The sequence below is a fragment of the Pseudophryne corroboree genome, chromosome 8 (assembly GCF_028390025.1).
Source record: "Pseudophryne corroboree isolate aPseCor3 chromosome 8, aPseCor3.hap2, whole genome shotgun sequence".
Classification (NCBI taxonomy): Eukaryota; Metazoa; Chordata; class Amphibia; order Anura; family Myobatrachidae; genus Pseudophryne; species Pseudophryne corroboree.
In genome coordinates this window covers 166,474,330-166,546,330 of record NC_086451.1, presented here as the reverse complement: position 1 = coordinate 166,546,330, position 72,001 = coordinate 166,474,330, and the positions used below count along the sequence as shown (strand labels likewise).

The window sequence follows — 72,001 nt, the reverse complement described above, 5'->3', positions numbered from 1 at the left end:
TGTGGTCAGGGCTTTGAAGATTTACGTGGCCAGGACGGCTAGAGTCAGGAAAACTGAAGCGCTGTTTGTCCTGTATGCAACCAACAAGATTGGTGCCCCTGCTTCAAAGCAGGCTATTGCTCGCTGGATTTGTAACACGATTCAGCAAGCGCATTCTATGGCTGGATTGCAGTTACCGAAATCGGTCTAGGCTCATTCCACGAGGAAAGTGGGCTCTTCTTGGGCGGCTGCCCGAGGGGTCTCGGCACTACAGCTGTGTCGAGCTGCTACTTGGTCAGGTTCAAACACCTTTTCAAAATACTATAAGTTTGATACCCTGGCTGAGGAGGAACTCATGTTTGCTCAATCGGTGCTGCAGAGTCATCCGCACTCTCCCGCCCGTTTTGGAGCTTTGGTATAATCCCCATGGTCCTTACGGAGTCCCCAGCATCCTCTAGGATGTTAGAGAAAATAAGATTTTAAACCTACCGGTAAATCTTTTTCTCGTAGTCCGTAGAGGATGCTGGGTGACCGTCCCAAGTGCGGACTACTTCTGCAATACTTGTATATAGTTATTGCTTCAATAAGGGTTATGTTAGAGTTGCATCAATCCTGCACTGATGCTACAGTATGTTGTTTTTTCGTACTCATAACTGGGTAGTTTATCACAAGTTATACGGTGTGATTGGTGTGGCTGGTATGAATCTTGCCCTGGATTAACAAAATCCTTTCCTCATACTGTCAGTCTCCTCTGGGCACAGTTTCTCTAACTGTGGCATAGAGGGGCATAGAGGGAGGAGCCAGTGCACACCCAGAACTAAAGTCTTTCTTAAAGTGCCCATGTCTCCTGCGGAGCCCGTCTATCCCCATGGTCCTTACGGAGTCCCCAGCATCCTCTACGGACTACGAGAAAAAGATTTACCGGTAGGTTTAAAATCTTATTTTCTACTTTATTCTTTTCTATCCTAGTTTATTACGACCAACTTTCATCCAAGGAGTTTGATATTCTACTACCTGCATGCAATTTAAATTGCTTAAATTGTTTATATGGTTGATTTGTCCTTCACAATCCATAATCTGCAACTTGGATGTACTTGTGTCATTGAAAATCTTATAATAAAAATGTTTATATATTGAAAAAAAAAGTTATAAGACATATGCCTACCTACTAAATGGGGTAAAATTAGGGGATTCTGTACTGGAAAAGGACTTAGGTGTCCTCATAGATAGCAAGCTAAGCAGTAGTACCCAAAGTAGGACTGCAGCAAAGAAGGCTAATAAGATATTAGCATGCATAAAACGGGGTATTGATGCTAGGGACGAGAGTATTATACTCCCGTTATATAAATCACTAGTGAGGCCACACCTTGAATACTGTGTACAGTTCTGGGCACCGTACTACAAAAAGGATATCCTGGAGCTTGAAAAGGTACAGAGGAGGGCGACCAAACTAATTAAGGGCATGGAGATGATGGAATACAAGGAAAGGCTTGAAAGACTAGGCATGTTTACATTGGAAAAGCGGAGACTAAGAGGGGATATGATCAACATCTACAAATATATAAGGGGACAATACACAGAGCTTGCGCGGGACCTGTTTCTGGTTAGATCAACACAGAGGACTCGTGGACACTCGCTCAGGTTAGAGGAGAGGAGATTCCGCACAATACAGCGTAAAGGCTTTTTCACGGTAAGGACAATACGTGTTTGGAATTCCCTGCCCAAGGGAGTTGTAATGGCGGAATCTGTCAACACCTTTAAGAATGGGTTAGATAAATTCCTATTGGATAAGGATATCCAGGGGTATGGTGCATAGTCATGCATTATAATTACTATAAATAGGGATAAAATGCAATGGCTGACAGCAGCATCAGTCAGACATTTTAGTAAAATCATCATGCATAGGACACCACAAATAGGTTGAACTCGATGGACAATTGTCTTTTTTCAACCTCAGATACTATGTTACTATGTTACTATGTAATATTTGAAGAAACAAAATAAAATAAAGCTATGTATTGGGTTTCACTAACAAGCACATTGGAAGACTTGACTACTGTTAAAAGACATGCATTACATGGTATAGAGCCACAAACCACAATGTAGTAAAATAAAAACAAACTTACATGTGTATCAAACCTATGTGAGGCTTACATTGATAGTGCAAGATCAACACTCTATCAACTGTGCAAACTAGACTGCACATAAATGCCATAAAATTTATCTGAGATTTTAGTAAATAAGGCCTGTTGCTGTCCGGGTCACACAGCCGTCACGGCCCCGCCCCCATACGGTCCGGTCATGTCTGCGTTGTCCTGACTGTGCCCCCAAAATGGCGGCACAACGCCGCTGGCCCGACTCCTCCTGCCCAGTGACCGCCTCTACCTGTCAATAAGGCAGAGGCGCTCACTGGGCAGAGATGCTGATCGCATCTCTGGCATGTGCCGGTGCACTGTGGCACCAGCACACACGCACTTCAGACCTGATCTCCTGTTGTGTGAATATGCACAGCAGGGATCAGGTCTTAATTAGGCCCTATATACAGCTGTCAGTAAAGCAGGGATGTGCTGCTGCCAGTGAGGCAGGGATGTTCTGCTGTCACTGAAGCAGTGATGTGCTGCTGTCAGTGAAGCAGTGATGTGCTGCTGTCAGCGAGGCAGTGATGTGCTGCTGTCAGCGAGGCAGGGATGTGCTGCTATAAGTGAGGCAGGGATGTGCTGCCGTCAATGAGGCAGGGATGTGCTGCCGTCAATGTTGCAGGGATGTGTTGCTGTCAACGTTGCAGGGATGTGCTGCTGTCAGTGAAGCAGGAATGTGCTGCTGCAGTGAGGCAGAGATATGCTGCCCACTATCTCCCTATCACCCCTGCCTGAGTTGCACACTTTCCCTGTCACCCCTGCCTCAGTTACCCACTATCTCCCAGTCACCGCTGCCTCAGTCAACCACTATACCTGCGACCCCTGCCTCAGTCTCTTACTGTCCCTGTCACCCCTGCCACAGTCATCCACTATCTCCCTATCATCCCTGCCTTATTCATTTATTATCCCTGTCACCCACTTTCTTCCCATACTTACCCAACCCCTTCCTATCACCCCTCCCTCAGTAACCCACTATCTCCCTGTCACCCCTGCCTAAGTCACCCACTATCACTGTCACCCCTGCATCAGTCACCCACTATCTCCCAGTCACCCCGGCTTCAGTCACCCACTATATCCCACTCATACATGCTTCAGTCACCCACTATCTCCCAGTCATCCCTGCCTCAGTCACCTACTGACACCAGTGCAGATATTTCTGCTGCAGCCTCTCCACTCTCCAGCGTGAACGTCCTGACGACTGAGGAAATCCGCTTCCCAGTTGAGGACTCCGGGAATGAACACTGACGATATTGCTGGCAGATGACGTTCTACCCAACTGAGGATTTTTTTATACTTCCAGCTTTGCCATGCAGTTTCGAGTGCCAACTTGATGATTTGTGTACACTACCGTGGTGGCGTTGTCCGATTGTACTTGAACAGGCCTGTTCTGTACTAGAGGCAGGGCCAGTATCAATGAATTGAACACTGCCCGCAATTCCAGAATGTTTATCGGGAGGAGAGATTCCTCCCTGGTCCACCGATGGTGAAGGGTCGTCATCACGGCCATGACCTTGGTGAATTTCCGAGGTGCCGTGGCCAAACCAGAAGGCAGGACCTGAAATCCAAAAACTAACCAGGCACAACACTGCTTAGCTTCCAACATCAGATGAGATTGGACATATCCAGTGTGATGCGGCTGTAGATGATTTTTGCTGTTTCTAACTTCTACATCAATGAATAAGTTTCAAAATAGAATGCATCAAGAGAACGGTGTTGGTAGTATAAAACTACCTACAGCACCTGGTATTCCCAGGTGGTCTCACATCCAAGAACAAACCAGGCCTAAGATCAGGTGATATTGGGCATATACAGTGTGGTGTGGCTGTAGATGAGCTTAGTGGTTTCTGTTAGAGTTCTTCTACTTCTAACTACTAGTACATAAATGAATAAGCGGCCGATTTATTAAACCTGGTGGAATGATAATTTGCATGGTGATAAAGTACCTAATTGCCATGTCACAGGCTGGGTTTGAAAAATGACAGTTAGGAGCTGACTGGCTGGTACTTTATCACCTTGCACTTTATCAGTTCACCAGGCTTAATAGATCTGCCCCAATGTTTCAAAATGGAATGCATCAAGAGAACGGTGTTGGTATTGTAAAAATACACACAGCTCCTGGTATTTCCTGGTGGTCTCCCATCCAAGTACTAAAACCAGGACCAACACTGCTCAGCTTCCATGATCAGGAGAGATTGGGCAAATCCAGTGTGCTGTGGCTGTAGATGAGCTGGTGGTTTCTGTTAGAGCTTTTCTACTTCTAACTTCTGGTACATAAAAGAATACATGTAAAAATTAAATGTACCAAGAAAAGGGTGTTGGTAGTTTAAAAACACCTAAAGAATCTGATAATACATGGATGGGAGACTGCTTGGTAGTAACAAAGTCCAATACTGCTTTGCTTCAAAGATCAAATGAGATTGGGCATATCCAGTGTGGTGTGGCTTTAGATAAGCTTTGTGGTTTCTGTTAGAGCTCTTCTACTTCTAACTACTGGTACATTAATGAATATGTATAAGGTTGTAGTTTATCCAATATGCCTTTACTACCTTACCTTACCCCCCCCTCCCCTCCCCTCCTTATAGCTTCCTTTGTTCTCTCCTCGTGTGTGCGTTATTTGTTTTCTCATACGTCCTAGAGGATGCTGGGATCACATTAAGAACCATGGGGTATAGACGGGATCCGCAGGAGACATGGGCACTTTAAGACTTTCAAAGGGTGTGAACTGTCTCCTCCCTCTATGCCCCTCCTCCAGACTCCAGTTTTAGAATTGTGCCCAGTGAGACTGGATGCACTACAGGGGAGCTCTACTGAGTTTCTCTGAAAAGACTTATGTTAGTTTTTCTTATTTTCAGGGAGGCTGCTGGCAACAGTCTCCCTGCTTCGTGGGACTTAGGGGAGAGAAGTATGACCAACTTCTAGTGAGTTCAATGGCTCTACTTCTGGCTGACAGGACACCATTAGCTCCTGAGGGTGCTGATCGCTGGGTACGCCTAGATGCCCACTCCCGTAGCCTGCCATCACCTCCTTACAGAGCCAGAAGTCAGAAGACAGGCGAGTAGCAGAAGAACAGATGGCATTCTGAGGTACCACGCAGCGAGCGGAATGCTGTGCGCCATGCTCCCACACAAACACAGGCACTGCAGGGTGCAGGGCGTTGGGGGGGGGGGGGGGCACCCTGGGCAGCATAAATTCCTCACAAAAGGCTGGCAAAAGTGGACATTAGTGCCTGGGCACTGTCCTTACCCCACCAGCGTAATTAATTATTTGTTTCTGAGCGGGACAGAAGCGTGCCATTACAGCGGCGGGGCTTCTTCCTCACCTCACCAGCACATCTATAGAGCGTTACAAGTCTATCACTATAGAGTTTATTATTTCCCAGACTGTGTACTTTTGACGCTGGGTTGTGAGCTGAAAAATCCCATCTGTCCCTCTGACAGATTTACTGTAGGTCTATCCCCCATAAGCCGATGTGTCTGTGGGTACTTGGTACATGTGTGTCAACATGTCGGTGGCTGAATGTTTTTCCCAAGAGGAAACTATATTAGGAATGCAGACATATGATGGTGGCCCTGTTGGCACCACCAATAACTGACTGGGTGAAAGTTTCAGTAATATCAGAGTGAGGTTGGATAAATCTGTGTCCCAGACACAGACGTAGAGAAAAGATGTGATGTTCATGGCTATGCTTCTTTTCCCTCAGGCCCCGCAAAAATGTTATTTTGCCCAGTTACTACACACTGATACTGACTCGGATACTGATTCCTATGTCGACCATAATATTTCCTGATTAGATCCAATATTGGCAAGGAGCATTCAGTACATGATTGTGGATATTAAGGACATATTAACATCACTGAGGACCCTGCTGTTCCTGACAAAGGGGTCTATATGTATGTATATATAGATATATAATGAAAGCTGATGTAACGTTCCTCCATCTCTGTTTGAGAAAGTCTGGGCCAGCTCGACAAGATGGTTTCAAATCCCCAAAAGGTTTCCGGTTGTTTATTCATTTCCTGCCGCGGACAGAATAAAGTGGGAATCACCCCCTGTTCTGCATGGGGCCCTGTCACAAATCCAGCGGATCGTATGCAGGAAGCTACATTATTTCTAGTTATGTAACCACGGGTACATTACTTAGACCTGCCATTACATGCGCATGGGTGAGTAGTAGTATTCAAGAATTGGTCGAATACCTTGTCATCCGATATAGATATCCTGGAGACATGGGATGCTCCTTACGTTGGATCATATCAAGGACACTGCAGCATACTTACGACTGCAAGGGATATAGGACTCTTGAGTTCACGGGCCAATTTCATGGCAGTCTCGGATAGGAGGGCATTGTGGATTTACCAAGGGAATGCTGATGCTGACTCCAAGAAGAAAGGGAGTCTCTTCCCTATGAAGGTGAAGCCTTGTTTGGCGACGGCCTAGTTAATTTGATCTCGGCAGCTCCCGCAGGTAAGTCAACCTTCTTGCCCTATGTTCCCTCTCAACGGATGAAGACGCATCATTATCTAACGCAGTCATTTTGGCCCAATAGATATGCAAGAAGTTAAGATTCCCCTTTCTTTGCAGGTAGAGGAAGGAGAAGAGGGAAGAGGTCTGTAGCCTCTTCAAGATCGCAGGAGCAGAGATCGTCCTCTGCTTCTGCCAAATCCACTGCATGACGCTGGGGCTCTCTTGCAGGAGCCCACACCAGTGGGGGCACGTCTAAAACACTTCAGTCAGTTCTGGATTAATTTGGACCTGGACTCGTGGGTTTTACAAATAGTGTCCCAAGGGTACAAACTGGGGTTTCAAGACGTTCCCCCTCACCGATTGTTCAAATCGGCCTTAGTCAGCAGGGAGAAGGCTTTTATTCAAGCCTCTTCGTGGTCCCGAAGCCGGAAGGCTCAGTCAGACCAATCTGAAATCTGAAATCCCTCAATTTCTACCTAAAGAAATTCAATTTCAAGATGGAATCTCTCAGGGTAGGGATCTCCAGTCCGGAGGAAGGAGATTTCATGGTTTTGGTAGACATAAGGATGCCTACTTACATGTTCCGTTTAGCCACTGCATCAAGCTACCTGAGGTTTGCAATTCAGTATTGTCATTACCAATTTCAGACGTTGCCGTTTGGTCTGTCCACGGCTCCGAGGATTTTCACCAGGGTGATGGCGGAAATGATGGTTCTCCTTCGCAAGCAAGGAGTCACAATTATCCCGTACTTGGATGATCTCTTGATAAAGGCGAGATCCAGGGACCAGTTGTTGCAAAACATTGCACTCTCCCTGACAGTTCTTCAACAACATGGTTGGCTCCTAAACTTGCCAAAATCGCAGTTGGTCCCAATGACGCGGTTGTTGTTTTTGGGAGTGATACTGGACACAGAAGAGGTTTTCTTCCAGTGGAAAGGCTATGGAGATCCAGAGTCTGGTCAAACAAATTCTGAAACCAGCAAGAGTGTTAATCCATCAATGCATTCGGTTGCTGGGGAAGATGGTTGCGGCCTACGAGGCCATTCAGTTTGGCAGGTTCCATGCTAGAGTGTTCCAGTGGGACCTGTTGGACAAGTGGTCCGGATCCCACCTACACATGCACCGGAGGATAATCCTGTCTTCCAAGACCAGAATATCACTCCATTGGCGGCTGCACAGTTCTCACCTCCTAGAGGGGCGATGGTTCGGGATCCAGGACTGGATCCTAGGGACCACGGATGCAACCATCAGAGGCTGGGGAGCAGTCACACAGGGGGAAAACATCCAAGGAAGATGGTCAAGTCGGGAAAGTTGTCTCCACATAAATGTTCTGGAGTTAAGGGCCATTTAATAACTGCAGACACAGTACGCACTGGGAAGGGTGCCCTGCATCCTCTACGGACTAAGAGAAAAGGATTTACCGGTAGGTATTAAAATCCTATTTTCTCTAACGTCCTAGAGGATGCTGGGGACTCTGTAAGGACCATGGGGATAGACGGGCTCCGCAGGAGACATGGGCACTTTAAGAAAGACTTTAGTTCTGGGTGTGCAGTGGCTCCTCCCTCTATGCCCCTCCTCCATACCTCAGTTTGATACTGTGCCCAGTGGAAACTGTGTGCTTTTCAGGAGCTCTCCTGAGCTTTCTGACAGAAAGTATTTTGTTAGGTTTTTAATTTTCAGGGAGCACTGCTGGCAACAGACTCCCTGCATCGAGGGACTGAGGGGAGAGAAGCAGCCCTACTCTCTGAGTTGCAAGGTCCTGCTTCTTAGGCTACTGGACACCATTAGCTCCAGCGGGATTGGTACGCAGGATCTCACCCTCGCCGTCCGTCCCAGAGCCGCGCCGCCGTCCCCCTCGCAGAGCCGGAAGATAGAAGCCGGGTGAGTATGAGAAGAAAAGAGACTTCAGCGGTGGCAGAAGACTTCATGATCTTCACTGAAGTAACGCACAGCACTGCAGCTGTGCGCCATTGCTCCCATACACCTCACATACTCTGGTCACTGTAAGGGTGCAGGGCGCCCTGGGCAGCAATATAAACCTCTTTTTGCCAAAAATATAACATATATACAGCTGAGCACTGTATATATGTATGAGCCCCCGCCAATTTTACAGTTTAAGCGGGACAGAAGCCCGCCGCCGAGGGGGCGGGGCTTCTCCCTCAGCACTCACCAGCGCCATTTTTTCTCCACAGCACCGCTGAGGCAGCTCCCCAGACTCTCGCCTGCTGAAACCACGGTAGACAAGAGGGTTGAAAAGAGGGGGGGGGGCACATAATTCGGCGCAAATTACATACAGCAGCACTACTGGGCAAACATTAAGTTACTGTGTTATTCCTGGGTTATATAGCGCTGGGGTGTGTGCTGGCATACTCTCTCTCTCTGTCTCTCCAAAGGGCCTTGTGGGGAAACGGTTTTCAGAAAAAGCATTCCCTGTGTGTGTGGTGTGTCGGTACATGTGTGTCGACATGTCTGAGGAAGAAGGCTATATTAGAGAGGAGCGGGAGCAAATTAATGTGGTGTCTCTGCGACAGCTGATTGGATGGATATGTGGAATGTTTTAAATGCTAGTGTAAACTCAGTGCACAAAAGATTAGACAAGGCTGAAGCTTCGGGACAGTCAGGGTCTCAACCCATGCCTGATCCTATGTCGCAGGGACTGTCAGGGTCTCATAAGCGCCCACTATCCCAGATTGTTGACACAGATACTGACACGGATTCTGACTCCAGTGTCGATTACGATGATGCAAAGTTACAGCCAAAATTGGCAAAATCCATTCGATATAGGATTATGGCAATAAAAGATGTTTTGCACATCACAGAGGAACCCCCTGTCCCTGACAAGAGGGTACATAAGTACAAGGGAAAGAAGCCTGAGGTAACCTTTCCCCCCTCACACGAGCTGAACGAGTTATGTGAAAAAGCCTGGGAATCTCCAGATAAAAGACTGCAGATTTCCAAAAGGATTCTTATGGCGTATCCTTTCCCATCAATGGATAGGTTAAGATGGGAATCCTCCCCTAGGGTGGACAAAGCATTAACACGCTTATCCAAGAAGGTAGCCCTCCCGTCCCAGGATACGGCTACCCTCAAAGAGTCTGCTGACCGCAAACAGGAGATAACCCTGAAGTCCATTTATACACATTCGGGTACCTTACTCAGACCGGCAATTGCGTCGGCCTGGGTGTGTAGTGCTGTAGCAGCATGGACGGATACCTTATCTGAGGGGATGGATACCCTAGATAAGGATACTATTTTATTGACCCTGGGGCATATAAGAGATGCTGTCCTATATGTGTGTATGCAAAGTACAGGTGGTGCTGCAGGGCTCACACCCTTTTACTTGTCTTGTAGAGCAACTCTGGAGCTGTTATTGGTAGAGATGAGCGGGTTCGGTTTCTCTGAAACCGAACCCGCACGAACTTCATGTTTTTTTCACGGGTCCGAGCAGACTCGGATCCTCCCGCCTTGCTCGGTTAACCCGAGCGCGCCCGAACGTCATCATGACGCTGTCGGATTCTCGCGAGACTCGGATTCTATATAAGGAGCCGCGCGTCGCCGCCATTTTCACACGTGCATTGAGATTGATAGGGAGAGGACGTGGCTGGCGTCCTCTCCATTAGAAATTAGATTAGAAGAGAGAGAGAGATTGTGCAGAGTCAGACAGAGTTTACCACAGTGACCAGTGCAGTTGTTGTTAGTTAACTTTTATTTATTTTAATATATCCGTTCTCTGCTATATCCGTTCTCTGCCTGAAAAAAAACGATACACAGCAGCAGCCAGTCACACAGTGTGACTCAGTCTGTGTGCACTCAGCTCAGCCCAGTGTGCTGCACATCAATGTATAAAAGGCAAAGCTTATAATAATTGTGGGGGAGACTGGGGAGCACTGCAGGTTGTTATAGCAGGAGCCCCCAGGAGTACATAATATTATATTAATTTAAAATTAAACAGTGCACACTTTTGCTGCAGGAGTGCCACTGCCAGTGTGACTAGTGGTGACCAGTGCCTGACCACCAGTATAGTAGTATATTGTTGTATGTATTGTATACTATCTCTTTATCAACCAGTCTATATTAGCAGCAGACACAGTACAGTGCGGTAGTTCACGGCTGTGGCTACCTCTGTGTCGGCAGTCGGAACTCGGCAGGCAGTCCGTCCATCCATAATTGTATTACAATATATACCACCTAACCGTGGTATTTTTTTTTCTTTCTTTATACCGTCGTCATAGTGTCATACTAGTTGTTACGAGTATACTACTATCTCTTTATCAACCAGTGTACAGTGCGGTAGTTCACGGCTGTGGCTACCTCTGTGTCGGCAGTCGGCAGGCAGTCCGTCCATCCATAATTGTATTATTATTATAATATATACCACCTAACCGTGGTTTTTTTTTCATTCTTTATACCGTCATAGTGTCATACTAGTTGTTACGAGTATACTACTATCTCTTTATCAACCAGTGTACAGTGCGGTAGTTCACGGCTGTGGCTACCTCTGTGTCGGCAGTCGGCAGGCAGTCCGTCCATCCATAATTGTATTATTATTATAATATATACCACCTAACCGTGGTTTTTTTTTCATTCTTTATACCGTCATAGTGTCATACTAGTTGTTACGAGTATACTACTATCTCTTTATCAACCAGTGTACAGTGCGGTAGTTCACGGCTGTGGCTACCTCTGTGTCGGCAGTCGGCAGGCAGTCCGTCCATCCATAATTGTATTATTATTATAATATATACCACCTAACCGTGGTTTTTTTTTCATTCTTTATACCGTCATAGTGTCATACTAGTTGTTACGAGTATACTACTATCTCTTTATCAACCAGTGTACAGTGCGGTAGTTCACGGCTGTGGCTACCTCTGTGTCGGCAGTCGGCAGGCAGTCCGTCCATCCATAATTGTATTATTATTATAATATATACCACCTAACCGTGGTTTTTTTTTCATTCTTTATACCGTCATAGTGTCATACTAGTTGTTACGAGTATACTACTATCTCTTTATCAACCAGTGTACAGTGCGGTAGTTCACGGCTGTGGCTACCTCTGTGTCGGCAGTCGGCAGGCAGTCCGTCCATCCATAATTGTATTATTATTATAATATATACCACCTAACCGTGGTTTTTTTTTCATTCTTTATACCGTCATAGTGTCATACTAGTTGTTACGAGTATACTACTATCTCTTTATCAACCAGTGTACAGTGCGGTAGTTCACGGCTGTGGCTACCTCTGTGTCGGCAGTCGGCAGGCAGTCCGTCCATCCATAATTGTATTATTATTATAATATATACCACCTAACCGTGGTTTTTTTTTCATTCTTTATACCGTCATAGTGTCATACTAGTTGTTACGAGTATACTACTATCTCTTTATCAACCAGTGTACAGTGCGGTAGTTCACGGCTGTGGCTACCTCTGTGTCGGCAGTCGGCAGGCAGTCCGTCCATCCATAATTGTATTATTATTATAATATATACCACCTAACCGTGGTTTTTTTTTCATTCTTTATACCGTCGTCATAGTGTCATACTAGTTGTTACGAGTATACTACTATCTCTTTATCAACCAGTGTACAGTGCGGTAGTTCACGGCTGTGGCTACCTCTGTGTCGGCAGTCGGCAGGCAGTCCGTCCATCCATAATTGTATTATTATTATAATATATACCACCTAACCGTGGTTTTTTTTTCATTCTTTATACCGTCGTCATAGTGTCATACTAGTTGTTACGAGTATACTACTATCTCTTTATCAACCAGTGTACAGTGCGGTAGTTCACGGCTGTGGCTACCTCTGTGTCGGCAGTCGGCAGGTATCCAATACTAGTATCCAATCCATCCATCTCCATTGTTTACCTGAGGTGCCTTTTAGTTCTGCCTATAAAATATGGAGAACAAAAAAGTTGAGGTTCCAAAATTAGGGAAAGATCAAGATCCACTTCCACCTCGTGCTGAAGCTGCTGCCACTAGTCATGGCCGAGACGATGAAATGCCAGCAACGTCGTCTGCCAAGGCCGATGCCCAATGTCATAGTACAGAGCATGTCAAATCCAAAACACCAAATATCAGAAAAAAAAGGACTCCAAAACCTAAAATAAAATTGTCGGAGGAGAAGCGTAAACTTGCCAATATGCCATTTACCACACGGAGTGGCAAGGAACGGCTGAGGCCCTGGCCTATGTTCATGGCTAGTGGTTCAGCTTCACATGAGGATGGAAGCACTCAGCCTCTCGCTAGAAAACTGAAAAGACTCAAGCTGGCAAAAGCACCGCAAAGAACTGTGCGTTCTTCGAAATCCCAAATCCACAAGGAGAGTCCAATTGTGTCGGTTGCGATGCCTGACCTTCCCAACACTGGAGGTGAAGAGCATGCGCCTTCCACCATTTGCACGCCCCCTGCAAGTGCTGGAAGGAGCACCCGCAGTCCAGTTCCTGATAGTCAGATTGAAGATGTCAGTGTTGAAGTACACCAGGATGAGGAGGATATGGGTGTTGCTGGCGCTGGGGAGGAAATTGACCAGGAGGATTCTGATGGTGAGGTGGTTTGTTTAAGTCAGGCACCCGGGGAGACACCTGTTGTCCGTGGGAGGAATATGGCCGTTGACATGCCAGGTGAAAATACCAAAAAAATCAGCTCTTCGGTGTGGAGGTATTTCACCAGAAATGCGGACAACAGGTGTCAAGCCGTGTGTTCCCTTTGTCAAGCTGTAATAAGTAGGGGTAAGGACGTTAACCACCTCGGAACATCCTCCCTTATACGTCACCTGCAGCGCATTCATAATAAGTCAGTGACAAGTTCAAAAACTTTGGGTGACAGCGGAAGCAGTCCACTGACCAGTAAATCCCTTCCTCTTGTAACCAAGCTCACGCAAACCACCCCACCAACTCCCTCAGTGTCAATTTCCTCCTTCCCCAGGAATGCCAATAGTCCTGCAGGCCATGTCACTGGCAAGTCTGACGAGTCCTCTCCTGTCTGGGATTCCTCCGATGCATCCTTGCGTGTAACGCCTACTGCTGCTGGCGCTGCTGTTGTTGCCGCTGGGAGTCGATAGTCATCCCAGAGGGGAAGTCGTAAGCCCACTTGTACTACTTCCAGTAAGCAATTGACTGTTCAACAGTCCTTTGCGAGGAAGATGAAATATCACAGCAGTCATCCTACTGCAAAGCGGATAACTGAGGCCTTGGCATCCTGGGTGGTGAGAAACGTGGTTCCGGTATCCATCATTACTGCAGAGCCAACTAGAGACTTGTTGGAGGTACTGTGTCCCCGGTACCAAATACCATCTAGGTTCCATTTCTCTAGGCAGGCGATACCGAAAATGTACACAGACCTCAGAAAAAGAGTCACCAGTGTCCTAAAAAATGCAGCTGTACCCAATGTCCACTTAACCACGGACATGTGGACAAGTGGAGCAGGGCAGGGTCAGGACTATATGACTGTGACAGCCCACTGGGTAGATGTATGGACTCCCGCCGCAAGAACAGCAGCGGCGGCACCAGTAGCAGCATCTCGCAAACGCCAACTCTTTCCTAGGCAGGCTACGCTTTGTATCACCGCTTTCCAGAATACGCACACAGCTGAAAACCTCTTACGGCAACTGAGGAAGATCATCGCGGAATGGCTTACCCCAATTGGACTCTCCTGTGGATTTGTGGCATCGGACAACGCCAGCAATATTGTGTGTGCATTAAATCTGGGCCAATTCCAGCACGTCCCATGTTTTGCACATACCTTGAATTTGGTGGTGCAGAATTTTTTAAAAAACGACAGGGGCGTGCAAGAGATGCTGTCGGTGGCCAGAAGAATTGCGGGACACTTTCGGCGTACAGGCACCACGTACAGAAAACTGGAGCACCACCAAAAACTACTGAACCTGCCCTGCCATCATCTGAAGCAAGAAGTGGTAACGAGGTGGAATTCAACCCTCTATATGCTTCAGAGGTTGGAGGAGCAGCAAAAGGCCATTCAAGCCTATACAATTGAGCACGATATAGTAGGTGGAATGCACCTGTCTCAAGTGCAGTGGAGAATGATTTCAACGTTGTGCAAGGTTCTGATGCCCTTTGAACTTGCCACACGTGAAGTCAGTTCAGACACTGCCAGCCTGAGTCAGGTCATTCCCCTCATCAGGCTTTTGCAGAAGAAGCTGGAGGCATTGAAGAAGGAGCTAACACGGAGCGATTCCGCTAGGCATGTGGGACTTGTGGATGCAGCCCTTAATTCGCTTAACAAGGATTCACGGGTGGTCAATCTGTTGAAATCAGAGCACTACATTTTGGCCACCGTGCTCGATCCTAGATTTAAAGCCTACCTTGGATCTCTCTTTCCGGCAGACACAGGTCTGCTGGGGTTGAAAGACCTGCTGGTGACAAAATTGTCAAGTCAAGCGGAACGCGACCTGTCAACATCTCCTCCTTCACATTCTCCCGCAACTGGGGGTGCGAGGAAAAGGCTCAGAATTCCGAGCCCACCCGCTGGCGGTGATGCAGGGCAGTCTGGAGCGACTGCTGATGCTGACATCTGGTCCGGACTGAAGGACCTGACAACGATTACGGACATGTCGTCTACTGTCACTGCATATGATTCTCTCAACATTGATAGAATGGTGGAGGATTATATGAGTGACCGCATCCAAGTAGGCACGTCACACAGTCCGTACTTATACTGGCAGGAAAAAGAGGCAATTTGGAGGCCCTTGCACAAACTGGCTTTATTCTACCTAAGTTGCCCTCCCACAAGTGTGTACTCCGAAAGAGTGTTTAGTGCCGCCGCTCACCTTGTCAGCAATCGGCGTACGAGGTTACATCCAGAAAATGTGGAGAAGATGATGTTCATTAAAATGAATTATAATCAATTCCTCCGCGGAGACATTGACCAGCAGCAATTGCCTCCACAAAGTACACAGGGAGCTGAGATGGTGGATTCCAGTGGGGACGAATTGATAATCTGTGAGGAGGGGGATGTACACGGTGATATATCGGAGGGTGAAGATGAGGTGGACATCTTGCCTCTGTAGAGCCAGTTTGTGCAAGGAGAGATTAATTGCTTCTTTTTTGGGGGGGGTCCAAACCAACCCGTCATATCAGTCACAGTCGTGTGGCAGACCCTGTCACTGAAATGATGGGTTGGTTAAAGTGTGCATGTCCTGTTTTGTTTATACAACATAAGGGTGGGTGGGAGGGCCCAAGGATAATTCCATCTTGCACCTCTTTTTTCTTTTCTTTTTCTTTGCATCATGTGCTGATTGGGGAGGGTTTTTTGGAAGGGACATCCTGCGTGACACTGCAGTGCCACTCCTAGATGTGCCCGGTGTTTGTGTCGGCCACTAGGGTCGCTAATCTTACTCACACAGTCAGCTACCTCATTGCGCCTCTTTTTTTCTTTGCGTCATGTGCTGTTTGGGGAGGGTTTTTTGGAAGGGCCATCCTGCGTGACACTGCAGTGCCACTCCTAGATGGGCCCGGTGTTTGTGTCGGCCACTAGGGTCGCTTATCTTTCTCACACAGTCAGCTACCTCATTGCGCCTCTTTTTTTCTTTGCGTCATGTGCTGTTTGGGGAGGGTTTTTTGGAAGGGACATCCTGCGTGACACTGCAGTGCCACTCCTAGATGGGCCCGGTGTTTGTGTCGGCCACTAGGGTCGCTAATCTTACTCACACAGCTACCTCATTGCGCCTCTTTTTTTCTTTGCGTCATGTGCTGTTTGGGGAGGGTTTTTTGGAAGGGACATCCTGCGTGACACTGCAGTGCCACTCCTAGATGGGCCCGGTGTTTGTGTCGGCCACTAGGGTCGCTTATCTTACTCACACAGCGACCTCGGTGCAAATTTTAGGACTAAAAATAATATTGTGAGGTGTGATGTGTTCAGAATAGGCTGAAAATGAGTGTAAATTATGTTTTTTGAGGTTAATAATACTTTGGGATCAAAATTACCCCCAAATTCTATGATTTAAGCTGTTTTTTAGGGTTTTTTGAAAAAAACACCCGAATCCAAAACACACCCGAATCCGACAAAAATAATTCGGTGAGGTTTTGCCAAAACGCGTTCGAACCCAAAACACGGCCGCGGAACCGAACCCAAAACCAAAACACAAAACCCGAAAAATTTCAGGCGCTCATCTCTAGTTATTGGATCCATCTGCTGCAGGCCTTCCCCCAGGAATGCTTGCACTAGTTGTTGCATTTGGTTTGTTGTTTGGGGGTGCTTCAGTATTAGGCAGCCTTCTGCCCTCCCACATTCATCTGAAAATGTGTTCTCCCTGCAGTTGTTGTCCCCAGATGAGAGTTCCCTTGTGCTTCCTCAGTTGAATCTCCATAACTTGACGGGGGTGTGCCCGAGCAGCCGCCCTCCACAGCCCTATCCCAACACATACTTATCTTGCATATGAGATCTCTTGATCATGAAGATAGTTCTCACAGGGTGAGGTTCATCCATTACATTTTAAAGTAGGAAGGTACAAATTACATATTCGAATTACATATATGTGCTGGATTCAAATGTTTTCCCCCCTTCCTTTCTCAATTGTGCCCATCAGCAGCTATTCTTATGTTGCTGCCAATGGTTGTGACACATTTTTTTCTTCTGTGGGGTACACTGGACTCCACAAGGATTCATATTGGGGTGTAGAGTAGGATCTTGATCTGAGGCACCAACAAGCTCAAAGCTTTTGACTGTTCACAAGATACTCAGCGCCCCCTCCTCTATAACCTCGCTTCCATGAACAGGGAGCTCAGTTTGTAGTTGGTGCCTTCAGTAGCAGGCCACTTAACAGGGGGCTGCCTCAGGCAGCCTATTCTTAGCTATTAATTTTGACAAGAAAAGAAGAACTTTTTTAATAAGAATCTACAAGGGCTGCAGCAGGCTAGGTCTAATAGACATATTTACTGCAGCTCCATCACTCCCAGCGGCACAGTATACTCCAGTGCCCCGGTTGCTGGGTCACTGCAGCGGAGGCTCCGGTTTCTTCCTAAGGTCAGTCACACACACACCGCCCTCCGGGATCACGAGGCCGCTGATGAAAGGGTGGTAAGGGGCTTCTGTGCCCACTTTATACCGTGATCCAGCGTGGCTGTAGGGGGCGGGCCGTGTGCGCACTGGCGTGGACACTGATTACTGGGCAGCTGCTCCACTAGCCACCAGGGACAGTTAAGGAGCACAGCTCTGGGGGTTTTTCTCCTATATTAACCCCATTTTGTACTACCCGCAGTGCATTGTGATAGGTAATAGGGCCTGATTCAGGTTGGATTGCAATCGCAATAAGCAATCCAACTGCAAAAATTGCTAAGAGCATACGCATCCGCCTGCAGATAATGCGATCGCCTCTGCCTGTCAATCGGTGCAGGGGGGGGGGGAGGGGGGTCAACAACACTCCATTTCCAAGTCGGAGATGGAGCGGTGCGGGGGCAGGGTTTTCAATATTGGGTCGGCAACGGAGAAACAGGAGGCGTGGTCAGAGCGGCTGCATGACATCACATGGGCCGGACTCCGCCAGTGGAGCCCCAGCGTCATGCAGTAGATTTTGTAGAGGCCGGGGAGGACTTCTGTTCCTGGGAGCTAGCTGTGTTGTGCATCTTTTTTCCTCTGCCCCTACCTCTGGCAAGAAAGGACGCACCTCGCACTTTCTTGTTTCTTTGTGACCGAAAGGACTGCATTTGATAATGCAGAGCTTTCTTATGCTGTGAGGGAACATAAGGTAAAAAATTTGATTTTCCAGCTGTAGCTGTGCGTGTTAATGCTTTGTCCATCCTAGGGGAGGATTCCCATCGTAACCTATCCGTTGATGGGAAAGGATACGCCATAAGAATCCTTTTGGAAATCTGCAGTCTTTTATCTGGAGATTCCCAAGCTTTTTCACATAACTCGTTCAGCTCGTGTGAGGGGGGAAAGGTTACCTCAGGCTTCTTTCCCTTGTACATATGTACCCTCTTGTCAGGGACAGGGGGTTCCTCTGTGATGTGCAAAACATCTTTTATTGCCATAATCCTATATCGAATGGATTTTGCCAATTTTGGCTGTAACTTTGCATCAACGTAATCGACACTGGAGTCAGAATCCGTGTCGGTATCTGTGTCAACAATCTGGGATAGTGGGCACTTATGAGACCCTGACAGTCCCTGCGACATAGGATCAGGGATGGGTTGAGACCCTGACTGTCCCAAAGCTTCAGCCTTGTCTAATCTTTTGTGCAATGAGTTTACACTAGCATTTAAAACATTCCACATATCCATCCAATCAGGTGTCGGCGGAGACACCACATTCATTTGCTCCCTCTCCTCTCTAATATAGCCTTCTTCCTCAGACATGTCGACACACGTGTACCGACACACCACACACACACAGGGAATGCTTTTTCTGAAGACAGTTTCCCCACAAGGCCCATTGGAGAGACAGAGAGAGAGAGTATGCCAGCACACACCCCAGCGCTATATAACCCAGGAATAACACAGTAACATAATGTTTGTCCAGTAGCGCTGCTGTATGTCATTTGCGCCGAATTATGTGCCCCCCCTCTCTTTTCAACCCTCTTGTCTACCATGGTATAAGCAGGGGAGAGTCCGGGCAGCTTCCTCTCAGCGGTGCTGTGGAGAAAAAATGGCGCTGGTGAGTGCTGAGGGAGAAGCCCCGCCCCCTCGGCGGCGGGCTTCTGTCCCGCTTAAACTGTAAAATTGGCAGGGGCTCATACATATACAGTGCCCAGCTGTATATATGTTATATTTTTGCCAAAAAGAGGTTTATATTGCTGCCCAGGGCGCCCCCCCTGCGCCCTGCACCCTTACAGTGACCGGAGTATGTGAGGTGTATGGGAGCAATGGTGCACAGCTGCAGTGCTGTGCGTTAACTCAGTGAAGATTATGAACTCTTCTGCCGCCTCTGAAGTCTTCTTTTCTTCTCATACTCACCCTGCTTCTATCTTCTGAATCTGCAAGGGGGACGGCGGCGCGGCTCTGGGACGGACGGCGAGGGTGAGATCCTGCGTACCAATCCCTCTGGAGCTAATGGTGTCCAGTAGCCTAAGAAGCAGGACCTTGCAACTCAGAGAGTAGGGCTGCTTCTCTCCCCTCAGTCCCTCGATGCAGGGAGTCTGTTGCCAGCAGTGCTCCCTGAAAATTAAAAACCTAACAAAATACTTTCTGTCAGAAATCTCAGGAGAGCTCCTGAAAAGCACCCAGTCTCAACTGGGCACAGTATCAAACTGAGGTATGGAGGAGGGGCATAGAGGGAGGAGCCAGTGCACACCCAGAACTAAAGTCTTTCTTAAAGTGCCCATGTCTCCTGCGGAGCCCGTCTATCCCCATAGTCCTTACGGAGTCCCCAGCATACTCTAGGACATTAGAGAAACTAGAATTTTAATACCTACCGGTAAATCCTTTTCTCTTAGTCCGTAGAGGATGCTGGGCACCCGTCCCAGTGTGTACTGTGTCTGCTGTTATTAAATGGCCCTTAACTCCAGAACATTTATGTGGAGACAACTTTCCTGACTTGACCATCTTCCTTGGACGTTTTCCCCCTGTGTGACTGCTCCCCACCTCGAAAGGGTTGCATCCGTGGTCCCTAGGATCCAGTCCTGGATCCCGAACCATCGCCCCTCTAGGAGGTGAGAACTGTGCAGCCACCAATGGAGTGAGATTCTGGTCTTGGAAGACAGGATTATCCTCCGGTGCATGTGTAAGTGGGATCCGGACCACTTGTCCAACAGGTCCCACTGGAACACTCTGGCATGGAACCTGCCAAACTGAATGGCCTCGTAGGCCAAAACCATTTTCCCCAGCAACCGAATGCATTGATGGATTAACACTCTTGCTGGTTTCAGAATTTGTTTGACCAGACTCTGGATCTCCATAGCCTTTCCACTGGAGGAAAACCTCTTCTGTGTCCAGTATCACTCCCAAAAACAACAACCGCGTCATTGGGACCAACTGCGATTTTGGCAAGTTTAGGAGCCAACCATGTTGTTGAAGAACTGTCAGGGAGAGTGCAATGTTTTGCCCCAACTGGTCCCTGGATCTCGCCTTTATCAGGAGAACATCCAAGTACGGGATAATTGTGACTCCTTGCTTGCGAAGGAGAACCATCATTTCCGCCATCACCCTGGTGAAAATCCTCGGAGCCGCGGACAGACCAAATGGCAACGTCTGAAATTAGTAATGACAATCCTGAATTGCAAACCTCAGGTAGCTTGATGCAGTGGCTAAATGGGAACATGTAAGTAGGCATCCTTTAAGTTTACCAAAACCATGAAATCTCCTTCCTCCAGACTGGAGATCACTACCGTGAGAGATTCCATCTTGAAATTGAATTTCTTTAGGTAGAAATTGAGGGATTTCAGATTTCAGATTGGTCTGACTGAGCCGTCCGGCTTCGGGACCACGAAGCGGCTTGAATAAAAACCTTCTCCCTGCTGACTAAGGCTGATTTGAACAATCGGTGAGGGGGAACGTCTTGAAACCCCAGTTTGTACCCTTGGGACACTATTTATAAAACCCACGAGTCCAGGTCCGAATGAATCCAGAACTGACTGAAGAGTTTTAGACGTGCCCCCACTGGTGCGGGCTCCTGCAAGAAAGCCCTAGCGTCATGCAGTGGATTTGGCAGAAGCAGAGGACAATCTCTGCTCCTGCAATCTTGAAGAGGCTACAGACCTCTTCCCTCTTCTCCTTCCTCTACCTGCAAAGAAAGGGGAATCTTAACTTCTTGCATATCTATTGGGCCGAAATGACTGCATCAGATAATGATGCGTCTTTATCCGTTGAGAGGGAACATAGTGCAAGAAGGTTGACTTACCTGCGGGAGCTGCCGAGATCAAATTAACTAGGCCGTCGCCAAACAAGGCTTCACCTTCATAGGGAAGAGACTACCTTTCTTCTTGGAGTCAGTATCAGCATTTCCTTGGTGAATCCAGATATACAGGGAATGGGGGGAAGGGGATGTGTTTTGCACCAGCTATTAAATTCTAAATATTTGTATGAAGAGGCCCCAATAAATGTCCATCAGTTATATTAAATATTAATTGTAGGACGTTCGGGGGTGCTACCAGAGACAAGTAATGTTATGCAGGAAAGGAGAAGAGAAAAGAATGTCTCTTTTGCTGGCGCACAAATGATGATTTAAAAATTAACTTTTAATAAATTTGTTAAAATTGTCTAAACACGAAATAAAGTACAATAAGTTTGTATAATGTAATTACCATATATAATAAATGGAAATACATTTATTAATATCAAGGTTCGCTACCTGTGTTGTGTCTTTATTATTGATCCAAATTGACTATATCAATTAGTCTGATACTGAATTACTGGACACTATGTAATATTAGTTGAATGTATATTAGTAATTCACTTGACAAATGTCAGAACCTGGCAATAGTTCTACATATCATACACTTACAGCACTCTTTCCACAATATTTTCCCTTTATTCCAGATCAAATGGTATAATCCCCCACAGTAATTATTCCTGTTGTAGTATAGTACAGTATGGTTGCTGGGGACGTCTACAATGAAAAGAGAGGGAACATCTAATGTGTCTCCTTATGGGTAAAATACTTGCAAGCTAAGTGCTATGAATAGCATCAGCATGTAGATAAATGCTGAGTGTTAGGTGAGTAATGCAGATAAATAGGGATATCTAATAATTCTATAGAATAGTGGGTGAATTATTAGATATCCCTATTTATCTGCACCTCTAAGCACACTATTTGACTGTCCACACCCTGCTGTGCCTATTACCCATCTCCTCCACCACCCTCAACACTGACCCACACATCATTCACCCACAAAGATACAATAAAGGTAGTTTGGATAAATTAGCTAAATGAAATGGATTTAACCAATTTATCTAAATGACCATTTTTGGATGTTTTCCAGTGTTTGGGAGCAAATGGTCAATTGTCATTTGCTGCCACATATTAGCATAATTTTGTTTCAACTAGAAAAAAAAATTGGACAGATAATCTAAGTGTGGATCCAGTTTAATGCTGATTTCAGAGCCAACTATAGACTTGATTGAGGTACTGTGTCCCCGGTACCAAATACCAATTAAAATAATATTGTGAGGTGTGAGGTGTTCAAAAAAGACTGAAAATGAGTGGAAATTATGGTTATTGAGGTTAATAATACTATGGGATCAAAATGACCCCCAAATTCTATGATTTAAGCTGTTTTTTAGGGTTTTTTGAAAAAAACACCCGAATCCAAAACACACCCGAATCAGACAAAAAAATTTCGGTGAGGTTTTGCCAAAACGCGTCCGAACCCAAAACACGGCCGCGGAACCGAACCCAAAACCAAAACCCGAAAAATTTCCGGTGCACATCACTACTTAATTAGAACTTCGGTCAATGTGAATTAATTATTGGACTCAACCATGGTTATCCTTAAAACCCAGGGGTCTATTTAAGATCGATCTTAATCGATGTTGGGCTTCCAGGTTGAAAAAAACACACATTTACTAACATTTTAAAATTTATATAAAAAATCATCTGTTCGTAAATGCAGTGCACATGGTTTTGCCCAACTGCTAACAAAATTCCTGCTGCGATCAACTTGGAATTACCCCCATCGATTGATGTTTTCACACTGCTCGTTCCAACCCCAAAAACTATGAAGAGGATGGGGGCATATACGCAGGGTCCATCCTGTGCATGTGCCTACATTTTCTCCGGGTGCCCCGCAGAAAATGCGAATGCCTCTGCCTGTCAATCAATAGAGGGCGTACCTTCGCAGGTATATCGCGATCATGAGCCATGTCTCCCATTTTTCTCATTATAGGTGCTCTGTGAGCTGCTGACCATGCCCCAGCCCCTCTGTCTCCCGTGAATAGACATTGGGGCTTATTCAGACCAGATCGCTTCAATTTATTTTCACCCAGCGGGCAATCAGGTCTGCACTGCACATGCGTATGCGCCACAATGCGTAGGTGCACAAGAAGATTGACAAGAAGAGGGTGTTTGTGTGGGTGGCAACTGAATGTTTCTAGCGAGTGTCCGGAAAAACACTGGAGGGACCCGGCGTTTTGTGGGAGGATTTGTGACGTCACCTCAATGGCTGAGTAAGTGCTGAGCTGTGCAGCTCTTGTGCACATGTGATCACACACCTGCACAGCAAATTTTCCCTTCCGCTGTAGGCGGCAACCACCTGATCACAGGGATGCAAAAAACACACCCTAGCGATCAGGTCTGAATTACCCACAATGTGCATATTTGCAGAGCAACAAGCTACAGGGAGCCTTCCACCCCCCCCTTCCCCATGACTATGGGACACTGGGGGGGGGGGGGGGTTATTTGGGTTAGCTGGACATTCCCAAAAAAAGTGACTGTCCTGCAAAAATTGGGTTAGTTGGGAGGTATGTGCAAATACATTTATTGTTTTGCATGCAGGGTAAATACTGGCTTCTTTGACATTTAGCCACAAATGCTGCACAGTTGAATTACAGTATTACACTGCAATTAACAGTTATGCTAGGACATTCCTTCTCCCAAAATCTACCTCTCTCTGCATGTTACATCTGTCCCACAGTGGCGTGCGGTGAGGTCAGTGGCTAGTGAGGCACTACAGCCATAATGTCCGCCGAATCCTGCCGATGACCCTTAGCCAATGCCCGCTACTGCCTCTGAGCCGATACCCACTGCCACCGCCAATGGCTTACAAACTCTCCCACAATCAACTGACCCAGCCCTCCACCACTAATTTCTATCTCAGTCCGATGCCGCCAATGCCCGCTGCCTGCCTGCTCATTGTTCTTGTGATATATTATAAATTTTTAAAGAAAAAAAATGAGTGTTTGGGACTGGGAAGGGTGAGGGAGGAGGACATGAATGCAATTTTGTTGTCAATGGCTTCCATTAACTTAAAGGAGAAGGGTCTGAATGGGTTAAAAAAAATGTGTGAGGTCCCCCCTCCTTAGTATAACCAGCCGGTCCTGGTTATTTAAATACTTGGGGAAAAATTGGACAGAGGTTCCCCGTATTTAGACAACCAGCACCGGGCTCTTAGACGGGTCCTGGTTCCAAAAATACGTGGGACAAAATATGTAGGGGTCCCCCATATTTTTAAAACCAGCACCGGGCTCCACTAGCCAGAGAGATAATGCCACAGCCAGGGGACACTTTTATGTAGGTCCCTGCGGCCCTGGCATTACCCCTCCAACTAGTCACCCCTGGCCGGGGTTCCCTGGAGGAGTGGGGATCCCTTAAATCAAGAGGTTCCTCCCCTCGAGGCACCCAAGGGCCAGGGGTGAAGCCCGAGGCTGTCCCCAGCACCCCTGGGTGGTGGGTGCCGGGCTGATAGCCATATGTGTAAAAAAAGAATATTGTTTTTTTGTTGTGGAACTACAAGGCCCAGAAAGCCTCCCCCACTTGCTGGTACTTGGAGAACCTCAAGTACCAGCAGGCGGGGAAATAACGGGCTCGCTGGTACCTGTAGTTCTACAACAACAAAAAATACCCAAATAAAAACACAAACACACACACTGTGACAGTAAAATTATTGAGACAGGCTGTAGCATGTGGATGCATGTAACCCTATAAAAGTGATGGATTGGGTGACTATTACAATACCCACTGTTGCTGTCTGAAAAATGATGGATATATAGATTGCTCTGCCGAGATATGTTTTATTTCTAAAATGCACCACAGGTATGGATGGATAGTATACTTGACGACACAGAGGTAGGTAGAGCAGTGGCCTACTGTACCGTACTGCTATATATTATATTATTTATTATTATTATCCTTTATTTATATGGCGCCACAAGGGTTCCGCAGCACCAAATTACAGAGTACATAAACAAATAATCAAACAGGAAAACAGCAACTTACAGTTGATGACAATATAGGACAAGTACAGGGTAAATAAACATAGCTACATCAGCAGATGACACTGGAATAAGTATCAGGTGGCAGAAGACTGCTGGATTTGGTGCAGCTGAAGATTATTAAAGTAAGAAAAGAGTAAGCACATGAGGGAAGAGGACCCTGCTCGTGAGAGCTTACATTCTAAAGGGGAGGGGTAGACAGACAGGGGTGAGACAGATGGGGTACATAGAGAGCGTGGAACAGAGGTTTAGGATGAGATTTGGCTGGGTTTGGTGAAGAAGTGGGTCTTGAGAGCCCATTTGAAGTTTTGTAGAGAGGTGGAGAGTCTGAGGGGGAGAGGTAGGGAATTCCAGAGAAGTGGTGCAGCACGTGAAAAATCTTGGAGGTAGGAGTGGGAGGAAGTAATCCGTAGGCAGGAGAGTCGGCGTGCATTAGCAGAGCGAAGAGGACCGGTGGGAGTGTAAAGCGAGATAAGATCAGAGATGTAGATGGGAGAGGAGTGGGTGAGGGTTTTGTAAGCAAGTGTGAGAAGCTTGAAATGGATTCTGAAAGGGAAGGGGAGCCAGTGAAGGACTAGTAAGAGAGGAGAGGTGGACGTAGTGCATTTGGTGAGGAAAATGAGCCGGGCAGCAGCATTGAGGATAGATTGGAGTGGAGAGAGGTATTTGTCAGGAATGCCAGTCAGGAGGAGATTACAGTAGTCCAGTCTGGAGATGACCAGTGAGTGGATAAGAGTCTTAGTAGCATCCTGGGTCAGAAAGGGTCTGATCCTGGAAATATTTTTTAGATGAAAACGGCAGGTTTGTGAGAGGTGCTGAATGTGTGGTTTGAAGGAGAGGGAGGAGTCAAGGATTACTCCAAGACAGCGCACTTGGGGGGTAGAGGAGATAGTAGTGCCATCAATAGATAATGAGATTGTAGGAGGTGAGGTTATGCGGGAGGGAGGGAAGATGATCAGCTCGGTCTTAGACATGTTAAGTTTAAGAAAGCGCTGGGACATCCAGGAAGAGATAGCAGAGAGACAGTTGGAGATACGAGTGAGGAGAGTAGGGGAGAGGTCTGGAGAGGAAAGATAGATTTGAGTGTCATCAGCATAGAGATGATATTGGAAACCAAAAGAACTAATGAGCTTACCTAGTGAGGACGTATAGAGAGAGAAGAGGACCAAGGACAGAACCTTGGGGTACCCCTACAGTTAGTGGAAGTGAGGGGGAGGTGGAGTCATGAGAGGAGACAGAGAATGAACGGTCAGAAAGGTAGGACGACAACCAAGAGAGGGCAGTGTTACGCAGACCAATGGAGTGAAGGATTTGCAGTAGGAGAGGATGGTCCACAGTGTCAAAAGCAGCAGAGAGATCAAGTAGAATGGCCCTCATTCCGAGTTGTTCGCTCGTTCTTTTTCATCGCATCGCAGTGAAAATCCGCTTAGTACGCATGCGCAAAGTTCGCACTGCGACTGCGCCAAGTAACTTTACTATGAAGAAAGTATTTTTACTCACGGCTTTTTCTTCGCTCCGGCGATCGTAATGTGATTGACAGGAAATGGGTGTTACTGGGCGGAAACACGGCGTTTTAGGGGCGTGTGGCTGAAAACGCTACCGTTTCCGGAAAAAACGCAGGAGTGGCTGGAGAAACGGTGGGAGTGCCTGGGCGAACGCTGGGTGTGTTTGTGACGTCAACCAGGAACGACAAGCACTGAAATGATCGCACAGGCAGAGTAAGTCTGGAGCTACTCTGAAACTGCTAAGTAGTTAGTAATCGCAATATTGCGCATACATCGGTCGCAATTTTAAGAAGCTAAGATTCACTCCCAGTAGGCGGCGGCTTAGCGTGTGTAACTCTGCTAAATTCGCCTTGCGACCGATCAACTCGGAATGAGGGCCAATAAGTAGAGAGTAGTGTCCCTTAGATTTAGCAGCATGGAGGTCATTGCATACTTTTGTAAGGGCAGTTTCAGTGGAGTGGAGAGGACGGAAGCCAGACTGGAATGGGTCAAGCAGTGAGTGTGAGGAAAGAAAGGAAGTAAGGCGGTTGTAGACAATACGCTCAAGGAGTTTGGAGGCAAAAGGGAGAAGAGAGATGGGTCGGTAGTTGGAGAGAGTGTTTGGATCAAGGGTAGGTTTTTTTAAGAATAGGAGAGATGAGAGCGTGCTTGAAGGCAGAGGGGACAGTGCCTGATGAGAGGGAGAGATTGAGAAGGTGGGAAAGATGGGAACAAGCAGAAGAAGAGATGTGGCAGAGGAGGCGGGAGGGGATAGGGTCAAGTGGGGAGGTGGTGAGGGGACAGGAACGAATGAGGGCCATGACTTCCTCTCCAGATGCATGGGAGAAAGATGACAGAGTTGGTGCGAGGGATGGGGAGGGTTGGTAAGGGATGGGAGAAGGCTGGTTACTGATAGTCTGGTGTGATGTGATGTCCTGACGTATGGAGTCAATTTTGGATGTGAAGTAAGTGGCAAAGTCAAGAGCAGAGAGTGAGGAAGGGAGACGAGGTGGAGGTGGGCAGATGAGTGAGTTGAGAGTGGCAAAGAGGCGCCGGGGGTTGGAAGACTGGGAGGAGATGAGGTTCTTGAAGTATGACTGTTTAGCAAGAGAAAGGGCAGCACTGAAGGATGAGAGCATAAGTTTAAAATGGAGGAAGTCTGCCTTAGAGCGTGATTTCCTCCAGTGTCGCTCAGCAGTACGTGAGCATTTTTGCAGATATCTGGTGCATTTGGTGTGCCAGGGTTGAGGTGTTAATTTGCGAGGGTGAACAGTGGTTGGTGGAGCAACAGAGTCAAGAGCAGAAGTAAGGGAAGCATTGTATGTGGAAGTGGCTTGTTCAGGGCATGAGAGAGAGAGAGAATAGGAGAGAGAAGTGAGTCAAACAGGGAGGAAAGGAATGTGGTGTCAATAGCTTCAATGTTACGCTTAGGGATGGTAGCCTTAGGAGGTTGAGATGGGGAAGTCGAGAGAGATAGGTTGAAGGAGAGCAGGTGGTGGTCAGAGAGGGGAAATGGGGAGTTGGAAAAATCAGAAATATCACAGCGGTGAGTGAAGACCAGATCCAGTGAGCTCCCATTCACATGGGAGGGTGAGGAGGTCCACTGGGAGAGACCAAGTGAAGAGGTGAGGTTAAGGAGTTTAGAGGCAGGGGATTGTGTGGGGATGTCAATAGGGATGTTGAAATCGCCTAGGATAATGGTGGGAATGTCAGAAGAGAGGAAGTGAGGAAGCCAGGAAGCAAAGTTGTCGATGAATTTGGAAGCAGTGCCAGGGGGGCGGTAAATGACAGCTACTCTAAGATGGACTGGTTGGAAGAGACATATGGAGTGGACCTCAAATGTAGATAATATAAGGGATGGTTCTGGTGGTATGAGTTGGTAGGAGTAACTAGAAGGTAAAAGGACCCCAACACCACCCCCATGGCGACCCCCAGGTCGGGGGGTGTGTGTGAATGTAAGGCCCCCAGCAGAGAGAGCAGCAGCAGAAGTAGTGTCAGAGGGCGTAATCCAAGTTTCAGTAATGGCTAGTAGGTGTAGGGAGTTGGAAATGAAAAGGTCATGAGTGGGGACCAGTTTGTTACAAACGGATCTGGCATTCCAGAGGGCACAGGATAGGGGGTATGAGTTTGTGGGAGAGATGTGAATTAGATTTTCAGGGTTGCTGTAGCGATGAGGTGGGATTAACTTTGAGGGCAGGGATGATGAGAGAGTAGTGATGGTACGGGTGCCTGAGATAGGAGGGGAAACTGCAGGAGATGGGCAGGGAGGGAGGTCAGTGTGATGTGGATGGGGGTGTGGGGAGGTGACAGGGAAGGGAGAGAGGGAGCAGGGCTGAGTTGTGGGGTAGCAGGACCATGGGGCAGAGGTGAATGAAAGTGGGGTAACAGGAAAGGTGGGGGAAGGAAACAGAGGGATGGAGGGGAGACAGAGGAGGAGGTGGAGGAGACTGGGGGGGGGAAGGATAAAGATACATTATTAGGTAGACACTGAGTGATGTGGGGAGTATAAGAAAGCATTCACATAGTGTTAAGAAGGTAAATAGGTTGAGGGAAAGTGGAAGTAGGAGAGGAGACTGTAAGGGAATCCGAGATGAAGAATTGTAGAAATGCAGGTGAGAAAAGCAGTGTAGGCTCAATTTAGTATGAAATGAGTCAAAAGCGTAGATAAAGTGGGTGCAGAAATGTATTTGGAGTGTAAGAAATGAAAGGATTGTGAGAGGTTTAAGAAGCAATGGTAATTATGTTAGATGTTTTAAGTGTTTGCAGGTAAAATTGCATTGGTGCAGCTGTGCTTAAAAAACAAAATTACAATAATACAGATACAGGCATTTGTAGGTGAAATGGATGGTTTATGAAATGTCCAAGTAAGGTAGTTCTGTGCTATGTAATCAGATGCAACAATCAGGAGGTGAGTGATCTGAGGAGTAAGTGACTCACATTTGTTATTAGTTCTTCAGTTTTCTTTGTTTTGTTAGATTGGTGTGCTTCTGTTTTCCTTCTTTTTCACTTCGATTGAACGCTAATTGAACACTGCTGTTATGTGTCAATTTTATCACGCTTTTATAAAAATGCACGCTTAGATCAATAAATGCACAGCCAAATGGCTTTGCACAGCCTACACCATTGGACTTAAGTAGAAGACTATTACAAGTGAAACCAATAATTTAAATCTGTAACCACACCCCACCCCCTCAAATGCCAGGCAATAAATTACCTTAAAAGCTACAACCAGGCATTCCACAAAAATTAAACTGGGTCTATATCATTCAAAACTTTAAAAAAGTACTTCAAAATCACATACTATGCAATAATGTTTCAATTTGCATTACCCAGCAGAATTAGCTTTGCATATATAGATATAGTGCAGCAGAATAGATTGGTGGTTGTAGTCAATTGTAATTACCTGTAGGTGACAAGAAGAGAAGAAACGTCAATTCACAATCGATATCAGCTGAAGATAAATTAACGCTGATTGAACGCTGCGTTATGTGTCAATTTTATCACGCTTTGATAAAAATGCATGCTTAGATCAATAAATGCACAGCCAAACAGCTTTGCACATCCTACACCATTGGACTTAAGTAGAAGTCTGGTGGTCAGCAAAATTTTGCACTGTCCTCCTACTATATATAGTGCGCACAACTACTAAAATACACCACAGGTATGGATGGATAGTATACTTGACGACACAGAGGTAGGTAGAGCAGTGGCCTACTGTACCGTATTGCTATATATTATATACTGGTGGTCAGCAAAATTCTGCCCTGTCCTCCTACTATATACACTGCGCACAACTACTAAAATACACCACAGGTATGGATGGATAGTATACTTGACGACACAGAGGTAGGTAGAGCAGTGGCCTACTGTACCGTACTGCTATATATTATATACTGGTGGTCAGCAAAATTTTGCCCTGTCCTCATACTATATAATACAATGCAGCACAGATATGGAGCATTTTTCAGGCAGAGAACGTAGATATTTTCAGCACACTGAGCACAGATATTTGCAAGCACACTGAGCACAGATATTTGCAGCACACTGAACACAGAAACTGAGAAAACGCTGCACGTCCTCTCCCTATCATCTCCAATGCACAAGTGAAAATGGCGGCGACTCGTGGCTCCTTATATAGAATAGAATAGCTGCTGACGGGCACGATTGAGGGAGGAAAGGGACATTTGAATCCAGCCCATAGATGCAATGTGAATATGTAATTTGTACCTTCCTATCTTAAAATGTATATACAGTGTATATGTCACAACTGAGGGCCTGAGCTGACTGGAGGCAGCCTCAGTTGTAGGGGCTGAGGTGTAGTGGAACCTGGGAGGTTGTATCAGACCCCTGGACATGTAAGTTAAATGTAGAAGAATTGCCCGAAGGCGTGCCCACGACAACCAGGATAAAAGTCAATGATGTTTATTTTGACAAACTCCATGCATCACAGCAGTAATAAAAGAGAAACATAAAATCAGCAGAGAAATAATACAGTTCCTGGGTGCTACAGGAGGACAAGGACCACAGGGCTCTGGTAGTATGAGACAGTTCTTATTATCTTCTAGTTGGAAAGTCCTTACCAGGCCCGACTGTAGCAATGGAGATAGCCCAGGATCATACTAGCTGGTGTTCCAGGAAAAGCTGGGCTGCTGTGGATAAAATGGCTGCTGTGGGTACTGGCTGAAACCAGACTGATGTAAGCACGGAGTGGATTGCTGGATGGAACCAGCCAAATAATAAATGAAGCTTGAGAGCGATGAAATATGATTGATATATGGAGTTTGAGAGCGGTGAAATAATAGTGCCGGTGGTGAGGGGTAATCTGCGGAAATGATACCGGCACTTTAAGAAGAGCTGATCTCTGCTGGAAGCTAGGCTGGAAGCAGGTAAATCTGTAACTGGAAACAGATGAGTCCCAGAGGACTGGAGAGTCAGGCTGCACCGCAGGTGGTAGACTAGAGCGGGTCTCTTTAGTGGAGGTTTGGAGATGGTAACTGGAACCTGGAAAACAACCACGGGAGAGAGACAAACTGGAACTAGGTTTGACAACCAAATCACTGACGCCTTCCTTGCTCAGGCACAGAATACTTATACCTGCAGCAAGGAAGGGATTGGCTAGGCAATTATGCAGATTACAATGGAAACAGCGGATTGGTGGAAATGAACAGGTGACAGAATCCAACATGGCTGCGCCCATGCAGACACTTGGAGGGAAGATTGGTTTGATAATCCATGTGGGAACTTTAACAGCAATGGCGGCGCCGGCAACAGTAAACAGGAGACGCCAGACTGATGAGTGCACATTTGAACCACGCGGGCAACAGCGGAGGCCGCGGCTGACATAAGCGCCACTCTGACATCCTGCATGCAGAAACTCAGGGACGGCGGCGGAGGCCGCGGGAGATGCCATTCAAGATGTAACATGGCGCCGCTGTGACAGCGTCTCAGAGTGACAGGAGAGGAGGCAGGAATGGGGACATCAGAATAACAGATGGGATCCGGTCCTGGAGCGCTGAGCCAGCCTTAGGAGGCATCTGAAAGGTAAGTTATGGCGTCCAGATACCCGGATCGTGACAGTATACACTAGAGGTCTTTCCGAACCCCCTAATCCTAACATTGTAATTTGCTTTAGGGCGCACCTCCAATTAGTCTAGTGTTTCTTGCTGCCTTTCCAATGAAGCAAGTTTTATTTAGTAATAGGTGAAAAACCATCCCTACAAAGGTGTTAATCAGAGACTTGGCTTTGTGGACACTTTTCAGAGAACAACTTTGTTAGCATAAAAGTAAAGCCAGAAAATGAAGAGCTGTTTAATCACTCAATTGGATTTTTTTGCCAGCATATTTCTTTTTCTCTGCAACCCACTGCTAAATTGTGCTTCCTAGCTGTTTTTATAAAATCACTGAATCAAATCTAACTCTGATTACATCAGAGAAGGCCAGGTACCCTACACCATAACAGGGGGTTTGAAATTTTGACTTGTCTACTTAAAGATCACCAAAATCTGATCACAAGGTCAATTACGTCCCTGGGTGGGATTGAACCACCAACCTTTTGGTTAATAGCCAAACACACTAACCGATTGCGCCACAGAGACACTTTGCAAAAAGTACATACTGACAAAGGCTAATAAGCATTTATCTAGAACGTTTCCTAGAAAAACTTTAAAAAGTCAATAATCTGGAGAGTTTTTGTAAGATGTTTCTTCCATCAACCAATGAAGAAACACATTGGTACTTTCCCATGATGAGTGAGTGCTTCATGATCTATTGCACGTACATGTGCAGCAGAGTACTGCAATGGAAGCATGCTGGGCCCATAACCCAGAGGTAGGCAGATTGAAACTATCCTCTGCTATATGCATTTTTTTTTGTTAATTAAAGTAATCCAAAACTGGGATTGATATTTTGGTTCTTTTATTTTTACTTAAAGTACAATAACTTTTACCATTTTAATTTGTTTTAATAGTATATTGACAGTATTGTTTTCTTTCAAAAATCCACTTAATTTTTTTTACCCTATTATTAAAATGGTAATTGACAAAAACAAACTACATTGTCACCAGAAGAGCAATACAAAATGTACAAGTGATATATTAAAATCATCTTTCCAGCTTGAATTTCAATGATGCATTGGGGCAACGATTTTGTTAGCAACATCTTCACCCTTAAATAAAGATTTTCTTAATTCCTTACCTGTGTGCTAATTAGATATCACCTTGTTTTCACATTAAACAGACTTCCACATGAGAAAGCAGCAAGGATGCAGTGGCGTTAATGTTTCCTGGTGTCAACCCGTATTATTTCAGTAGACATTGAAATGAGGATGCATCTTGCTGCCTTTCCAATGAAGCAAATTTAATTTAGTAATAGGTGAAAAACCATCCCTACAAAGGTGTTAATCAGAGACTTGGCTTTGTGGACACTTTTCAGAGAACAAATTTGTTAGCATAAAAATAAAGCTAGAAAACTAAGAGCTGTTTAATCACTCAATTGGATTTTTTTACCAGCATATTTCTTTTTCTCTGCAACCCACTGCTAAATTGTGCTTCCTAGCTGTTTTTATAAAATCACTGAATCAAATCTAACTCTGATTACATCAGAGAAGGCCAGGTACCAAACACCATAAGAGGGGGTTTGAAATTTTGACTTGTCTACTTAAAGATCACCAAAATCTGATAACAAGGTCAATTACGTCCCTGGGTGGGATTGAACCACCAACCTTTTGGTTTATAGCCGTTCACACTAACCGATTGCGCCACAGAGACACTTTGCAAAAGTCTATACTGACAAAGGCTAATAAGCATTCATCTAAAACGTTTCCTAGAAAAACTTTAAAAAGTCAATAATCTGGAGAGTTTTTGTAAGATGTTTCTTCTATCAACCAACGAAGAAACACATTGGTACTTTCCCATGATGAGTGAGTGCTTCAGGATCTCTTGCACTTACATGTGCAGCAGAGTACAGCAATGGAAGCATGCTGGGCCCATAACCCAGCGGTAGGCAGATTGAAACTATCCTCTGCTATATGCATTTTTTTTTGTTAATTAAAGTAATCCAAAACTGGGATTGATATTTTGGCTCTTTTATTTTTACTTAAAGTACAATAACTTTTACCATTTAAATTTGTTTTAATAGTATATTGACAGTATAGTTTTCTTTAAAAAATCCACTTAATTTTCTTTACCCTATTAATAAAATGGTAATTGACAAAAACAAACTACATTGTCACCAGAAGAGCAATACAAAATGTACAAGTGATATATTAAAATCATCTTTCCAGACTTCCGGGTACGGCGCCGATGCGTGCAGCAGCAGCAGTGTGAGCTCCGTGTGCCGCCCCAGCCCGCGCTAGCCCGTACGCTGCACATAGCGTTACAGCCCGCTCCAGAACCGCTCACCTGCCTGTGGGAACACCTCTGGCACCTGATGGAGCGCTTCCTGGCCGCCCCAGAAGCGGCTAAGCCCCTCAAACAACGTCCTGCAAAAACGAAAGGGGAATCCAAGATGGCCGCCGGACAGCAGACACATCCGCAGCAGCAGCAAATACACACAGATCGTGAGTTACATTCCTCCTCTGACTCCTCTGTGAACACAGCTCTCCCTGTACATGCTGCCCCCTCTACACAGAAGTCTAATAAGACTACAGAGCAGGCTGAGGGCCCAATTACATACTCTGACATGGTAAAGGCAATTCAGGACTCCATTAATCCTATTATGGAATCTCATGCTGCCAAAGTCACACAGGCAGTGCATGACATCAAATCACAGTTTAAACAGCTTTCCAAACGGGTGCAGGCTAATGAACAGCGCCTTGGGGAGACATTTCATGACGTTGCCGATTTAAAGGAACAGTGCGCCTTTCTTCAGAAATCCCATTACCAGCTTCTTAATAAGGTCGACGATCTCGAGAATAGATCACGTCGAAATAATCTGAGGGTTGTTGGGCTACCCGAAGCCCTTAAAGGGCCAGCACTCCTTTCCTTCATACAAGACACGCTGCCAGATCTGCTTGATATCCAAGATTCCTGCACGGGTATGATTGTGGAGAGGGCCCATCGCATTGGTCCTGCAAGGCCTACGCAGGATTCCCGACCCCGAGCTGTTATTTTCCGTTGTCTAAATTACATCCACAAAGACACCATCTGGTCTGCGTCTCGCCGTAAGCGGAATTTACAATGGAACGATGTGAAGATTTTTATCTTCCAAGATTATTCGGCAGAGGTGGCCAGGGCACGACGTGAATTCACCCCACTTTGTTCCCGCCTAGCAAAAGCAAATAGAAAATTCGCTCTTATATACCCAGCACGATTACGCCTGTTCAAAGGATCTTCATTTACAGACTTCTCCACCGTGGCTGATGCGGAAGCATATCTACTGGAAGAGGAGAACGGCCGTTCCTCACTGCGCCAGCCCTCAACGGACTCGACTCCTGACTGCTAACCACGGCTATAAAATTCCTTAGCGTGGTTATCTCCTCCTTTACTGGCGATTACTCTATTACTTTGATATATCTGTTTATGTTATAGCTGTTAATCGCTAGAAGTTCTTGAAATTATTGGTGGGAGGAGACGCCTCTCTTACCGGCGTAAATGCTATGGCGGGTGCCATTTCATCATTAATCCCATTCTGAATGGGATCCTTCTTTTAAGGCGCCTTCCACCTAAAGTTTTCCACATATTATTCTAAGTTATGTTTTGTTTATGCCATATATAAGCTATGCTTATTATTTCTCAGTACCAGGGCTGGGGCAAGCCTGGAGTTCTTATCTGGTTCTCCAATTGGCGAACTATAGGTCAATTTAGATTATCTTTGTACCTGAAGTGCACTTTTGATGCTAATCCTTTGATCCATTCTTTTCTGGATCCTTTGCTTTACTTTCCCCCACTTTTTCTACCCATTGTTCTCTCCTCTCTGTGTCTTGTCCTGTTGGTTTTCTGTGTCCATGATAGCAATGTATTTTGTAGATATGATATTATCGGTTTTATTTATTGCCATGAACCATACCTTTCTTCAGCAGAATGATGACCAGTTTAAAAATTTGCACATATAATGTAGGTGGCTTCCACTCCCCCATAAAGAGGAAGAAAATCTTACTTTACTTATCTAAACTACATGTAGATGTTGCATTCCTCCAGGAGTCTCATCTCCTTCCCCCTGAGATTGACAAGCTCAATTGCCTGGGCTGGAGAGTGCTGGCGTCCGCCCCATTTACTGCCAAGGCCCGTGGGGTACTCATTTTGATTAGACGCTCCGTCCAAGTAGACCTTCACTCCTCCCAATCTGATACTGAAGGCAGATACCTCATTGTAGACGCCACTCTAGATGACTCACGCTTTCTACTGTGTAATGTATACGCCCCCAATATCGATCCCCAACCCTTTTTTCTGTCCATTGCCGCTAAACTGCACCCACACTCTCATAAACAGGTGATACTCGCAGGTGACTTTAACTCTACTGTATCCAATGCTCTTGATAGGAACACCAAATCCAGATCTAGCCGTTATACTCCCAAATATGGTTTACCATATCTAATGTCACAGCTGCACTTGGTGGACGTGTGGCGAGCCTGTCATCCGGTCGACCGTGAATACACTTGTTTATCGGCTGCTCATGGTACACTGTCGAGAATCGATTATCTGCTCATCTCGGCTTCTATGTTTACCAGGGTGCAAACTTCTGAAATTGAACCGGTGTCCTTGTCGGATCATGCGGTCTGCTGGATGGCTCTCGCCACCTTCCCCAATAGAGGCCCTGTCAGACAATGGCGCTTCCCATCCCACCTGACCAATTCCATTCAATTTAGAAATATGCTGGAGGCATCATGGGCTGACTTCACACATTGTAATATAACTGCAGAGAAGGAATCACCGCTCCTGTTCTGGCAGACGTCTAAGACAGTACTAAGAGGTGCTATCATCTCCTTCACCTCCAAACATAAGAAAGACACACAAGCTCTGTACCTTGATGCTCAATCTAAACTTACTGACGCCTACCAAGCGTTCACGCAGTCCCCCACCCCAATTACCAGAAAACTCTACCATGAACAGAAATCCCTTTTTGACAAACTCTTAACCCAAACCGAATCTAAATTAACATTTATGTCTCAATGTAGATTTCATAAATTCGGCAATCGATCTAGTCGATTGCTTTCAAATCTCCTGAAAGGTCAACATCCCCCAACACTTATCCATGCTCTAACTAGGGCTGACGGCACTGTGGTACATGATTGTGACCAGGTGTCTGAGGTTCTGCAGTCTTTTTATTCCTCACTATATTCTGAACCATCTATTGATTACCAACAACAACACTCTTTCTGGTCTTCCCTTACGCTTCCCTCTCTATCTTCTACCTCATCCCAACCCCTACTGAACCTCATTACTGAGGAGGAGGTGCTCCATGCAATTCACTGTTTGAAACCAAACAAAACCCCTGGACCTGACGGTCTAACCAATGAATACTATAAAATACTGGCCCCTCAATTGGTCAAACCCCTTTGTAAACTATTCAACTTGCTGTTGTCCGGAACACCTCCTCCACTATACTTCAACGCTGCGATTCTAAAAATCCTCCATAAACCAGGGAGAAACCCCCTGCTTCCCAGTTCATATAGACCTATATCCTTATTGAATACGGATTACAAGATATATACCAAGATCTTGGCAGACCGGGTAAAGCTTCTCTTGCCCTCTCTGATCCAGGAAGACCAGACAGGGTTTATTTGGGGGCGCCACTCTACGGTGAATGTGCGTAAGATACTGACTGTCATGCAGTGGTTGGAGACCTCGGGAGACCAGAACCCCTATGCCCTTCTCTCCCTTGATGCTGAGAAGGCTTTTGACCTAGTCACATGGGATCACCTTTTTGACACCATGCACAGGTTTGGATTCCCGGAGGCCTTCATCCATGCAGTACGTCTTCTCTATCATGACTCTTCCTCTCAAATCCTCTCTAACAATTATATGTCCTCTCCCATCCCCCTCCATAGAGGGACCAGACAAGGTTGCCCCCTTTCACCTCTTCTATTTGCTATAGCTATAGAACCCCTAGCCACTGCACTGCGCATGTCTCTAGAATATACTGGTATTGGTGTTGGGTCGACTGAAGTGAAACTCAGTCTATTTGCCGATGACATGCTTTTATTTATCTCTAACCCCCAATTTTCCATCCCTGCTATAAAGCACATTATAGATAATTTTAGCTCTTTCTCGGGATTTCGCGTGAACTATGACAAGTCACGCCTCCTCCCTCTAGGCCCTGGTCACTCCACAAACCTTCTATCCCCCACGCTGACACAATTCACAATTTGCCGCTCTCCACTTAAATACTTAGGCATCATGATTCCCCCTAATCTGGACGCCCTATACTCTGCTAATTTCCACCAGATATACTCCTCGGCGGAGAAATTATTGAACGGATGGATGGATTTACCTCTATCATTGTCTGGTAGGGTAGTGGTTATTAAAAGCTTTATTTTCCCCAAATTATCCTATGTCCTCCAAATGCTTCCCTTGCAACTTTCCAAGTCAGATATCCAACGATTTGACTCCCTGTTTACAAGATTTATCTGGGCAAAAAAGAAATCTAGGGTATCCCGCCATATTTTGCGACTGCCGAGGCCGGAGGGTGGTTTTGGGATGCCAGACATCTCTGCTTTTTCAAATGCAGCTATGTATCGATACATGGTGGATTGGTTTTCTGGTGGTTCCGTATATACTCTCCCCAACATAGAGGAACACCTTTTCCATCCTTTCTCCCCAGCTGCTCTCCTTCATGCACCTACCTCACTGATTCCTTCCCATATAAAATCCAACATACTCTTTCATGACACTTATAAAGCCTGGAAATCTATCAATAAACGATTGCACAGGAATTCCTCTAACTCCCCTTACACCACCTTTTGGGGCAACCCACAATTTCCTCCTGGTTTGGACGGCCGTGCTTACTTGACGTGGAAAGAGAAGGGCATCTCGTGCATTCGAGATATCTTTGACCCTGGGGGTAAGCTCTACTCTTTCTCTGCATTATCAGATAGATATGGTCTACCCAACTCCCAATTTTATATGTACCTCCAATCCCGTCATTTTGCACAGTCGTTACCACCTGGAATGGCCCTTGATACGGCCATTGACCCTCTTACCCCTCTCTTGCGTTTTAATCTGACCATAGGATATAGGCTGCGTAATTTATATTCTATTCTCATAGACTCAGGGAAAACACCCTTGCAAAGTGCTCTCCACTCGCGCTGGCAGCGGGACATACCTGATTTCCCGGCTATGTCGGTACTTATGTCCAAACTGTCCCCCACATTTAAATATTTAAAATCCGCAGCTTTGCAGGAAACGCACCTCAAATTCTTAAATAGAGCCTACATCTCCCCGAAACAGCATTCCTATTTCACCCTGGCCTCTACGGGTCGATGTTTTAAATGTGGGATGGCTGAGGCCACATACTATCATAACTTCTGGGACTGCAGGAAAATAAGAACTTTCTGGGACAAACTGATAAACCATGTTAATGATATCTTTTCAGTTCGAATCACCAAGCTCCCTACCGCATGTCTATTTTACTGCTTTTCAGATTGGGACCTGGGACCACACAAACAGAAGATTATACCTGCCCTGACAGTTATCCTCACTATCGCTAAAAAATTAATCCTCACCCATTGGTTACACAGACAACCTCCATCTATTACAGAAATGAGAACCTCTCTGCTAAACAACATATTTTACGAGCGACAGGCTCTAGTACCGGATATAGAGTCAGGGGCCCCTAGATTCTATAGGAAATGGGAAACTGTTATACAAAGCTTTGATAATGCCACTCAGCTCAGAATCCAGAAAATTTTCGAACCCACCACTTGGTATTTGTATAGACAGATTGATTAATGTTATTAACTATGTTAAGCTTGAAATGTGTTGAGCCGGTAAATAATGTCTACTTATCGCAGTCCACAGGACATATATCCAACCTGACAACCTTATGGTATGGTTTTCCCTTTAGAGAACGATGCTGTATGTTGTCCTGTCTTCATGTCTTGTCCACCCCCCCCTTCCCTTCCATCTCCCACCCCCTCTCTTTCTTTCTTTCTCCTCTCATTTCTCTTCCCTCTACAATCTATACGAATTCGATTTTTCTACCTAACCAATCTTCTTTATAAAATAGAAAATTATTTGAAGAAGGGTTATTATCTCTTCACTTTCTGTTTTCTTTCTCCTTGTCTGTAGTGGTCTCTCAGCTGCTAAGGGTCTATATGGTCAGATACTGAGGCTTATTACAAGTCTTTACTTCCACTAGATACCTTCATGTCTCTTTAATACCAGATCTCACATTTCACTAAGCAAAATGGTAACCCTAGACAATAGGAGTGGAATATATCCTATAGATATCATTTATTACCAAATTCTTACATGTACTATATGTAATTATGCATGTATTTTCCACATACCGAGACTTTCTTGTATGACCCTGACCTACCTCGTATTTCTGTTATTTGTACCTCTCCACTATGAATCCAGACATGGAATTTTGTACATCTATCTCTACCTTTCTTCAATAAACATTGTTTTGAAAAAAAAAAATCATCTTTCCAGCTTGAATTTCAATGATGCATTGGGGCAACGATTTTGTGAGAAACATTTTCACCCTTAAATAAAGATTTTCTTAATCCCTTACCTGTGTGCTAATTAGATATCACCTTGTTTTCACATTAAACAGACTTCTACATGAGAAAGCAGCAAGGATGCAGTGGCGGTAATGTTTCCTGGTGTCAACCTGTATTATTTCAGTAGACATTGAAATGAAGATGCATCTTGCTGCCTTTCCAATGAAGCAAGTTTAATTTAGTAATAGGTGAAAAACCATCCATACAAAGGTGTTAATCAGAGACTTGGCTTTGTGGACACTTTTCAGAGAACAAATTTGTTAGCATAAAAATAAAGCCAGAAAATGAAGAGCTGTTTAAATCACTCAATTGTTTTTTTTTTTGCCAGCATATTTCTTTTTCTCTGCAACCCACTGCTAAATTGTGCTTCCTATCTGTTTTTATAAAATCACTGAATCAAATCTAACTCTGATTACATCAGAGAAGGCCAGGTACCCTACACCATAACAGGGAGTTTGAAATTTTGACTTGTCTACTTAAAGATCACCAAAATCTGATAACAATGTCAATTACGTCCCTGGGTGGGATTGAACCACCAACCTTTCGGTTAGTAGCCAGACACACTAACCGATTGCGCCACAGAGACACTTTGTAAAAAGTACATACTGACAAAGGCTAATAAGCATACATCTAGAACGTTTCCTAGAAAAACTTTAAAAAGTCAATAATCTGGAGAGTTTTTGTAAGATGTTTCTTCCATCAACCAACGAAGAAACACATTGGTACTTTCCCATGATGAGTGAGTGCTTCAGGATCTCTTGCACTTACATGTGCAGCAGAGTACTGCAATGGAAGCATGCTGGGCCCATAACCCAGAGGTAGGCAGATTGAAACTATCCTTTGCTATATGCATTTTTTGTTGTTGATTTAAGTAATCAAAACTGGGATTGATATTTTTGCTCTTTTATTTTTACTTAAAGTACAATAACTTTTACCATTTTAATTTGTTTTAATAGTATATTGAAAGTATTGTTTTCTTTTAAAAATCCACTTAATTTTCTTTACCCTATTATTAAAATGGTAATTGACAAAAACAAACTACATTGTCACCAGAAGAGCAATACAAAATGTACAAGTGATATATTAAAATCATCTTTCCAGCTTGAATTTCAATGATGCATTGGGGCAACGATTTTGTGAGAAACATTTTCACCCTTAAATAAAGATTTTCTTAATTCCTTACCTGTGTGCTAATTAGATATCACCTTGTTTTCACATTAAACAGACTTCCACATGAGAAAGCAGCAAGGATGCAGTGGCGTTAATGTTTCCTGGTGTCAACCTGTATTATTTCAGTAGACATTGAAATGAGGATGCATCTTGCTGCCTTTCCAATGAAGCAAGTTTAATTTAGTAATAGGTGAAAAACCATCCCTACAAAGGTGTTAATCAGAGACTTGGCTTTGTGGACACTTTTCAGAGAACAAATTTGTTAGCATAAAAATAAAGCCAGAAAATGAAGAGCTGTTTAATCACTCAATTGGATTTTTTTGCCAGCATATTTCTTTTTCTCTGCAACCCACTGCTAAATTGTGCTTCCTAGCTGTTTTTATAAAATCACTGAATCAAATCTAACTCTGATTACATCAGAGAAGGCCAGGTACCCTACACCATAAGAGGGGGTTTGAAATTTTGACTTGTCTACTTAAAGATCACCAAAATCTGATAACAAGGTCAATTACGTCCCTGGGTGGGATTGAACCACCAACCTTTTGGTTAATAGCCGTGCACACTAACTGATTGCGCCACAGTGACACTTTGCAAAAGTCCATACTGACAAAGGCTAATAAGCATTCATCTAAAACGTTTCCTAGAAAAACTTTAAAAAGTCAATAATCTGGAGAGTTTTTGTAAGATGTTTCTTCCATCAACCAACGAAGAAACACATTGGTACTTTCCCATGATGAGTGAGTGCTTCATGATCTCTTGCACTTACATGTGCAGCAGAGTACAGCAATGGAAGCATGCTGGGCCCATAACCCAGCGGTAGGCAGATTGAAACTATCCTCTGCTATATGCATTTTTTTTTGTTAATTAAAGTAATCCAAAACTGGGATTGATATTTTGGCTCTTTTATTTTTACTTAAAGTACAATAACTTTTACCATTTTAATTTGTTTTAATAGTATATTGACAGTATTGTTTTCTTTCAAAAATCCACTTAATTTTCTTTACCCTATTATTAAAATGGTAATTGACAAAAACAAACTACATTGTCACCAGAAGAGCAATACAAAATGTACAAGTGATATATTAAAATCATCTTTCCAGCTTGAATTTCAATGATGCATTGGGGCAACGATTTTGTGAGAAACATCTTCACCCTTAAATAAAGATTTTCTTAATTCCTTACCTGTGTGCTAATTAGATATCACCTTGTTTTCACATTAAACAGACTTCCACATGAGAAAGCAGCAAGGACACAGTGGCGTTAATGTTTCCTGGTGTCAACCTGTATTATTTCAGTAGACATTAAAATGAGGATGTATCTTGCTGCCTTTCCAATGAAGCAAGTTTAATTTAGTAATAGGTGAAAAACCATCCCTACAAAGGTGTTAATCAGAGACTTGGCTTTGTGGACACTTTTCAAAGAACAAATTTGTTAGCATAAAAATAAAGCCAGAAAATGAAGAGCTGTTTAATCACTCAATTGGATTTTTTTTGCCAGCATATTTCTTTTTCTCTGCAACCCACTGCTAAAGTGTGCTTCCTAGCTGTTTTTATAAAATCACTGAATCAAATCTAACTCTGATTACATCAGAGAAGGCCAGGTACCCTACACCATAACAGGGGGTTTGAAATTTTGACTTGTCTACTTAAAGATCACCAAAATCTGATAACAAGGTCAATTACATCCCTGGTTGGAATTGAACCACCAACCTTTTGGGTAGTAGCCGGACACACTAACCGATTGCGCCACAGAGACACTTTGCAAAAAGTACATACTGACAAAGTCTAATAAGCATACATCTAGAACGTTTCCTAGAAAAACTTTAAAAAGTCAATAATCTGGAGAGTTTTTGTAAGATGTTTCTTCCATCAACCAATGAAGAAACACATTGGTACTTTCCCATGATGAGTGAGTGCTTCATGATCTCTTGCACTTACATGTGCAGCAGAGTACTGCAATGGAAGCATGCTGGGCCCATTACCCAGAGGTAGGCAGATTGAAACTATCCTCTGCTATATGCATTTTTTTTGTTAATTAAAGTAATCAAAACTGGGATTGATATTTTTGCTCTTTTATTTTTACTTAAAGTACAATAACTTTTACCATTTTAATTTGTTTTAATAGTATATTGACAGTATAGTTTTCTTTAAAAAATCCACTTAATTTTCTTTACCCTATTATTAAAAGGGTAATTGACAAAAACAAACTACATTGTCACCAGAAGAGCAATACAAAATGTACAAGTGATATATTAAAATCATCTTTCCAGCTTGAATTTCAATGATGCATTGGGGCAACGATTTTGTGAGAAACATCTTCACCCTTAAATAAAGATTTTCTTAATTCCTTACCTGTGTGCTAATTAGATATCACATTGTTTTCACATTAAACAGACTGCTACATGAGAAAGCAGCAAGGATGCAGTGGCGTTAATGTTTCCTGGTGTCAACCTGTATTATTTCAGTAGACATTGAAATGAGGATGCATCTTGCTGCCTTTCCAATGAAGCAAGTTTAATTTAGTAATAGGTGAAAAACCATCCCTACAAAGGTGTTAATCAGAGACTTGGCTTTGTGGACACTTTTCAGAGAACAAATTTGTTAGCATAAAAATAAAGCCAGAAAATGAAGAGCTGTTTAATCACTCAATTGGATTTTTTTTGCCAGCATATTTCTTTTTCTCTGCAACCCACTGCTAAATTGTGCTTCCTAGCTGTTTTTATAAAATCAATTAATCAAATCTAACTCTGATTACATCAGAGAAGGCCAGGTACCCTACACCATAACAGGGGGTTTGAAATGTTGACTTGTCTACTTAAAGATCACCAAAACTTGATAACAAGGTCAATTACGTCCCTGGGTGGGATTGAACCACCAACCTTTTGGTTAGTAGCCGGACACACTAACCGATTGCGCCACAGAGACACTTTGCAAAAAGTACATACTGACAAAGGCTAATAAGCATACATCTAGAACGTTTCCTAGAAAAACTTTAAAAAGTCAATAATCTGGAGAGTTTTTGTAAGATGTTTCTTCCATCAACCAACGAAGAAACACATTGGTACTTTCCCATTATGACTGAGTGCTTCAGGATCTCTTGCACTTACATGTGCAGCAGAGTACTGCAATGGAAGCATGCTGGGCCCATAACCCAGAGGTAGGCAGATTGAAACTATCCTTTGCTATATGCATTTTTTTTTGTTAATTTAAGTAATCAAAACTGGGATTGATATTTTTTCTCTTTTATTTTTACTTAAAGTACAATAACTTTTACCATTTTAATTTGTTTTAATAGTATATTGACAGTATAGTTTTCTTTAAAAAATCCACTTAATTTTCTTTACCCTATTATTAAAAGGGTAATTGACAAAAACAAACTACATTGTCACCAGAAGAGCAATACAAAATGTACAAGTGATATATTAAAATCATCTTTCCTGCTTGAATTTCAATGATGCATTGGGGCAACGATTTTGTGAGAAACATCTTCACCCTTAAATAAAGATTTTCTTAATTCCTTACCTGTGTGCTAATTAGATATCACCTTGTTTTCACATTAAACAGACTTCTTCATGAGAAAGCAGCAAGGATGCAGTGGCGTTAATGTTTCCTGGTGTCAACCTGTATTATTTCTGTAGACATTGAAATGAGGATGCATCTTGCTGCCTTTCCAATGAAGCAAGTTTAATTTAGTTATAGGTGAAAAACCATCCCTACAAAGGTGTTAATCAGAGACTTGGCTTTGTGGACACTTTTTAGAGAACAAATTTGTTAGCATAAAAATAAAGGCTGAAAATGAAGAGCTGTTTAATCACTCAATTGGATTTTTCTGCCAGCATATTTTTTTTCTCTGCAACCCATTGCTAAATTGTGCTTCCTAGCTGTTTTTATAAAATCACTGAATCAAATCTAACTCTGATTACATCAGAGAAGGCCAGGTACCCTACACCATAAGAGGGGATTTGAAATTTTGACTTGTCTACTTAAAGATCACCAAAATCTGATAACAAGGTCAATTACGTCCCTGGGTGGGATTGAACCACCAACCTTTTGGTTTATAGCCGTACACACTAACTGATTGCGCCACAGAGACACTTTGCAAAAGTACATACTGACAAAGGCTAATAAGCATTCATCTAAAACGTTTCCTAGAAAAACTTTAAAAAGTCAATAATCTGGAGAGTTTTTGTAAGATGTTTCTTCCATCCACCAACGAAGAAACACATTGGTACTTTCCCATGATGAGTGAGTGCTTCAGGATCTCTTGCACTTACATGTGCAGCAGAGTATTGCAATGGAAGCATGCTGGGCCCATAACCCAGAGGTAGGCAGATTAAAACTATCCTCTGCTATATGCATTTTTTTTGTTAATTAAAGTAATCCAAAACTGGGATTGATATTTTTGCTCTTTTATTTTTCATTAAAGTACAATAACTTTTACCATTTTAATTTGTTTTAATAGTATATTGAAAGTATTGTTTTCTTTTAAAAATCCACTTAATTTTCTTTACCCTATTATTAAAATGGTAATTGACAAAAACAAACTACATTGTCACCAGAAGAGCAATACAAAATGTACAAGTGATATATTAAAATCATCTTTCCAGCTTGAATTTCAATGATGCATTGGGGCAACGATTTTGTGAGAAACATTTTCACCCTTAAATAAAGATTTTCTTAATTCCTTACGTGTGTGCTAATTAGATATCACCTTGTTTTCACATTAAACAGACTTCCACATGAGAAAGCAGCAAGGATGCAGTGGCGTTAATGTTTCCTGGTGTCAACCTGTATTATTTCAGTAGACATTGAAATGAGGATGCATCTTGCTGCCTTTCCAATGAAGCAAGTTTAATTAAGTAATAGGTGAAAAACCATCCTTACAAAGGTGTTAATCAGAGACTTGGCTTTGTGGACACTTTTCAGAGAACAAATTTGTTAGCATAAAAATAAAGCCAGAAAATGAAGAGCTGTTTAATCACTCAATTGGATTTTTTTGCCAGCATATTTCTTTTTCTCTGCAACCCACTGCTAAATTGTGCTTCCTAGCTGTTTTTATAAAATCACTGAATCAAATCTAACTCTGATTACATCAGAGAAGGCCAGGTACCCTACACCATAAGAGGGGGTTTGAAATTTTGACTTGTCTACTTAAAGATCACCAAAATCTGATAACAAGGTCAATTACGTCCCTGGGTGGGATTGAACCACCAACCTTTTGGTTAATAGCCGTGCACACTAACTGATTGCGCCACAGTGACACTTTGCAAAAGTCCATACTGACAAAGGCTAATAAGCATTCATCTAAAACGTTTCCTAGAAAAACTTTAAAAAGTCAATAATCTGGAGAGTTTTTGTAAGATGTTTCTTCCATCAACCAACGAAGAAACACATTGGTACTTTCCCATGATGAGTGAGTGCTTCATGATCTCTTGCACTTACATGTGCAGCAGAGTACAGCAATGGAAGCATGCTGGGCCCATAACCCAGCGGTAGGCAGATTGAAACTATCCTCTGCTATATGCATTTTTTTTTTGTTAATTAAAGTAATCCAAAACTGGGATTGATATTTTGGCTCTTTTATTTTTACTTAAAGTACAATAACTTTTACCATTTTAATTTGTTTTAATAGTATATTGACAGTATTGTTTTCTTTCAAAAATCCACTTAATTTTCTTTACCCTATTATTAAAATGGTAATTGACAAAAACAAACTACATTGTCACCAGAAGAGCAATACAAAATGTACAAGTGATATATTAAAATCATCTTTCCAGCTTGAATTTCAATGATGCATTGGGGCAACGATTTTGTGAGAAACATCTTCACCCTTAAATAAAGATTTTCTTAATTCCTTACCTGTGTGCTAATTAGATATCACCTTGTTTTCACATTAAACAGACTTCCACATGAGAAAGCAGCAAGGACACAGTGGCGTTAATGTTTCCTGGTGTCAACCTGTATTATTTCAGTAGACATTGAAATGAGGATGTATCTTGCTGCCTTTCCAATGAAGCAAGTTTAATTTAGTAATAGGTGAAAAACCATCCTTACAAAGGTGTTAATCAGAGACTTGGCTTTGTGGACACTTTTCAGAGAACAAATTTGTTAGCATAAAAATAAAGCCAGAAAATGAAGAGCTGTTTAATCACTCAATTGGATTTTTCTGCCAGCATATTTTTTTTCTCTGCAACCCATTGCTAAATTGTGCTTCCTAGCTGTTTTTATAAAATCACTGAATCAAATCTAACTCTGATTACATCAGAGAAGGCCAGGTACCCTACACCATAAGAGGGGGTTTGAAATTTTGACTTGTCTACTTAAAAATCACCAAAATCTGATAACAAGGTCAATTACGTCCCTGGGTGGGATCGAACCACCAACCTTTTGGTTAATAGCCATACACACTAACTGATTGCGCCACAGAGACACTTTGCAAAAGTCCATACTGACAAAGGCTAATAAGCATTCATCTAGAACGTTTCCTAGAAAAACTTTAAAAAGTCAATAATCTGGAGAGTTTTTGTAAGCTGTTTCTTCCATCAACCAACGAAGAAACACATTGGTACTTTCCCATGACGAGTGAGTGCTTCAGGATCTATTGCACTTACATGTGCAGCAGAGTACAGCAATGGAAGCATGCTGGGCACATAACCCAGAGGTAGGCAGATTGAAACTATCCTCTGCTATATGCATTTTTTTTGTTAATTAAAGTAATCCAAAACTGGGATTGATATGTTGGCTCTTTTATTTTTACTTACAGTACAATAACTTTTACCATTTTAATTTGTTTAATAGTATATTAAAGGACTAGTAAGAGAGGAGAGGTGGACGTAGTGCGTTTGGTGAGGAAAATGAGCCGGGAAGCAGCATTGAGGATAGATTGGAGTGGAGAGAGGTATTTGTCAGGAATGCCAGTCAGGAAGAGATTACAGCAGTCCAGTCTGGAGATGACCAGTGAGTGGATAAGAGTCTTAGTAGCATCCTGGGTCAGAAAGGGTCTGATCCTGGAAATATTTTTTAGATGAAAACGGCAGGTTTGTGAGAGGTGCTGAATGTGTGGTTTGAAGGAGAGGGAGGAGTCAAGGATTACTCCAAGACAGTGCACTTGGGGGGTAGAGGAGATAGTAGTGCCATCAATAGATAATGAGATTGTAGGAGGTGAGGTTATGCGGGAGGGAGGGAAGATGATCAGCTCGGTCTTAGACATGTTAAGTTTAAGAAAGAGCTGGGACATCCAGGAAGAGATAGCAGAGAGACAGTTGGAGATACGAGTGAGGAGAGTAGGGGAGAGGTCTGGAGAGGAAAGATAGATTTGAGTGTCATCAGCATAGAGATGATATTGGAAACCAAAAGAACTAATGAGCTTACCTAGTGAGGACGTATAGAGAGAGAAGAGAAGAGGACCAAGGACAGAACCTTGGGGTACCCCTACAGTTAGTGGAAGTGAGGGGTAGGTGGAGTCATGAGAGGAGACAGAGAATGAACGGTCAGAAAGGTAGGACAACAACCAAGAGAGGGCTGTGTTACGCAGACCAATGGAGTGAAGGATTTGCAGTAGGAGAGGATGGTCCACAGTGTCAAAAGCAGCAGAGAGATCAAGTAGAATAAGTAGAGAGTAGTGTCCCTTAGATTTAGCAGCATGGAGGTCATTGCATACTTTTGTAAGGGCAGTTTCAGTGGAGTGGAGAGGACGGAAGCCAGACTGGAATGGGTCAAGCAGTGAGTGTGAGGAAAGAAAGGAAGTAAGGCGGTTGTAGACAATACGCTCAAGGAGTTTGGAGGCAAAAGGGAGGAGAGAGATGGGTCGGTAGTTGGAGAGAGTGTTTGGATCAAGGGTAGGTTTTTTAAGAATAGGAGAGATGAGAGCGTGCTTGAAGGCAGAGGGGACAGTGCCTGATGAGAGGGAGAGATTGAGAAGGTGGGAAAGATGGGAAAAAGCAGAAGAAGAGAGGTGGCAAAGGAGGCGGGAGGGGATTGGGTCAAGTGGGGAGGTGGTGAGGGGACAGGAACGAATGAGGGCCATGACTTCCTCTCCAGATGCATGGGAGAAAGATGACAGAGTTGGTGCGAGGGATGAGGAGGGTTGGTAAGGGTTGGGAGAAGGCTGGTTACTGATAGTCTGGTGTGATGTGATGTCCTGACGTATGGAGTCAATTTTGGATGTGAAGTAAGTGGCAAAGTCAAGAGCAGAGAGTGAGGAAGGGAGACGAGGTGGAGGTGGGCAGAGGAGTGAGTTGAGAGTGGCAAAGAGGCGCCGGGGGTTGGAAGACAAAGCTCTTCTACCAACTCCCTTTTCTGAAAAGCCATTTAATATATGGTTCCCAGATAGGGGACATATCAGATATTGCCTTTCAAAAGCAGCAAATATCATACCACTTCTATTGCCATCAAAGATAAACATTGATTGTTTTCAGATATTGGATTGAAAAAGCAGTCTTTATTGACATAAAGAAGCAAAAAAACATACATAAACATTACACACATAAGTACTGTGTTGCAGCACAGATAAAACACAATACAAATGCTGTCGGTATAGTACAGTTCAAGAACTACAGCACAGGCCAGCCTACACTATAAATCATGAACTGCACTATACATTTAAACAACACAATAATACAACAGTTAATAAGGCTATGGGTGTGGAGTGTAAGAGGGTGAGGGAATCACAAGCCCGAAGCTTTATTGAAAGACAGACACATATAAAGGGAGGATTAATAAATACAAAGATATCCTTTACTATAGAATGTAGTCCAATCCGGTCTTTCAACTCTTCCACAACTTAAAAACGGATAGTGTTCCCAAGCCTTCCATCCTGGAATATCTTCAGTCTCTCGCCAATGAAGAAAACAATCCCTCCAGCAGACTCTTCAACCACGATACAAGATCACAGCCAAAAGGGCGAGAAGCAACTACACTTGCGTTTAACCAAAATAGCTAAAACTTAGTGGAGGAAAGTGCAGTGCACCAAAACATAAGCTGACACAATCATGGAGAATGCGCCAGCATATATGCTCTTCTATCTATATTTTGCAAACCTGCTCTTGTCCCCTCCAGCTGCTCCATGTAGATTTGACGTCCCCACTCATGACCTTTTCATTTCCAACTCCCTACACCTACTAGCCATTACTGAAACTTGGATTACGCCCTCTGACACTACTTCTGCTGCTGCTCTCTCTGCTGGGGGCCTTACATTCACACACACCCCCCGACCTGGGGGTCGCCATGGGGGTGGTGTTGGGGTCCTTTTACCTTCTAGTTACTCCTACCAACTCATACCACCAGAACCATCCCTTATATTCTCTACATATGAGGTCCACTCCATATGCCTCTTCCAACCAGTCCATCTTAGAGTAGCTGTCATTTACCGCCCCCCTGGCACTGCTTCCAAATTCATCGACAACTTTGCTTCCTGGCTTCCTCACTTCCTCTCTTCTGACATTCCCACCATTATCCTAGGTGATTTCAACATCCCTATTGACATCCCCACACAATCCCCTGCCTCTAAACTCCTTAACCTCACCTCTTCACTTGGTCTCTCCCAGTGGACCTCCTCACCCTCCCATGTGAATGGGAGCTCACTGGATCTGGTCTTCACTCACCGCTGTGATATTTCTGATTTTTCCAACTCCCCATTTCCCCTCTCTGACCACCACCTGCTCTCCTTCAACCTATCTCTCTCGACTTCCCCATCTCTACCTCCTAAGGCTACCATCACTAAGCGTAACATTGAAGCTATTGACACCACATTCCTTTCCTCCCTGTTTGACTCACTTCTCTCTCCTATTCTCTCTCTCTCTCATGCCCTGAACAAGCCACTTCCACATACAATGCTTCCCTTACTTCTGCTCTTGACTCTGTTGCTCCACCAACCACTATTCACCCTCGCAAATTAACACCTCAACCCTGGCACACCAAATGCACCAGATATCTGCAAAAATGCTCACGTACTGCTGAGCGACACTGGAGGAAATCACGCTCTAAGGCAGACTTCCTCCATTTCAAACTTTTGCTCTCATCCTTCAGTGCTGCCCTTTCTCTTGCTAAACAGTCATACTTCAAGAACCTCATCTCCTCCCAGTCTTCCAACCCCCGGCGCCTCTTTGCCACTCTCAACTCACTCCTCTGCCCACCTCCACCTCGTCTCCCTTCCTCACTCTCTGCTCTTGACTTTGCCACTTACTTCACATCTAAAATTAACTCCATACGTCAGGACATCACATCACACCAGACTATCAGTAACCAGCCTTCTCCCATCCCTTACCAACCCTCCCCATCCCTCGCACCAACTCAGTCATCTTTCTTCCATGCATCTGGAGAGGAAGTCATGGCCCTCATTCGTTCCTGTCCCCTCACCACCTCCCCACTTGACCCTATCCCCTCCCGCCTCCTCTGCCACATCTCTTCTTCTGCTTGTTCCCATCTTTCCCACCTTCTCAATCTCTCCCTCTCATCAGGCACTGTCCCCTCTGCCTTCAAGCACGCTCTCATCTCTCCTATTCTTAAAAAACCTACCCTTCATCCAAACACTCTCTCCAACTACCGACCCATCTCTCTTCTCCCTTTTGCCTCCAAACTCCTTGAGCGTATTGTCTACAACCGCCTTACTTCTTTTCTTTCCTCACACTCACTGCTTGACCCATTCCAGTCTGGCTTCCGTCCTCTCCACTCCACTGAAACTGCCCTTACAAAAGTATGCAATGACCTCCATGCTGCTAAATCTAAGGGACACTACTCTCTACTTATTCTACTTGATCTCTCTGCTGCTTTTGACACTGTGGACCATCCTCTCCTACTGCAAATCCTTCACTCCATTGGTCTGCGTAACACTGCCCTCTCTTGGTTGTCGTCCTACCTTTCTGACCGTTCATTCTCTGTCTCCTCTCATGACTCCACCTCCCCCTCACTTCCACTAACTGTAGGGGTACCCCAAGGTTCTGTCCTTGGTCCTCTTCTCTCTCTATACGTCCTCACTAGGTAAGCTCATTAGTTCTTTTGGTTTCCAATATCATCTCTATGCTGATGACACTCAAATCTATCTTTCCTCTCCAGACCTCTCCCCTACTCTCCTCACTCGTATCTCCAACTGTCTCTCTGCTATCACTTCCTGGATGTCCCAGCGCTTTCTTAAACTTAACATGTCTAAGACCGAGCTGATCATCTTCCCTCCCTCCCGCATAACCTCACCTCCTACAATCTCATTATCTATTGATGGCACTACTATCTCCTCTACCCCACAAGTGCGCTGTCTTGGAGTAATCCTTGACTCCTCCCTCTCCTTCAAACCACACATTCAGCACCTCTCACAAACCTGCCGTTTTCATCTAAAAAATATTTCCAGGATCAGACCCTTTCTGACCCAGGATGCTACTAAGACTCTTATCCACTCACTGGTCATCTCCAGACTGGACTACTGTAATCTCCTCCTGACTGGCATTCCTGACAAATACCTCTCTCCACTCCAATCTATCCTCAATGCTGCTGCCTGGCTCATTTTCCTCACCAAATGCACTATGTCCACCTCTCCTCTCTTACTAGTCCTTCACTGGCTCCCCTTCCCTTTCAGAATCCATTTCAAGCTTCTCACACTTGCTTACAAAGCCCTCACCCACTCCTCTCCCATCTACATCTCTGATCTTATCTCGCTTTACACTCCCACCCGTCCTCTTCGCTCTGCTAATGCACGCCGACTCTCCTGCCTACAGATTACTTCCTCCCACTCCTACCTCCAAGATTTTTCACGTGCTGCACCACTTCTCTGGAATTCCCTACCTCTCCCCCTCAGACTCTCCACCTCTCTACAAAACTTCAAATGGGCTCTCAAGACCCACTTCTTCACCAAACCCAGCCAAATCTCATCCTAAACCTCTGTTCCACGCTCTCTATGTACACCATCTGTCTCACCCCTGTCTGTCTACCCCTCCCCTTTAGAATGTAAGCTCTCACGAGCAGGGTCCTCTTCCCTCATGTGCTTACTCTTTTCTTACTTTAATAATCTTCAGCTGCACCAAATCCAGCAGTCTTCTGCCACCTGATACTTATTCCAGTGTCATCTGCTGATGTAGCTATGTTTATTTACCCTGTACTTGTCCTATATTGTCATCAACTGTAAGTTGCTGTTTTCCTGTTTGATTATTTGTTTATGTACTCTGTAATTGGGTGCTGCGGAACCCTTGTGGCGCCATATAAATAAAGGATAATAATAATAATAATAAATAATATAATATATAGCAGTACGGTACAGTAGGCCACTGCTCTACCTACCTCTGTGTCGTCAAGTATACTATCCATCCATACCTGTGGTGCATTTTAGAAAAAAACATATCTCGGCAGAGCAATCTATAAATCCATCATTTTTCAGACAGCAACAGTGGGTATTGTAATAGTCACCCAATCCATCACTTTTATAGGGTTACATGCATTCACATGCTACAGCCTGTCTCAATAATTTTACTGTCACGGTGTGTGTGTTTGTGTTTTAATTTGGGTATTTTTTGTTGTTGTAGAACTACAGGTACCAGCGAGCCCGTTATTTCCCCGCCTGCTGGTACTTGAGGTTCTCCAAGTACCAGCAAGTGCGGGAGGCTTGCTGGGCCTTGTAGTTCCACAACAAAAAAACAATATTCTTTTTTTACACATATGGCTATCAGCCCGGCACCCACCACCCAGGGGTGCTGGGGACAGCCTCGGGCTTCACCCCTGGCCCTTGGGTGCCTCGAGGGGAGGAACCTCTTGATTTAAGGGGTCCCCACTCCTCCAGGGAACCCCAGCCAGGGGTGACTAGTTGGAGGGGTAATGCCAGGGCCGCAGGGACCTACATAAAAGTGTCCCCCGGCTGTGGCATTATCTCTCTGGCTAGTGAAGCCCGGTGCTGGTTTTAAAAATATGGGGGACCCCTACATCTTTTGTCCCACGTATTTTTGGAACCAGGACCCGTCTAAGAGCCCGGTGCTGGTTGTCTAAATACGGGGAACCTCTGTCCAATTTTTCCCCCAGTATTTAAATAACCAGGACCGGCTCAAAGAGGCTGGTTATACTAAGGAGGGGGGACCTCACACATTTTTTTTAACCCATTCAGACCCTTCTCCTTTAAGTTAATGGAAGCCATTGACAACAAAATTGCATTCATGTCCTCCTCCCTCACCCTTCCCAGTCCCAAACACTCATTTTTTTTTCTTTAAAAATTTATAATATATCACAAGAACAATGAGCAGGCGGGCATTGGCGGCATCGGACTGAGATAGAAATTAGTGGTGGAGGGCTGGGTCAGTTGATTGTGGGAGAGTTTGTAAGCCATTGGCGGTGGCAGTGGGTATCGGCTCAGAGGCAGTAGCGGGCATTGGCTAAGGGTCATCGGCAGGATTCGGCGGACATTATGGCTGTAGTGCCTCACTAGCCACTGACCTCACCGCACGCCACTGTGGGACAGATGTAACATGCAGAGAGAGGTAGATTTTGGGAGAAGGAATGTCCTAGCATAACTGTTAATTGCAGTGTAATACTGTAATTCAACTGTGCAGCATTTGTGGCTAAATGTCAAAGAAGCCAGTATTTACCCTGCATGCAAAACAATAAATGTATTTGCACATACCTCCCAACTAACCCAATTTTTGCAGGACAGTCACTTTTTTTGGAAATGTCCAGCTAACCCAAACAACCCCCCCCCCAGTGTCCCATAGTCATGAGGAAGGGGGGGGAGGTGGAAGGCTCCCTGTAGCTTGTTGCTCTGCAAATATGCACATTGTGTGTAATTCAGACCTGATTGCTAGGGTGTGTTTTTTGCATCCCTGTGATCAGGTAGTTGCCGCCTACAGCGGAAGGGAAAATTTGCTGTGCAGGTGTGTGATCACATGTGCACAAGAGCTGCACAGCTCAGCACTTACTCAGCCATTGAGGTGACGTCACAAATCCTCCCACAAAACGCCGGGTCCCTCCAGTGTTTTTCCGGACACTCCCTAGAAACATTCGCCCACACAAACACCCTCTTCTTGTCAATCTTCTTGTGATCTCCGGACCGTCGCACCTACGCATTGTGGCGCATACGCATGTGCAGTGCAGACCTGATTGCCCGCTGGGTGAAAATAAATTGAAGCGATCTGGTCTGAATAAGCCCCAATGTCTATTCACGGGAGACAGAGGGGCTGGGGCATGGTCAGCAGCTCACAGAGCACCTATAATGACAAAAATGGGAGACATGGCTCATGATCGCGATATACCTGCGAAGGTACGCCGTCTACTGATTGACAGGCAGAGGCATTCGCATTTTCTGTGGGGCACCCGGAGAAAATGTAGGCACATGCACAGGATGGACCCTGCGTATATGCCCCCATCCTCTTCATAGTTTTTGCGGTTGGAACGAGCAGTGTGAAAACACCAATCGATGGGGGTAATTCCAAGTTGATCGCAGCAGGAATTTTGTTAGCAGTTGGGCAAAACCATGTGTACTGCAGGGGAGGCAGATATAACATGTGCAGAAAGAGTTAGATTTGGGTGAGTTAATTTGTTTCTGTGCAGGGTAAATACTGACTGCTTTATTTTTACACTGCAAATCAGATTGCAGATTGAACACACCACACCCAAATCTAACTCTGGTGGTCATTCCGAGTTGTTCGCTCGGTAATTTTCTTTGCATCGCAGCGATTTTCCGATTATTGCGCATGCGCAATGTTCGCACTGCGACTGCGCCAAGTAAATTTGCTATACAGTTAGGAATTTTACTCACGGCATTACAAGGTTTTTTCTTCGTTCTGGTGATCGGAGTGTGATTGACAGGAAGTGGGTGTTTCTGGGCGGAAACTGGTCATTTTATGGGCGTGTGGGAAAAAACGCTACCGTTTCTGGGAAAAACGCGGGAGTGGCTGGAGAAACGGAGGAGTGTCTGGGCGAACGCTGGGTGTGTTTGTGACGTCAAACCAGGAACGACAAGCACTGAACTGATCGCACTGGCAGAGTAAGTCTCGAGCTACTCAGAAACTGCACAGAGATGTCTTTTCGCAATATTGCGAATCTTTCGTTCGCAATTTTAAGATGCTAAGATTCACTCCCAGTAGGCGGCGGCTTAGCGTGTGCAATGATGCTAAAAGCAGCTTGCGAGCGATCAACTCGGAATGAGGGCCTCTCTCTGCACATGTTAAATCTGCCTTCCCTGCAGTGCACATGGGGGGTAATTCTGAGTTGATCGCAGCAGGATTTTTGTTAGCAGTTGGGCAAAACCATGTGCACTGCATTTACGAACAGATAATTTTTTATATAAATTTTAAAATGTTAGTAAATGTGTGTGTTTTTTTCAACCTGGAAGCCCAACATCGATTAAGATCGATCTTAAATAGACCCCTGGGTTTTAAGGATAACCATGGTTGAGTCCAATGGTTAATTCACATTGACCGAAGTTCTAATTAAGTAGTGATGTGCACCGGAAATTTTTCGGGTTTTGTGTTTTGGTTTTGGGTTCGGTTCCGCGGCCGTGTTTTGGGTTCGGACGCGTTTTGGCAAAACCTCACCGAAATTTTTTTGTCGGATTCGGGTGTGTTTTGGATTCAGGTTTTTTTTTTCAAAAAACCCTAAAAAACAGCTTAAATCATAGAATTTGGGGGTCATTTTGATCCCATAGTATTATTAACCTCAATAACCATAATTTCCACTCATTTTCAGTCTTTTTTGAACACCTCACAATATTATTTCTTTTGGTATTTGGTACCGGGGACACAGTACCTCAATCAAGTCTATAGTTGGCTCTGAAATCAGCATTAAACTGGATCCACACTTAGATTATCTGTCCAATTTTTTTTTCTAGTTGAAACAAAATTATGCTAATATGTGGCAGCAAATGACAATTGACCATTTGCTCCCAAACACTGGAAAACATCCAAAAATGGTCATTTAGATAAATTGGTTAAATCCATTTCATTTAGCTAATTTATCCAAACTACCTTTATTGTATCTTTGTGGGTGAATGATGTGTGGGTCAGTGTTGAGGGTGGTGGAGGAGATGGGTAATAGGCACAGCAGGGTGTGGACAGTCAAATAGTGTGCTTAGAGGTGCAGATAAATAGGGATATCTAATAATTCACCCACTATTCTATAGAATTATTAGATATCCCTATTTATCTGCATTACTCACCTAACACTCAGCATTTATCTACATGCTGATGCTATTCATAGCACTTAGCTTGCAAGTATTTTACCCATAAGGAGACACATTAGATGTTCCCTCTCTTTTCATTAAAGACGTCCCCAGCAACCATACTGTACTATACTATAACAGGAATAATTACTGTGGGGGATTATACCATTTGATCTGGAATAAAGGGAAAATATTGTGGAAAGAGTGCTGTAAGTGTATGATATGTAGAACTATTGTCAGGTTCTGACATTTGTCAAGTGAATTACTAATATACATTCAACTAATATTACATAGTGTCCAGTAATTCAGTATCAGACTAATTGATATAGTCAATTTGAATCAATAATAAAGACACAACACAGGTAGCGAACCTTGATATTAATAAATGTATTTCAATTTATTATATATGGTAATTACATTATACAAACGTATTGTACTTTATTTCGTGTTTAGACAATTTTAATGAATTTATTAAAAGTTAATTTTTAAATCATCATTTGTGCGCCAGCAAAAGAGACATTCTTTTCTCTTCTCCTTTCCTGCATAACATTACTTGTCTCTGGTTGCACCCCCAAACGTCCTACAATTAATATTTAATATAACTGATGTACATTTATTGGGGCGCATTGGAAAATTCAGGGCTATGCCGTGTAGATGATGGCCTAACAGGAGGCTTTAAAATTTTCTTTCTAGTGTCCTTCGTTTGGGAGAAAAATGCAAAGGTACAAGACAGCTTTTCCTTGCCAATATCTCTCTTTTGCAAAGAGCTGCGTATTGGAAAATTCAGGGCTATGCCGGGTAGATGATGGCCTAACAGGAGGCTTTAAAATTTTCTTTCTAGTGTCCTTCGTTTGGGAGAAAAATGCAAAGGTGCAAGACAGCTTTTCCTTGCCAATATCTCTCTTTTGCAAAGAGCTGCGCATTGGAAAATTCAGGGCTATACCGTGTAGATGAAGCCCTAACAGGAGGCTTTAAAATTTTCATTCTAGTGTCCTTCGTTTGGGAGAAAAATGCAAAGGTACAAGACAGCTTTCCCTTGCCAATATCTCTCTTTTGCAGAGAGCTGCGTATTGGAAAATTCAGGGCTATGCCGTGTAGATGATGGCCTAACAGGACGCTTTAAAATTTTCTTTCTAGTGTCCTTCGTTTGGGAGAAAAATGCAAAGGTACAAGACTCCTTTTCCTTGCCAATATCTCTCTTTTGCAAAGAGCTGCGCATTGGAAAATTAAGGGCTATACCGTGTAGATGAAGCACTAACAGGAGGCTTTAAAATTTTCATTCTAGTGTCCTTCGTTTGGGAGAAAAATGCAAAGGTACAAGACAGCTTTTCCTTGCCAATATCTCTATTTTGCAAAGAGCTACGCATTGGAAAATTCAGGGCTATACCGTGTAGATGAAGCACTAACAGGAGGCTTTAAAATTTTCATTCTAGTGTCCTTCGTTTGGGAGAAAAATCCAATGGTACAAGACAGCTTTTCCTTGCCAATATCTCTCTTTTGCAAAGAGCTGCGCATTGGAAAATTCAGGGCTATGCCGTGTAGATGATGGCCTAACAGGAGGCTTTAACATTTTCTTTCTAGTGTCCTTCGTTTGGGAGAAAAATGCAAAGGTACAAGACAGCTTTTCCTTGCCAATATCTCTCTTTTGCAAAGAGCTGCGCATTGGAAAATTCAGGGCTATGCCGTGTAGATGATGGCCTAACAGGAGGCTTTAAAATTTTCTTTCTAGTGTCCTTCGTTTGGGAGAAAAATGCAAAGGTACAAGACAGCTTTTCCTTGCCAATATCTCTCTTTTGCAAAGAGCTGCGCATTGGAAAATTCAGGGCTATGCCGTGTAGATGATGGCCTAACAGGAGGCTTTAAAATTTTATTTCTAGTGTCCTTCGTTTGGGAGAAAAATGCAAAGGTACAAGACAGCTTTTCCTTGCCAATATCTCTCTTTTGCAAAGAGCTACGCATTGGAAAATTCAGGGCTATACCGTGTAGATGAAGCACTAACAGGAGGCTTTAAAATTTTCATTCTAGTGTCCTTCGTTTGGGAGAAAAATCCAATGGTACAAGACAGCTTTTCCTTGCCAATATCTCTCTTTTGCAAAGAGCTGCGCATTGGAAAATTCAGGGCTATGCCGTGTAGATGATGGCCTAACAGGAGGCTTTAAAATTTTCTTTCTAGTGTCCTTCGTTTGGGAGAAAAATGCAAAGGTACAAGACAGCTTTTCCTTGCCAATATCTCTCTTTTGCAAAGAGCTGCGCATTGGAAAATTCAGGGCTATGCCATGTAGATGATGGCCTAACAGGAGGCTTTAAAATTTTCATTCTAGTGTCCTTCGTTTGGGAGAAAAATGCAAAGGTACAAGACAGCTTTTCCTTGCCAATATCTCTCTTTTGCAAAGAGCTGCGTATTGGAAAATTCAGGGCTATGCCGTGTAGATGATGGCCTAACAGGAGGCTTTAAAATTTTCTTTCTAGTGTCCTTCGTTTGGGAGAAAAATGCAAAGGTACAAGACAGCTTTTCCTTGCCAATATCTCTCTTTTGCAAAGAGCTGCGCATTGGAAAATTCAGGGCTATACCGTGTAGATGAAGCACTAACAGTAGGCTTTAAAATTTTCATTCTAGTGTCCTTCGTTTGGGAGAAAAATGCAAAGGTACAAGACAGCTTTTCCTTGCCAATATCTCTCTTTTGCAAAGAGCTGCGCATTGGAAAATTCAGGGCTATGCCGTGTAGATGATGGCCTAACAGGAGGCTTTAAAATTTTCTTTCTAGTGTCCTTCGTTTGGGAGAAAAATGCAAACGTACAAGACAGATTTTCCTTGCCAATATCTCTCTTTTGCAAAGAGCTGCGCATTGGAAAATTCAGGGCTATAACGTGTAGATGAAGCACTAACAGGAGGCTTTTAAATTTTTATTCTAGTGTCCTTCGTTTTGGAGAAAAATGCAAAGGTACAATGCAGCTTTTCCTTGCCGATATCTCTCTTTTGCAAAGAGATAGGCATTGGAAAATTCAGGGCTATAACGTGTAGATGAAGCACTAACAGGAGGCTTTAAAATTTTCATTCTAGTGTCCTTCGTTTGGGAGAAAAATGCCAAGGTACAATATAGCTTTTCCTTGCCGATATCTCTCTTTTGCAAAGAGATAGGCATTGGAAAATTCAGGGCTATAACGTGTAGATGAAGCACTAACAGGAGGCTTTAAAATTTTAATTCTAGTGTCCTTCGTTTGGGAGAAAAATGCAAAGGTACAATATAGCTTTTCCTTGCCGATATCTCTCTTTTGCAAAGAGATAGGCATTAGAAAATTCAGGGCTATAACGTGTAGATGAAGCACTAACAGGAGGCTTTAAAATTTTCATTCTAGTGTCCTTCGTTTGGGAGAAAAATGCAAAGGTACAATGCAGCTTTTCCTTGCCGATATCTCTCTTTTGCAAAGAGATAGGCATTGGAAAATTCAGGGCTATAACGTGTAGATGAAGCACTAACAGGAGGCTTTAAAATTTTCATTCTAGTGTCTTTCGTTTGGGAGAAAAATGCAAAGTTACAATGCAGCTTTTCCTTGCCGATATCTCTCTTTTGCAAAGAGATAGGCATTGGAAAATTCAGGGCTATAACGTGTAGATGAAGCACTAACAGGAGGCTTTAAAATTTTCATTCTAGTGTCCTTCGTTTGGGAGAAAAATGCAAAGGTACAATACAGCTTTTCCTTGCCGATATCTCTCTTTTGCAAAGAGATAGGCATTGGAAAATTCAGGGCTATAACGTGTAGACGAAGCACTTTAAAATTTTCATTCTAGTGTCCTTCGTTTGGGAGAAAAATGCAAAGGTACAATGCAGCTTTTCCTTGCCGATATCTCTCTTTTGCAAAGAGATAGGCATTGGAAAATTCAGGGCTATAACGTGTAGATGAAGCACTAACAGGAGGCTTTAAAATTTTCATTCTAGTGTCCTTCGTTTGGGAGAAAAATGCAAAGGTACAATGCAGCTTTTCCTTGCCGATATCTCTCTTTTGCAAAGAGATAGGCATTGGAAAATTCAGGGCTATAACGTGCAGATGAAGCACTAACAGGAGGCTTTAAAATTTTCATTCTAGTGTCCTTCGTTTGGGAGAAAAATGCAAAGGTACAATACAGCTTTTCCTTGCCGATATCTCTCTTTTGCAAAGAGATAGGCATTGGAAAATTCAGGGCTATAACATGTAGACGAAGCACTAACAGGAGGCTTTAAAATTTTCATTCTAGTGTCCTTCGTTTGGGAGAAAAATGCAAAGGTACAATGCAGCTTTTCCTTGCCGATATCTCTCTTTTGCAAAGAGATAGGCATTGGAAAATTCAGGGCTATAACGTGTAGATGAAGCACTAACAGGAGGCTTTAAAATTTTCATTCTAGTGTCTTTCGTTTGGGAGAAAAATGCAAAGGTACAATACAGCTTTTCCTTGCCGATATCTCTCTTTTGCAAAGAGATAGGCATTGGAAAATTCAGGGCTATAACGTGTAGATGAAGCACTACCAGGAGGCTTTAAAATTTTCATTCTAGTGTCCTTCGTTTGGGAGAAAAATGCAAAGGTTCAATACAGCTTTTCCTTGCCGATATCTCTCTTTTGCAAAGAGATAGGCATTGGAAAATTCAGGGCTATAACGTGTAGATGAAGCACTAACAGGAGGCTGTAAAATTTTCATTCTAGTGTCCTTCGTTTGGGAGAAAAATGCAAAGGTACAATACAGCTTTTCCTTGCCGATATCTCTCTTTTGCAAAGAGATAGGCATTGGAAAATTCAGGGCTATAACGTGTAGACGAAGCACTTTAAAATTTTCATTCTAGTGTCCTTCGTTTGGGAGAAAAATGCAAAGGTACAATGCAGCTTTTCCTTGCCGATATCTCTCTTTTGCAAAGAGATAGGCATTGGAAAATTCAGGGCTATAACGTGTAGATGAAGCACTAACAGGAGGCTTTAAAATTTTCATTCTAGTGTCCTTCGTTTGGGAAAAAAATGCAAAGGTACAATGCAGCTTTTCCTTGCCGATATCTCTCTTTTGCAAAGAGATAGGCATTGGAAAATTCAGGGCTATAACGTGTAGATGAAGCACTAACAGGAGGCTTTAAAATTTTCATTCTAGTGTCCTTCGTTTGGGAGAAAAATGCAAAGGTACAATACAGCTTTTCCTTGCCGATATCTCTCTTTTGCAAAGAGATAGGCATTGGAAAATTCAGGGCTATAACGTGTAGACGAAGCACTAACAGGAGGCTTTAAAATTTTCATTCTAGTGCCTTTCGTTTGGGAGAAAAATGCAAAGGTACAATGCAGCTTTTCCTTGCCGATATCTCTCTTTTGCAAAGAGATAGGCATTGGAAAATTCAGGGCTATAACGTGTAGATGAAGCACTAACAGGAGGCTGTAAAATTTTCATTCTAGTGTCCTTCGTTTGGGAGAAAAATGCAAAGGTACAATACAGCTTTTCCTTGCCGATATCTCTCTTTTGCAAAGAGATAGGCATTGGAAAATTCAGGGCTATAACGTGTAGACAAAGCACTTTAAAATTTTCATTCTAGTGTCCTTCGTTTGGGAGAAAAATGCAAAGGTACAATGCAGCTTTTCCTTGCCGATATCTCTCTTTTGCAAAGAGATAGGCATTGGAAAATTCAGGGCTATAACGTGTAGATGAAGCACTAACAGGAGGCTTTAAAATTTTCATTCTAGTGTCCTTCGTTTGGGAAAAAAATGCAAAGGTACAATGCAGCTTTTCCTTGCCGATATCTCTCTTTTGCAAAGAGATAGGCATTGGAAAATTCAGGGCTATAACGTGTAGATGAAGCACTAACAGGAGGCTTTAAAATTTTCATTCTAGTGTCCTTCGTTTGGGAGAAAATGCAAAGGTACAATGCAGCTTTTCCTTGCCGATATCTCTCTTGCAAAGAGATAGGCATTGGAAAATTCAGGGCTATAACGTGTAGATGAAGCACTAATAGGAGGCTTTAAAATTTTCATTCTAGTGTCCTTCGTTTGGGAGAAAAATGCAAAGGTACAATACAGCTTTTCCTTGCCGATATCTCTCTTTTGCAAAGAGATAGGCATTGGAAAATTCAGGGCTATAACGTGTAGATGAAGCACTAACAGGAGGCTTTAAAATTTTCATTCTAGTGTCTTTCGTTTGGGAGAAAAATGCAAAGGTACAATACAGCTTTTCCTTGCCGATATCTCTCTTTTGTAAAGAGATAGGCATTGGAAAATTCAGGGCTATAACGTGTAGATGAAGCACTAACAGGAGGCTTTAAAATTTTCATTCTAGTGTCTTTCGTTTGGGAGAAAAATGCAAAGGTACAATACAGCTTTTCCTTGCCGATATCTCTCTTTTGCAAAGAGATAGGCATTGGAAAATTCAGGGCTATAACGTGTAGATGAAGCACTAACAGGAGGCTTTAAAATTTTAATTCTAGTGTCCTTCGTTTGGGAGAAAAATGCAAAGGTTCAATACAGCTTTACCTTGCCGATATCTCTCTTTTGCAAAGAGATAGGCATTGGAAAATTCAGGGCTATAACGTGTAGATGAAGCACTAACAGGAGGCTGTAAAATTTTCATTCTAGTGTCCTTCGTTTGGGAGAAAAATGCAAAGGTACAATACAGCTTTTCCTTGCCGATATCTCTCTTTTGCAAAGAGATAGGCATTGGAAAATTCAGGGCTATAACGTGTAGATGAAGCACTAACAGGAGGCTTTAAAATTTTCATTCTAGTGTCCTTCGTTTGGGAAAAAAATGCAAAGGTACAATGCAGCTTTTCCTTGCCGATATCTCTCTTTTGCAAAGAGATAGGCATTGGAAAATTTAGGGCTATAACGTGTAGATGAAGCACTAACAGGAGGCTTTAAAATTTTCATTCTAGGGTCCTTCGTTTGGGAGAAAAATGCAAAGGTACAATACAGCTTTTCCTTGCCGATATCTCTCTTTTGCAAAGAGATAGGCATTGGAAAATTCAGGGCTATAACGTGTAGACGAAGCACTAACAGGAGGCTTTAAAATTTTCATTCTAGTGTCCTTCGTTTGGGAGAAAAATGCAAAGGTACAATGCAGCTTTTCCTTGCCGATATCTCTCTTTTGCAAAGAGATAGGCATTGGAAAATTCAGGGCTATAACGTGTAGATGAAGCACTAACAGGAGGCTGTAAAATTTTCATTCTAGTGTCCTTCGTTTGGGAGAAAAATGCAAAGGTACAATACAGCTTTTCCTTGCCGATATCTCTCTTTTGCAAAGAGATAGGCATTGGAAAATTCAGGGCTATAACGTGTAGACAAAGCACTTTAAAATTTTCATTCTAGTGTCCTTCGTTTGGGAGAAAAATGCAAAGGTACAATGCAGCTTTTCCTTGCCGATATCTCTCTTTTGCAAAGAGATAGGCATTGGAAAATTCAGGGCTATAACGTGTAGATGAAGCACTAACAGGAGGCTTTAAAATTTTCATTCTAGTGTCCTTCGTTTGGGAAAAAAATGCAAAGGTACAATGCAGCTTTTCCTTGCCGATATCTCTCTTTTGCAAAGAGATAGGCATTGGAAAATTCAGGGCTATAACGTGTAGATGAAGCACTAACAGGAGGCTTTAAAATTTTCATTCTAGTGTCCTTCGTTTGGGAGAAAAATGCAAAGGTACAATGCAGCTTTTCCTTGCCGATATCTCGCTTTTGCAAAGAGATAGGCATTGGAAAATTCAGGGCTATAACGTGTAGATGAAGCACTAATAGGAGGCTTTAAAATTTTCATTCTAGTGTCCTTCGTTTGGGAGAAAAATGCAAAGGTACAATACAGCTTTTCCTTGCCGATATCTCTCTTTTGCAAAGAGATAGGCATTGGAAAATTCAGGGCTATAACGTGTAGATGAAGCACTAACAGGAGGCTTTAAAATTTTCATTCTAGTGTCCTTCGTTTGGGAGAAAAATGCAAAGGTTCAATACAGCTTTTCCTTGCCAATATCTCTCTTTTGCAAAGAGCTAGGCATTGGAAAATGCAGGGCTATACCGTGTAGATGAAGCACTAACCGGAGGCTTTAAAATTTTCATTCTAGTGTCCTTCGTTTGGGAGAAAAATGCAAAGGTACAATACAGCTTTTCCTTGCCGATATCTCTCTTTTGCAGAGATAGGCATTGGAAAATTCAGGGCTATAACGTGTAGACGAAGCACTTTAAAATTTTCATTCTAGTGTCCTTCGTTTGGGAGAAAAATGCAAAGGTACAATACAGCTTTTCCTTGCCGATATCTCTCTTTTGCAAAGAGATAGGCATTGGAAAATTCAGGGCTATAACGTGTAGATGAAGCACTAACAGGAGGCTTTAAAATTTTCATTCTAGTGTCCTTCGTTTGGGAGAAAAATGCAAAGGTACAATACAGCTTTTCCTTGCCGATATCTCTCTTTTGCAAAGAGATAGGCATTGGAAAATTCAGGGCTATAACGTGTAGACGAAGCACTAACAGGAGGCTTTAAAATTTTCATTCTAGTGTCCTTCGTTTGGGAGAAAAATGCAAAGGTACAATGCAGCTTTTCCTTGCCGATATCTCTCTTTTGCAAAGAGATAGGCATTGGAAAATTGAGGGCTATAACGTGTAGATGAAGCACTAACAGGAGGCTTTAAAATTTTCATTCTAGTGTCCTTCGTTTGGGAGAAAAATGCAAAGGTACAAGACAGCTTTTCCTTGCCAATATCTCTATTTTGCAAAGAGCTACGCATTGGAAAATTCAGGGCTATACCGTGTAGATGAAGCACTAACAGGAGGCTTTAAAATTTTCATTCTAGTGTCCTTCGTTTGGGAGAAAAATCCAATGGTACAAGACAGCTTTTCCTTGCCAATATCTCTCTTTTGCAAAGAGCTGCGCATTGGAAAATTCAGGGCTATGCCGTGTAGATGATGGCCTTACAGGAGGCTTTATAATTTTCTTTCTAGTGTCTCTTTCTTTTGGGAGAAAAATGCAAAGGTACAAGACAGCTTTTTTTTTTTTCCTTTGCATTTTTTTTTTTTTTTTATTTTTTTTTTGCATTTTTTTTTTTTTTTTTTTTTTTTTTATTTGTGTAGTTTTTGGCCTAACAGGAGGCTTTAAAATTTTCTTTCTAGTGTCCTTCGTTTGGGAGAAAAATGCAAAGGTACAAGACAGCTTTTCCTTGCCAATATCTCTCTTTTGCAAAGAGCTGCGCTTTGGAAAATTCAGGGCTATGCAGTGTAGATGATGGCCTAACAGGAGGCTTTAAAATTTTATTTCTAGTGTCCTTCGTTTGGGAGAAAAATGCAAAGGTACAAGACAGCTTTTCCTTGCCAATATCTCTCTTTTGCAAAGAGCTACGCATTGGAAAATTCAGGGCTATACCGTGTAGATGAAGCACTAACAGGAGGCTTTAAAATTTTCATTCTAGTGTCCTTCGTTTGGGAGAAAAATCCAATGGTACAAGACAGCTTTTCCTTGCCAATATCTCTCTTTTGCAAAGAGCTGCGCATTGAAAAATTCAGGGCTATGCCGTGTAGATGATGGCCTAACAGGAGGCTTTAAAATTTTCTTTCTAGTGTCCTTCGTTTGGGAGAAAAATGCAAAGGTACAAGACAGCTTTTCCTTGCCAATATCTCTCTTTTGCAAAGAGCTGCGCATTGGAAAATTCAGGGCTATGCCATGTAGATGATGGCCTAATAGGAGGCTTTAAAATTTTCTTTCTAGTGTCCTTCGTTTGGGAGAAAAATGCAAAGGTACAATACAGCTTTTCCTTGCCGATATCTCTCTTTTGCAAAGAGATAGGCATTGGAAAATTCAGGGCTATAACGTGTAGATGAAGCACTAACAGGAGGCTTTAAAATTTTCATTCTAGTGTCCTTCATTTGGGAGAAAAATGCAAAGGTACAATACAGCTTTTCCTTGCCGATATCTCTCTTTTGCAAAGAGATAGGCATTGGAAAATTCAGGGCTATAACGTGTAGATGAAGCACTACCAGGAGGCTTTAAAATTTTCATTCTAGTGTCCTTCGTTTGGGAGAAAAATGCAAAGGTTCAATACAGCTTTTCCTTGCCGATATCTCTCTTTTGCAAAGAGATAGGCATTGGAAAATTCAGGGCTATAACGTGTAGACGAAGCACTAACATGAGGCTTTAAAATTTTCATTCTAGTGTCCTTCGTTTGGGAGAAAAATGCAAAGGTACAATGCAGCTTTTCCTTGCCGATATCTCTCTTTTGCAAAGAGATAGGCATTGGAAAATTCAGGGCTATGACGTGTAAATGAAGCACTAACAGGAGGCTTTAAAATTTTCATACTAGTGTCTTTCGTTTGGGAGAAAAATGCAAAGGTACAATACAGCTTTTCCTTGCCGATATCTCTCTTTTGCAAAGAGATAGGCATTGGAAAATTCAGGGCTATAACGTGTAGATGAAGCACTAACAGGAGGCTTTAAAATTTTTATTCTAGTGTCTTTCGTTTGGGAGAAAAATGCAAAGGTACAATACAGCTTTTCCTTGCCGATATCTCTCTTTTGCAAAGAGATAGGCATTGGAAAATTCAGGGCTATACCGTGTAGATGAAGCACTAACAGGAGGCTTTAAAATTTTCATTCTAGTGTCCTTCGTTTGGGAGAAAAATGCAAAGGTACAATACAGCTTTTCCTTGCCGATATCTCTCTTTTGCAAAGAGATAGGCATTGGAAAATTCAGGGCTATAACGTGTAGATGAAGCACTAACAGGAGGCTTTAAAATTTTAATTCTAGTGTCCTTCGTTTGGGAGAAAAATGCAAAGGTACAATGCAGCTTTTCCGTGCCGATATCTCTCTTTTGCAAAGAGATAGGCATTGGAAAATTCAGGGCTATAACGTGTAGATGAAGCACTAATAGGAGGCTTTAAAATTTTCATTCTAGTGTCCTTCGTTTGGGAGAAAAATGCAAAGGTACAATACAGCTTTTCCTTGCCGATATCTCTCTTTTGCAAAGAGATAGGCATTGGAAAATTCAGGGCTATAACGTGTAGATGAAGCACTAACAGGAGGCTTTAAAATTTTCATTCTAGTGTCCTTCGTTTGGGAGAAAAATGCAAAGGTACAATGCAGCTTTTCCTTGCCGATATCTCTTTTGCAAAGAGATAGGCATTGGAAAATTCAGGGCTATAACGTGTAGATGAAGCACTAACAGGAGGCTTTAAAATTTTCATTCTAGTGTCCTTCGTTTGGGAGAAAAATGCAAAGGTACAATACAGCTTTTCCTTGCCGATATCTCTCTTTTGCAAAGAGATAGGCATTGGAAAATTCAGGGCTATAACGTGTAGATGAAGCACTAACAGGAGGCTTTAAAATTTTCATTCTAGTGTCTTTCGTTTGGGAGAAAAATGCAAAGGTACAATACAGCTTTTCCTTGCCGATATCTCTCTTTTGCAAAGAGATAGGCATTGGAAAATTCAGGGCTATAACGTGTAGACGAAGCACTAACAGGAGGCTTTAAAATTTTCATTCTTTTGGGAGAAAAATGCAAAGGTACAATGCAGCTTTTCCTTGCCGATATCTCTCTTTTGCAAAGAGATAGGCATTGGAAAATTCAGGGCTATAACGTGTAAATGAAGCACTAACAGGAGGCTTTAAAATTTTCATTCTAGTGTCCTTCGTTTGGGAGAAAAATGCAAAGGTACAATGCAGCTTTTCCTTGCCGATATCTCTTTTGCAAAGAGATAGGCATTGGAAAATTCAGGGCTATAACGTGTAGATGAAGCACTAACAGGAGGCTTTAAAATTTTCATTCTAGTGTCCTTCGTTTGGGAGAAAAATGCAAAGGTTCAATACAGCTTTTCCTTGCCGATATCTCTCTTTTGCAAAGAGATAGGCATTGGAAAATTCAGGGCTATAACGTGTAGACGAAGCACTAACATGAGGCTTTAAAATTTTCATTCTAGTGTCCTTCGTTTGGGAGAAAAATGCAAAGGTACAATGCAGCTTTTCCTTGCCGATATCTCTCTTTTGCAAAGAGATAGGCATTGGAAAATTCAGGGCTATAACGTGTAAATGAAGCACTAACAGGAGGCTTTAAAATTTTCATACTAGTGTCCTTCGTTTGGGAGAAAAATGCAAAGGTACAATACAGCTTTTCCTTGCCGATATCTCTCTTTTGCAAAGAGATAGGCATTGGAAAATTCAGGGCTATAACGTGTAGATGAAGCACTAACAGGAGGCTTTAAAATTTTTATTCTAGTGTCTTTCGTTTGGGAGAAAAATGCAAAGGTACAATACAGCTTTTCCTTGCCGATATCTCTCTTTTGCAAAGAGATAGGCATTGGAAAATTCAGGGCTATAACGTGTAGATGAAGCACTAACAGGAGGCTTTAAAATTTTCATTCTAGTGTCCTTCGTTTGGGAGAAAAATGCAAAGGTTCAATACAGCTTTTCCTTGCCGATATCTTTCTTTTGCAAAGAGATAGGCATTGGAAAATTCAGGGCTATAACGTGTAGACGAAGCACTAACAGGAGGCTTTAAAATTTTCATTCTAGTGTCCTTCGTTTGGGAGAAAAATGCAAAGGTACAATGCAGCTTTTCCTTGCCGATATCTCTCTTTTGCAAAGAGATAGGCATTGGAAAATTCAGGGCTATAACGTGTAGATGAAGCACTAACAGGAGGCTTTAAAATTTTCATTCTAGTGTCCTTCGTTTGGGAGAAAAATGCAAAGGTACAATGCAGCTTTATCTTGCAGATATCTCTATTTTGCAAAGAGATAGGCATTGGAAAATTCAGGGCTATAACGTGTAGATGAAGCACTAACAGGAGGCTTTAAAAATTTCATTCTAGTGTCTTTCATTTGGGAGAAAAATGCAAAGGTACAATACAGCTTTTCCTTGCCGATATCTCTCTTTTGCAAAGAGATAGGCATTGGAAAATTCAGGGCTATAACGTGTAGACGAAGCACTAACAGGAGGCTTTAAAATTGTCATTCTAGTGTCCTTCGTTTGGGAGAAAAATGCAAAGGTACAATGCAGCTTTTCCTTGCCGATATCTCTCTTTTGCAAAGAGATAGGCATTAGAAAATTCAGGGCTATAACGTGTAGATGAAGCACTAACAGGAGGCTTTAAAATTTTCATTCTAGTGTCCTTCGTTTGGGAGAAAAATGCAAAGGTACAATGCAGCTTTTCCTTGCCGATATCTCTCTTTTGCAAAGAGATAGGCATTGGAAAATTCAGGGCTATAACGTGTAGATGAAGCACTAACAGGAGGCTTTAAAATTTTCATTCTAGTGTCCTTCGTTTGGGAGAAAAATGCAAAGGTACAATGCAGCTTTTCCTTGCCGATATCTCTCTTTTGCAAAGAGATAGGCATTGGAAAATTCAGGGCTATAACGTGTAGATGAAGCACTAACAGGAGGCTTTAAAATTTTCATTCTAGTGTCTTTCGTTTGGGAGAAAAATGCAAAGGTACAATACAGCTTTTCCTTGCCGATATCTCTCTTTTGCAAAGAGACAGGCATTGGAAAATTCAGGGCTATAACGTATAGATGAAGCACTAACAGGAGGCTTTAAAATTTTCATTCTAGTGTCCTTCGTTTGGGAGAAAAATGCAAAGGTTCAATACAGCTTTTCCTTGCCAATATCTCTCTTTTGCAAAGAGATAGGCATTGGAAAATTCAGGGCTATACCGTGTAGATGAAGCACTAACAGGAGGCTTTAAAATTTTCATTCTAGTGTCCTTC

At 43.3% G+C, this 72,001-nt stretch overlaps 3 non-coding genes across 3 annotated transcripts; all 3 read right to left on the bottom strand.

The window, feature by feature from the left end:
• Positions 1 to 32,899: 32,899 nt before the first annotated feature.
• Positions 32,900 to 32,973, bottom strand: TRNAN-AUU (transfer RNA asparagine (anticodon AUU)). Its single transcript has one exon. It is a non-coding gene; the product is annotated as a tRNA-Asn (tRNA).
• An 8,578-nt stretch (positions 32,974 to 41,551) lies between these two features.
• TRNAS-ACU (transfer RNA serine (anticodon ACU)) lies at positions 41,552 to 41,625 on the bottom strand. Its single transcript has one exon. It is a non-coding gene; the product is annotated as a tRNA-Ser (tRNA).
• A 3,434-nt stretch (positions 41,626 to 45,059) lies between these two features.
• On the bottom strand, positions 45,060 to 45,133 carry TRNAS-ACU (transfer RNA serine (anticodon ACU)). The gene has a single exon. It is a non-coding gene; the product is annotated as a tRNA-Ser (tRNA).
• Between the last annotated feature and the right edge of the window lie 26,868 nt (positions 45,134 to 72,001).